The 59,286-nt window shown below is 40.4% G+C and overlaps 1 protein-coding gene across 2 annotated transcripts; it reads left to right on the forward strand.

The window, feature by feature from the left end:
• The first annotated feature begins 1,401 nt into the window (after nt 1-1,401).
• LOC139218883 (ras-related protein Rab-27B-like) lies at nt 1,402-52,235 on the forward strand. Of its 2 annotated transcripts, XM_070850613.1 has the most exons (7): nt 28,148-28,188; nt 28,659-28,891; nt 43,484-43,655; nt 46,736-46,824; nt 48,176-48,279; nt 48,599-48,722; nt 51,232-52,235. In XM_070850613.1, the coding sequence occupies exons 3-7, from the start codon at nt 43,503-43,505 to the stop codon at nt 51,416-51,418; spliced, it is 657 nt and encodes a 218-aa protein (XP_070706714.1). In that variant the 5' UTR covers nt 28,148-28,188; nt 28,659-28,891; nt 43,484-43,502; the 3' UTR covers nt 51,419-52,235. The 2 variants fall into 2 exon arrangements, with proteins under 2 accessions (XP_070706715.1, XP_070706714.1); XM_070850614.1 differs by lacking the exons at nt 28,148-28,188; nt 28,659-28,891 and adding an exon at nt 1,402-1,602.
• Nucleotides 52,236-59,286: the final 7,051 nt, after the last annotated feature.

Consider the following 59,286-nt stretch of genomic DNA (forward strand, 5'->3'; position numbering starts at 1 on the left):
CTAGATTTTGATTGTATCCAAAAAAGAAAATATTCCACCCCCTCCCTTCAGGCCTTCCACCAAAGCCTCTCCCCCACACATGAACATGCTGCCTGAGTAACAATAATGCTACGAGTCCACGGCAGTCCTGCCCTAAAGCATGCCCCACCTTATCGTTTGGTTTTCCTCTAAATGGGACAGAAATAATGCAGATTTAAGGCACTTGCACGTTCGACTCGTTGGAGCTGAACTGAGACTCACCAGGAAAGTGGACGAGTTCAGGTGGCAGCAGCAGGGGGCCAAGACAGACAAGTCAGACAGCTTCCAGCATCCTTTAATTTACAGGAAGTCACACAGAAATATTTACATCTTGTTAGATTCATCACAATAATAAATCTACTTCTCACAGTTATCTAAGTAATTGTACTTTTCATTTGTTTAAAGATGCTGCTGTTATAATTGAGGAGAGAGTTAGAGAAGGCTTTTTACCCTTGGAGGTCATATTTTATTGAATAAATACGCTCTAGCCTACAAAGAAAATGTATGTAAAGGCACCATCATTTGTAAATGATAACGATAACAGCTCCATAGAGAGGGAGGGAGGAAAATCAAAAACTCTCTTATAACCTTTATTTATTGATTTATCTATGTGAATTTATCGATCGCTCTTGTGAGAATTTTAACCAATAAAGGAAAAAGTGCCTCTAAAATAAGTTTTAAAGTTTTACAATTAAGAATTTGAAAGTGAAATTAGCATTTGACCTTTCATTTCATTTCTCTCAGTTAAACTAACAAGTTGTGATAAAACAGAGGCAGGAAAGTTCTTCACAAAACACTAAGTGACCTTCAGGGGGAATCTTTTCTCTCAGCGCCGTAAGCAACAATAACAGTTTAGTTTCTCCTTTCACTAACCAAAGCAGGGATGCTTATGACTGAATGTGGCCATGATTAGGCATCAGATACAATTAATTTAAATTACAAGATCATTCCAAACATGGACAAACTATTCTGTCCAAAATGCTAATAAAGCTTAAGGAAAAGTTGAGGTGAATGAAGATATTAATTCCAACCAGTGAGAAACAAGAATGCATGTTTGAATGGGACTACAACCTGTAAATCTAACATTTATGGCAGGAAAAGTTGTTGTTGGCAGGAATTTGATTTTGATTTGTGAAAAAGAACATTGCTCTTCTAACATGAAATCCTCAGACACACTCATGGAAGCACCTGTTAGTGAAGCATGTGAGAAACACGAGTTTCCGAGGAGTCCCTGAATGCGGCGGGAGCGTCAATCATCCGCCCGTCCCTCCCTCCCTCCCTCCCTCCTTCCCTCCCTCCCTCCCGCTCCCTGGAGGAAGCCGAGCTGCATCCGTCAGGCTAGCTGGACTCTCGGAGGGCTCAGCCCGCAGCCTCAGCCCGACACTCCGCCGAGCCCACACACCGAGCTCCGGCCGCGCTCGGTGCTCTCTGCGCGGCTTCCCCTCTCCGCCGGACTGCGGGAGACATGCGACGACCCGGAGGAGGAGGAGGAGACCAACTGGCCAGGCAGCAGCAGCAGCAGCAGCAGCAGCAGCAGACACCTGCGGGGAGGATCTGAGTTTGTTTCTATAACGTCAAAGAAAGGTGAGTGGCAAAGGGAACATCCCTCCGGCTCGGCTCGTGCCTGATGCACACGGTTGTTTGCTTGTTGTTCATTGGTGCGTTTCGGTGTGTTAGTTGTCTTTCCCAGCATCAGTAGCAGGCAGGCAGGCGGTATGAGTCATAGCCCGGCGCAGGGCTGCTGGAGGATCTGCTGAGGAGCAAAGTGTCTGCAGCCTCCAAACCCACAGCCACACATCAGCCGCCGCACCTTTCTGCTGTTTAGCAACATGACGGGGACGTGATCAGTCGTTCGTTTTACTCTCTAGACTTTCAGTGTGTTTGTACCCCGAGACTTGCGTGGGTGTGCGTGCACGTGTGTTATGTGTGACATAATACTCCACCTGGTCGGAGTGTGTGAGGCCAGAAGGGTGGGTAAGGAATGAGATGTTACATGCTCTTGTCTCTGCAATTAAAGCAATATGTTAATGCTGCTGTATGCAGCGATATAGTGAGCTCACAACTTTGTGTGTCATCAGTTTGTGCTTGACCCTTTCCTGTTTCTGCAAGACAGCTCCCCCATGCATGAAACCAGGGCCATAAGGAAATGGTTGTCCCAGTTTGCAATGGAAGAAGTTATCTGGATCTGGGTTATCTAGTAACGGTGATCCGGAGCAGATCAGTGTTGGATATATGTTGTGTATGCACATGTGAGTGTGTGTGTGTGTGTGAACATTTATAGTAGCAGTATACCAGTAATGAGCTGAAAAACAACAAGTCAGAGCTGCGTGTTTTTTTTCCCCCCTAGAAATGAAAGGTTGAGTACGTAATGGGAGGAGGCCCAGGTGAAAATAAAAGGAGAGTTTTCATGCAACATTACAAAGAAATCTGTTTGTAATGTCTAAAGATGAGAAAGATACTGACAAAAGTCTGAAAAGCTCCCTGTTGAGATGATCTCTAACCTCAGCTCCTCAGTTTTCCACTGTCAGGCTGCAATATCTGACCAGGAGGTAAAAAATAACACCTGTGGAGCTTCAGCCAAGCTGTAGTCTGTAGCATGAAAGGTACAGTACGCCACATTATGTGATGTACAGTGAATCTTTTTCATGTATACCACGACTTGTCTGCAGCGCTGCGTGTCCTAAGTTCACTGTGAGCTGTCAGTTTCCCTGAATGAGAGATAATATTTCAGATTGGCGCTCACACTGTGACAGCAGTGAGGATGCCTCTCTGTCCCATCGGCATTTGTTGTCTCATAAATCAGTTTGTAAACAAAGACGTGAGGAGCAGCGGTAATTAGTGGAAGCAGCCTTTATTGGTTTGATAATGCACTCGCCGTCCCCTGAGCTGCTGGCAGCTTTATTGTTTCACCTCTCCATTATCAATCCAAGTTGAGTCCTCGCTGATGGATTCGTAATGGAAATTACAGCTTCCATTTGGCTTGAGGGGTTGTTATCGCTGCTGGTGTTATTATACACTGAAGGCCTTGGCCTCCTCAAAATCGCTATTCATTTGTTAAAATTTCATAAGAAGACGAATTAATCAACAAAACAAACGGATAGCAGAACAGCGGTGGCTGCTGCACAAGTGGTTTTCTGTTTTGTACTAATCTGATGTCCATGTCACCCTAGAGTGACTCTACCTCATATAATAATTTGCCTAATAATAATAATAATAATAATGAGGCTGTAAATCCAGATCTTTGCATCAAAGATGTCCAACTGTGATTTTAAGAGGTCAGCTGGTGACCTGTGGAGCCTCAAAACCTAAAAAAAGCCAGACTCGGTTAATAATGTGACAGCCTGATGGTGCATGATGGTGTGTGAACGGTCCTTTTGACTACTTTGGTGACATTTTGCTTCACACATGTTTTAAGTGCTGCTGTTTGTTGAGAGGTTGAGTGTTTTATATCTACGTATATGTGAATCCCATTCAGACCTTCCTGCAGAAGAGCCACGCTGACGCTCTCTCTCAGATATTATTATAGGACTCTATTGAAAGTCATGCTTTCTTAACTCAGAGCTGTTTAGGTGTAAAACATGACACACAAGGCTAAAGTGTGCATTGTAAGTTGCGTGTAGAATGAAAATGAATATTGGATCCTAAAAGCTTAGTTTTGAAAACAGAATTCAGGATAACCAGATTTGTGTTGCCACCTCTCCCTCCTTCCTGCTTCCTCCTCTTCCTCCAGAGGGCCTCTGAGTGACATCATCTGGAGTTACAGTAAACTATTTACACACGTTCAGGCCTGTAGACCTCTCGTGCCATCGCCATTTAGTTTTCCTGAGGCGTAGCAGCAGTTTCCATGGTGATGTTTGAACATCCAGTCGTACTTTTGAGTTTCATCCAGAGAGAACTGCAGCCCGTGAGAATACAGGTTAGGTGTTATGCTGTGATGATTCTCTGTGACCTTTTAACTCTGGGACGGCCCTCCCTAACCGGCGTGCCCTTTTCTCCTCGCTCTCTGTCGTTCTGTCTCTGTCACCGCCTCCTCTCCTCCTCCTGCTCCCACCTGCAGTGTATTGACCAGAGCCAGCAGGATTCAGCCTTCCTGAGATGATTAATGCATAGATAAGATTTCCACTCGATAGCGAGGACCTGACTCCAAGTTAAGCGTGGAGCTTATGCGTTCATGACTGGCTGTCAGCAGAATTAAGTTTTAGCGATAGAAACGTTTCTTGGCAGCAATAAAGCAGTTGTTTTACCGCTCAATAGCAGATTGGAGGCAAAGAACCCTTGTTTTTTTTTAAGTTTCTGAGTCTACTACAAACACCTTCATTGGCTGTGTTGCCTTGGCTGTCACTTGCTTTTATAACCCGTACTATAAAGCCCCCAAGATCTCAAAAGATAGTTTAATCTTGCGCACACAGAATATTATGTTAGATGCGTGAATTATTGTCTGTCAAGGCCACATATAGCATACATCACATGGTCAGGGAGGATGCATAAGTATAGGTGGCTGTTCGCAAAATGCTAAGGATGACAAGAAGAAAGAGGCATATTAGCTGAGCTGGATCCTCAGCACGTCACACACAGTCTGTGACTGGAGACGGTGCTTCTCAAAAGCACCACGTTCAATCCAGACCTTCAACTGGTACTAAAGAGGCAATGATCTATGTTTTCATAGCCATTTAATAATGGATCTCATGTGAAAGGGATAGGGTTGGGTCAGTGCCATATTATATATATATATATATATATATATAGAGAGAGAGAGAGAGTCGTACCTGCAGCTTGTCCAAGTCCAACACAGTCAGGGGAAAGCGGTCACAAGTGTGGTTACACTTTTCAAAACCTGGCACAGACATCGGCCGCTGCAATATTTGTAATGTGAAATGCAAAGCTGGCCAGGGTCACACATCTAACCCGAGGAAAATAAAGTTCTATCTAAAAACTGGGGAGTGTACGTGTTTGATAGCGTGAAAGCAGCCACAGCTAGCACGCCTGCAGCCATATCACATGTGAGACACACGTGGCAGCGTCCTCACGCTACGGTGACAGTGTGCTGTGACACTGTGGAGGTTGAAAGGACAGATTTGGGAGGGGGGTCTAAATAAATATTCTAAACAAATAATGAAGTTGAAATTGAGAAGTTTGCACTCTTTTTTTTTTTTTTACAAGTGAAGTAACATTTTTGTTATCGCAGAGAGAATGAAGTACCAAAAAGAGTTTGGGTACCAGAACCAGTTCAATGTGTAAGGCACCCAACCGTACAAAGGGGTCGCTCGTAGTGATGAACCCATGAAGGCTCCTGCACAGCTGCAGCTATGAGCGGCGTCTTTCAGCTCTCTGGTTTGGTTTTCTGCCAGCGATATTTCTGTTTTGGTTTGCTGGTCTCATCAGCATTGTTTCCACCAACAGTTTGGCAAAAACTTTATGTTTACAGCTTGTGTGTTCAAACAAGCACTTGATACAGGTATTAACAATGAGCTGAAATGATTAGACAAATAACTGGTTAGTTGATTTTGATAATTGATTAACTGTTTCAGTAACTTGATGGAAAAATACCAAAGTTTGCTGGCTCAGGCTTCTCAAATTTTGTCTGAAATGTTGTCAGTTTTGACACTGTGGGGTTGTCATGATACATCAGGGCAGGAATTATACCATGGACAAACAGCCGGCCAGTGCTGTGGATGCCCCCCCGGCCCTGTCATGACCCTGTGTTGAACTGCCCTTAAAGGAAAGTTGCACCTTTCCCCATTTAAAACTACATACAGTGCAGCAAATCCTTATGCCTCCATCATCACGCTGAACATCAACAGTGGCAGTTTTCTCTCACTCCCGCAAATACATATGTCACATTAACATTAACATAGATATTCAAAGCTAACCCGCTAGCTAACAACATCGAGCGTCATGTGATAAGCACAAGCAGCTAAACACTGTACAGTGTATGTCTTGGCGATCCATGTGGCAGTGCCAGGCTTCTGATTCACTGACACTGGGCTCATAATAAACTACATTTGGTAAGCTAGTATTATTAACGGAGCATCACCATGCAAGACTCTTATAGTTATATGCATTGTAGCATTGATCTCTTCCTGACTGAGTCTGTAATGATAAAGCAATAAGAACTACCTAAAGTGGCAGAAACCCTCTTTAGAAAAAGTGTATGTGTGTACTACCGAGGCCTGCTAACATGGAGGGGTGCATGACCAGTGTGGCAGCCGGCCACCAGGGGGCGTCCATACGTCTTGGTTTCACTGTCATGTTTCCATCTTTGTGAGCAGTCGGGGGTCAATGATTGTACGTGTTAACACGCCAATAACTGACAGTCTGGCATGTATTTATTTTTTTTTCATTTATTTTTACTTCACTTCACATTGTGCAATACGTTGTAATATCCCCCACTTGTGTACTATATTGTTTCTATTTTTTTTTTATACTTCCGCTACTGTAGCCGTACGTATTTTTTAATATCTCCTCGTGTCTGCTGTGTCATTGTAAAGGAATTAAAGGAATATCTTATCTTAGAACAATACACTTCACAATTCACATTTCTTTTTAAATCCCACAGGAAAATTATATTTATAAATTCCCCATAATGCTGCCAGTTGTAAGGTGTTGGCAGTTGAGAACAATGTGATGCTAACCCTTGCAAAACATCTTATAGTGCAGACTTTCACTGTATACGTTACTCCTGTCTGACATCGGTCTAAGAACACTGTCATGGTACTGTGTTTTAAACATGGTAAATTTAGAAATGTTAAACTCTGGCAACATACCTGTTTCTTTTAAGTTCCAAATACACACTGAAAGAGAACCTCCCGCGCAAATGTACCATTGCAACAATCAAAATACTTGAATTACAAAAGCGCTAGTAATTCATAACCCCCCACCTTCATTATTGGCAGAATATTCACTTGAGTTGATACCAATTCAGTCAAAGTGCAGGGGCTTAAAGTAGCTGGAATACCGAAGCACACCATTATCGTTGTCTTTTGGTGTGAGGATGGAGATGCTGTGACACATTCAGGTTAATGATTTGATCTGCAGTGTTTCGCTTAGTTCAGCCAGTCAGTCCACATAACCTACAGCTGGATAAACATGAGAGGGAGTGAGGAAGAGAGAGGATTTAAAAGACTTAGAATGACAAAGACTGACAAGCATACAGAGACGGAATAACAGACTCATAAAGTTACACTCGCTGTATTCAGTCGTTGTGCAAATTTCCCAATGCTGCAAGAGATCCAAAGGAAATGCATATAAATGTGGTGCGCTCACACAAATAACTTATTGACTTGAACCTATTCTGTGTTTACGCAGTCAATGATGTGATTAGACGTTAATCTACCCAGAGTAGCTTGAATTAATGCAAAGAGCCCATGTCTGATTGATGGTTGATGCTGACATGTACAACACATTTTATTTGACTTACTCTGGTGTAAAAGCAGTGGAATGAAGATACTGTTTCTAGATTAGTTTAAGTAAACTTCCATTACTTACATTACGATTGACCGACATATCTGATGATGGGGACATATTGACTAGAAGCTGAATTAGTTAATGTCAGCCCGACCATTGTATCAGCTCTAGTATGCATTTCAGACGTTGACCAATAGTGGAATTTTAAAGGCTGGTATGATGACAGTAGTATGGAGCAGAAAAAAGCTGATAGCCAATCTTGACCTTGATATCACACCCTGCGCCTCTCAAGTCCAAACCAACACTGGGGGGCACCCTACCTCAACCACACCCTGCCACATGTAGACTGTCTGAAAAAAAAGAAAGTATGTATAAATAAATATATTGTACCTTTAGTTTGAGACTTGACCAATGAAAACAAAACCAAGTGACGCCTCCTGGAACTAAATACGCTAAGTAAAGCTCCGGGAACACTGGTGTTACATCCATAATTCAGCCAGTGTGCTGCAGCTGGCTTCCAGGGACGGATGGCCTGGGAGCTGGGCGGTTTTCTGAAAGATTTACAAAGTGGAGAATGAAATTGTTTGTAACAAACAGATACAAACTGATTTTCTGACCCATTGCCAGGGGTTGGCAAGCTAACAGCTATTACTGGACGCTCTTCCTCTCTTCATGTAAAACAGTAATGTACGTCCCCACGTGACACAGCCAGCAGCCCCTGTCCGAGCCAAGATTCGCTGATAGCAATGGTTTGTAATACGTCCTATCGGCGCTTATTAATTGATAACTGCACTACAGTGAGAAATGGACAGAATGAGAGAATGAGTGAGAACAAAAGTCTGGGTGGGACTATAGAATCAATAATCCTCTGGATAATAAATCAGCTCGGCAGTACATTCTCTCCACTCAGCTGCCACTTTTATCCTCACTCATAAATACCAGGATTACTACTTCTCATAATGGTGAACTCCTTGATGTGTAGTGCTGTTTTAATGACTGATTTATGTACAGCAGAGGCACTGTTGATATCTCTGAGATATCTGTAAGATACATGGATGCTGTTTCTCCATCTCCAAATATCAAACCAGACAGCAGGACACACAATAAGAACAAATTTAGGTTTCATTTATTAAAAATGAATAATTAACACTTTCCCCCATATTTTTCATGCATGAGAAAATTCAGAAATGTTTGAACATTTACTTCTCGAATGCTATTTAATCTTAATTTTTCCAGTTCCATGGAAGCCAGACATTACAGAACTGGAACCTGCTGCATAAAGTTAGTTTAAGATAAGTCTTGGTCTTAAATTGTTAGGTTAGTCTTACCTAATTTAGTTTGTCTGTTGCATAAACATTAAGAAAGTTAGCTGGCTAAACCTAGCTCAGCCAGTTATTAGTCTGTTTAGTATCTTACTAATGATGGCATTAGTGTTGTTTTATGTATTTTATTAACTGACACAGAGTAATGAGTGATATAAAATGTGTTTGTCTTCTGCCGCTGAGTGTCATTGTTGCGTCCACCATTTTTTTTTCATACTTCACCCACAATGCATTGCGTGATCTAATTACAGTCATTACACTCATTCTTGTCTTCGCTCTCTGGTGGACACAATAAGGCAGCACTGTTTCCAGATGACGTCTAACCCATCTTTGGCATTTTTGTACAGCAACAGACCCTCCATGTGATCTAGTTGGGCCAGAAGATGCCACATAACCTCAGTAACTGTAAATCAGGATGGATTTGACGTTGCTGCTTTAAGGCTGTGTTGCTTGGACTTACAGATGTTACAGAGTTAAGGAAAATGCACCCTGGGGTTTCCCTAAACGTACCTTTATGCCCCCCAATGTCTCTCTGTTCTTGATGATATGGCTGATCAAACAAGCAAAGTTACTTACAGAACAGAAATTTCTGAACAGAGAGCGAGGAAAACCACACACACACACACACACACACACACAAGCAGACAGACAGAGACACAGAGAGAGGTGAGGGTGTACCTTACATTATAATTTCATGTGGTGATTGATAAAGATCGGCCCTATGTGTGATTAGAAAGGAGCAGGTGAGCAGAATCGCTTGTTTACTGGTGTGGAGAAATGAACTTCTGCTGCTCACCAAGAGTTAACATGTTCTGGCACTTCCCCCTCTTGTGTGTCCCCGTAGTAAGACTGAAACACAAGCTGTACTCCACAGAGTAGAAATAACAGGATTTTTCATTGCTGGTGGTTGTTTCTCAGCCATTGTGTTTGTAAAGCTCCTCCTGTGGCGGCTCCTGAGGATATTGAGCTAGACTGAGTGACAGCGTTGTGCCAGGGAGGGGGGAGCTGTGCAGCCTGTGCACGAGCAGTGAGTGACACTGCGTTAGGGACTGCTGGTCGTTTTCATTCAGGCGCCGTGGATTCTTGCAAATGACAATAAGAGCACTAGGAGGAGCCACAGGAAGCTGATTTTTTCATAGATTACCTGCCTCATGTACTACTGTCCGGATGCAGCAACAGTTTCAGTTAATATGACAAAAAGGTATTTTTATAAATTACCAACTGCTGCTTTAATGGAAATCACATGAGCTTTGGGAGTGATGATGTTGGCAAGCATGTGAAGCTTGACTGTATTTTCTTGTATGTTGTGGTAGTCGGTGGTAAGGATGGCTAGGCCACAGGACAATAAAATAAAATAAAATAAAAAATGACATTTCCCGTCCTTACCAAAGCTGTTTTCTCATGTAAACTCCAGACGATTCCTGGAGAATCAGGTCCAGACATCCAGAGTCACCCTTTCACACATGTAGCACACACCACACAGTCTATGCACACAACAGGAGACTGTCCATGTCAGACTGTTATCACCTACTGAAATACTCTGTTTGGTTTGCACGGGGGCAGCAGGAGGCAGGACATGATGCTAAAGTACTCTGCAGTATTTTTAAGCGCTAACCAGAAACAGGAAACACTACTATAGTCCAACAATGGGTCCAAACAAAACTAGACAGACACACTAAGAAACTACATTACTGCGCCACAAATATCTGTGTGGTTGGTTAATCACTGAGCACGAAGATGTTTGAGGGCTTTCTGGTAGACAGACCTCAGGAAATCAGGTGACGTAGTTTAAACTCTAACAAAGTCATTCATTGAGATGAGGTCCTGATGGGTGAATGGGACAAAAGCACAATTTTTACCCAGAAGGCCAGGGTTTGAGTGTTGGGCGATGTAAAGAGGCAATGTTGATATTTTATTTTTACGCACAGACACTGTGTTTATGAGGGGTAAGGATTCGGTGAGTATTCGTTAGGGTTACTTTTCTAGGGTTTAGGGTTACTTTCCAAGTTTATTGTGGATTAAAAACTGAAATGCACATGATGAAACATATGTCCAGATAAAAAAAAATATGTCCAGATAACTTAAGTAATTTTGCAATTTGTCTTGGCAAACAATGAAATATATGCATTACACTGTGAAACAACATTTAATCGGTTGCTAGCGACTGAAACTAGTACAGAACACAATATGTAAACTAAGCTTTATACTGAAAGAGCAGCTTTATTGGTCATTATTGAATTACCCCGCCCCTTGCCCAATGTCAGCTGGGATTGGCTCCAGCCCCCCTACAGCCCTTAAGGATAAGCGGTATAGACAATGGATGGATGGATGGATGGATGATATAAGGTACAGATCCAGTGATCAGTCACACAAAACAAGACATTTGATGATAACAGATTCCACTTGTGAGTCTGATGTTTAATAGACCATATCATTATCTGAGAAATCGAATCAGCAGATTAATTGATTGTTGCAACCCTAATAAAAAGACAAGGTTTAAGCACAATGTCTTGATGTGAATGATGACCAATCACACTGGAATGGTCCTTGGAGCAGTAATTGTTGCTGATGTTGATTAATAATCCTTGTAACAAAGAACGTTATTAAATTCTTGATGGAGAAGATGGAAGTATCTGATCAACCAAGGAATGGGAGAGCCAAGATCATTTTTAGATAACCTGACCCTGAATTAATAAACTGAAAAGTAATGAGATCTATATGTCACTGCCAAGAATGCAACATGGGAATAAACACAGTCTGTACTTGTTTATCTCTTTCATTCACTCTCTCTTTGCTTCTCTCTGTCTTTCATGTGGTTGGTTTCTTTTATTTCCCCACTTTTTTCTCTCCTCTGTCTTCATTTCTACCCGTACATCTCCATATTTCACAAGAGGACTTTTTCCTTGCGTCTGCAAGATGAAAATGATTCGGCCTCTCTTCTTTCTTTCTGTAGCCTTTTTTTTTTTTTTTGACTGAAAGTGATTTTCAAAAACACTTTTGCATCAAGCGGGCTTTGATACAGAGATGTGGGTACCTGGGGGCAGAACCTCGGTACATCATCACATTTTTAATGTCTTTTGGTTTGGGGGAAACCTTGACATTTTCATTTTTTCTGCACAATATATCTTTTTTATATTTTCTCACTGCTCTCTCACTTTGACAGGCGGGAGTCAGGTGAGGGCAGAGTGAGGAGCCGCACTGTGGCAGGAAAAATTGTTTGTGTTGTGTTTGTGCAGGACTGTGTTCATCTTTTTTTTTCTACAGAGCCTAATGAGCCTGAACAAAATAGGCATGTACATGTAAAATGTCACTTTTTTTAGGAACTGACTTAGTTCCCTAACAAGCCTGAGCTGCCACCAGCGCTAGAAAGGTTAGTTGACTAATAAACTGGTGGAAAATAAATCAGCACCATTTAAAGTGAAGAATTGCCTTTTTGTCTGTATTTCTTTAGGTTTTGAAGCAGCTGGTCAGGAAAAGAAAGCAGTTTTAGATCATCACTTTGTGCTTCAGGGACTTATAAATTCTCTGTTAGATCAGTGTGTTGACCAACATTATGTGACTGAGCACATTTCATTAATATTAGAATGTTTTTAGGAAGTGTTTATTAGTCTGGTAATCAGACTGTGTCTGTGCTGTAAAAGGAAGAAGCAGATTAGAAACTAATTGCAGCTTATTAATAATGGATGTAACCAGCAGCTGTGGATGTACTGTATTCACAGAAATGCCACACTGGGGAGTGCACTGTGTTTGTGTGTGTGTGTGTGTGTGTGTGTGTGTGTGTGTTTATGTAATCCTGGGTGTGTATATGAAACTCTTCTCTTTCTGCCTCTTTTTTGTGTAGATCAAAACTTATCAAGATAGCGATAGGCTAAAAAATCTTACTGATAATGAAATATTGACTAATTGCTTTTGAACATATTTAAAAGAGGAGTTCATTGTTTTGAATGGCTGTTACAAATGTCACTTTGCATATATCTACTATTTCGTCGTGCCATATTTCTCTATTAATATGGCGATAATCATTTTAACCATGCTGTCTAGCCCTCTTGACAAATCTGACGGTGGTGCGAATAAAAACAGTTGGTTTTGATCAGTGAACTTCACTAGAAATCTTCGACAAAAGCACAACACAAATTAAGAATGTATTAGAATTGAATTCAGAAAAATGAAGATCAAACATACTCAATGCAGTCTCTGAAGAATGTCTTGGTGCATTTTATTGCAGTGTTAATTTTTTTGTCACTAATTTCATGAAGCATTCCTGTCGTCAAACACCATGCAGCATGCAGTGGTCCTGTCTGACTCTCTGCTTGTGCTTAAAATGAGGACACTTAAAGTACATCTGTCAGTTATTCTTTAAGTCACAAAGTAAACAATTTGTCTATTTAATATTCTGCAGTTTTTCCATGTGTATGGTTTCATAGTTGGTTGTTAGTGATGTGTGTTTGGATGTCCTTCTTTATGAGCATCGCTTGCTTCTTTATTTCTCATTTTCATTGATTTCCATTTGGCCAAGGAGGACTCTTAGAGGACTCTTTCTACATTTCTATGCACTCAAACAAATTATTGCATCTCGTGTGATCTAGTTTGACCAGGGCTGCAGCTACCGTTGACACTGAGGTCTACTGGGAGTTTACACTCTACAAATGAAACATTGATTAATCTTTTAGGCAAATGCCTGAATTTTTATATACAATTTCTCCAACAGAATTTATGTTCTGACTGCATGGACTAGGCTTCATGTTGAAAGATAAAATGTTATTTTACTGGTCCTTAAAGGTTTGCTGCTAATTATAAGGAAAATAAAGACACAGTTGTGGGGTTACTTTAATTCATGACCTCAGTCAGTACTTCTAAAATCCTGAATGCAGCACTTTACAGTGAAATAAAGTGCAGCCGAGACCGTCATAATAGATTAAAAATCACCAAAGAACTTGCCATAAAACAAATCACAAATGAGATATTAATTGACTATTATTTCTAAGTAAAAGTCAGGCTGAAAAGAAAAAGTTGGGTCGTTCAGTCGCTCTAACAGCCTCGGAGCTATTAGTACTTACGTGCGTGGGTGCCTTGTTATAGTTAATAGTGGTGGTGCATGATCAGTGATGAGGAAGGGGAGGTATAGCGGAAGAATTTTCATTTAATTAGCACCTGAAAGTCCCATTTCCTACAGTATAGAGCCCCAATCATAACCAGTAAAGTTGCTCTTTCAGTTTACACTGCGTCAAAAAGTATTTATTTTATTTTTGTTGACATAATGTACAGTGGTGTGAAAAAGTATTTGCCCCCTTGCAGATTTCTTCTGTTTTTGCTTTATTGTCACACTTACATGTTTCAGATCATCAAACCAATTTTAATATCAGACATAGATGACCTGAGTAAACACAAAAAGCAGTTTTTAAATGATGATTTCATTTATTAAGGGAAAAAAGCTATCCAAACCAACCTGGCCCTATGTGAAAAACTAATTGCTCCCTAAACCTAATAACTGGTTGTGCCACCCTTGGCGGCAACAACTGCAACCAAGCGTTTGCAATAACTGGCGAGGAGTCATTCACATCGCTGTGGGGGAATTTTGGCCCACTCTTCTTTGCAGAATTGTCTTAATTCAGCCACATTGGAGGGTTTTCGAGCATGAATGGCCTGTTTAAGGTCATGCCACAGCATCTCAATCGGATTTAAGTCCAGACTTGGACTGGGTCCCTCCAAAACCTTCACTTTATTTTTTTTGAGCTATTCAGAGGTGGACTTGCTGGTATGTTTCGGATCATTGTCCTGCTGCATTGTCCTGGATCATTGTGTGTAAAAGTGTAAACAGTGTGTGTGTGTGTGTAAAAATAAACTATGAGCATCACATTTTTATATCTATACGGGGCATGAACCCCAGTCTCATGGATAAAAGTTCTATGTTTGACCCAATCACAAACCACGTGATCATTTTGATCCAAAGTAGCTCAAATGTTTAAAATAGTTTGCTCCCCCAAGTCTAATAGTAGGGGGTCAGCTGCTCCACCTGCTCCATTGCTCAGGCACTTTGTTTATGTGTCTCATGCTTTCAATAAATGTCACTTGTGTTCGCTTGTGAATCTCATTGGAAAAAAAAAAAATCCGTTTGAAATCAACCATATCTGACTTCTTTTCCTTTTTAAAGTTCTAAGGACTGTGAGGTTCTTATATCACTACTTCGTGTTGATCCCACATCTTGCTGTGAGGAGTTTGCTTGATGTACGTCTGAAGTCTCTGCACGGCTCATTGTTGGGATGGCTTCAAGGGAAAACTGTGCTAGTTTGGATATGAGCGAACCCAAAGACAGCTGAATGAGAGAGGGGTAGAAAGAGAAGAGAAGCAGCAGGGGAAAAGAGGGAGGGAAGAGAAGAGAAGAGAGCAGGGATGAATGAGATTCAAAGAGTAAGAGTGAAGAAAAATGCGAATGGGGGCACAGAAAGTGAGATAGATGAGGTGAAAGACGGAATGAGAGTAACAAGTTTTTTGAGATTAAAACACATTTCAAAGCAAAATTTAAACAGCCTGAAAGAACAAACAACAAACGATCGCTAACGCTTTAGACACCCAGTCACATCCACACAGATCCTCCATCCTAGTAACTCACAATATGGAGAAAATCTTCTGTCATGATATCAATCAATCAATCTTTATTTATGTAGCACCAGTTCATAACAGTGTTATCTCAAGACGCTTTCCATAAAGAGCAGGTCTAGACCGAACTCTTTAATTAAGAGAGAGACCCAACGATTCATGAATTCAAAATGAAGGATTCAAGAATCCCCACATGAGCAGCATCAGATATTATATTAGGCAGTATAGTAGTACGATCTTTTCTCTTAGTTCTCATCAGTAAATGAACAGCAGCGTTCTGGACCAGCTGGAGAGTCTTTAAGGACTTATTGGGGCAGCCTGATAGTAAGGAGTTGCAATAGTCCAAATGTGTGGACAAATTTGTTGAGATTTGTTTTATGTGGGAGTTAAAGGACAATATGTAATATGTAAAGGACGATATGTGTAATTTTTTGTCAACATTTTGATACAGTACAGTTTCTGCAGATTCTGTTAACAAACTAATGTGTTTTTGGCTAATCTGGTGAAGAATCTATGTACTTCATTACACTGAGGTCAAAAATCCTAATGAAATGTAGCCATGAAGCAGATGTGCACATTGATCGACAGCACAGACCTTTTTCACAGCAGACACAGCACAGTTGTTACTAATAACATTTACAATGGCTTTCTGTTCAGGTGTCCCAGTAAGTCATGACAGTGTCACAGTGAGCCTTACATCAATACATTAACATTTATTATATTCTTTGAGCATCACATCACCCCTTAAATGACTTGAGTGCCTCACGTTTAAATCATTTTATCCCCATCCAAGTTAGCAGAGGGCTAAACCGATGGTTGGCTTGGTTAACTCTGCGGGGCCCACAGTGAATGTGCCGTAAATTTCATCCGGATAATTTCTTTACAGCGAGAACTGGCTTCATGAGCCTCTGAGCAGTTGTCATGTCAGGAATAAAAGGAGCCCTGCCGCCAATGCTGTATCCAGTTCTCGTTATACATCCATGCTCACAGCGGGAAAGGGGAAGAATAGAGACTTGTTCTTAAGTTGCCTCCTCTCTGGCAGGTACTGGAGCATCAGTGCTACACTTTAGGCGAGAGCTCCACCCATTACTGTGAGCTGGGACAGAATTAGAGGAATGTTGGCGCTGGCGGTTGGCTTGGTGGGTGCACTGTGAGGGAGGGTTTACCCTGGTGTTGTAGCAGGGTGAACATCCTAATCACGATGTTATGATGGTATAGGCTCCTTAGTCAATGACTGTCGATGACTGTTGGCTATTGTGTTCCAACCTTTGTCTCCCCCTGGCATGTAGCCAGGTAGATACAGTTATGAGGCTAGCGTCGAGAGACAAATCAATGGTGCAGTTGAGTTAATGAGTGGACTTCAGTCTGTACTGAAGCTAATTATTAAAGATGATGTGGTGGATATGTTAATTGCCTTGATTATACTATTATATATATTATTATAATACTTTGACACCAGATAACAGGGTGCACGTCCTGCTTGTGATTGGGTGAATACTATCCAACACTATGGAAGACGTCAACACGTCCTGCATAATAATACAACTGAATACTGCAGATGGAAGGGTGTCATCAGTGGGCCATGGACTCACTCACCAATGTTTTTAACTCTTCTGGCAATAGATAGCGAGTTAACAGACACATATTAACTAAAAATCTTTGAGATTATAAACTGAAATCACATCTTTCCCAACCTTATCTAAGTGCCCTGAGTTGAAGGGTTTCTTGCTGCATACGGTGGCTGATGCATGCCGCTTCCCCTGAAAAACAAATCTTTGCTATCATTACAAAAAGTTATTACATTTGTACAAAAAAGTTTTTTTTTGTAGGAAAACAAGTGAAATAAGATGGTAGTATACAATGAGTGTTACATAGTCAGTATTTTCCTTATTTACCTATACATTATATGTTTACTATAGTTCACTTGTCATACTGAATTTAGGTTACAGCACCTTTACTGCAAAATGTATTTGGTAATGTAAATTAGTTATTTAATTAATAAATGTAATTAATTAGCCCTTTAACAGATATATGAAGCCAGGGATGTTGCATACAGCTAGGGAAGGAGGGAGGTGTAATGCATGAGAAAAGGGGGAGAGACAAATATGAGAGAGGATGAGAAAAAGAAGCAGAGAGAGGGAGGAAAGGCTAGTTGCCTGGTGACAGAGGCAGGAGAGAAGGGAGAGAGAAGGAGGATGATGAGGAGGAGGAAGAGAGTTGTTTTCCAAGTGCAAAGAGTTACTGGTCACGATGCTACGTCTGCCGGATTGGAGATGATTGATTTGAAGTGAGCTGAAAAACAGAAATGAAACAATGAAAAAGGCCTATTCAGAGCTTTTAAAGTGATATGCTTAAAACAATGATATTATGGGCTCCTAGAGCTTTTATTTAGAGAAACACCCTCCTATAAAAACTCTATACTTTTCAAAGAGAGTATCGTTCTCCTTTCTCACAAACAAATAAAACAAAAAAAAACACATCTCTGGCGGAGCATAACGCTTGCAGAGAGCATATTAACCAGACAGCTGCCAAGAGTTCTGTTTTGCCCACTCGCAGAATTGATGTTGATTACAGCTCAGTAAATTTGTCAGTGACAGTTGTCACTACAGTATCGCTGGTGAAATCAGCAGTCATTGAGGAAAAGGTTCACCTCCTACAGCCTGATAAGACACTGTTAATTATGATAGTCGGTGGCTCTCAACCTGTGGGTCAGGGCCTCTACAAGCAGCCATGAGAGAAATGAGAATGGTCACAAGGTGATCAACAGGTTAAAAAGTAGAATTGTTTTATGAATTTGCTTTGCTTGTGGAATTCAGGATAGTTTTACCTCTGTAGACCTGCAAAAGGATTTCCAATAAAATAATCGAAGAAAGTAAAACACATGCAACAGGTGATGAGGGGCCGCAGGTAGCAGCCGCTTAAACTGAAGTAGTCATGAGGAAAAATGTTGGGATCCACTGATGTAAGTTAGAGATTTACCCTCAGATTTACAGGCAGTATCCTAAGAGATGCAGTCAGACTCATTTTCCTCTTCTTCTGAACGGTTTGGAGGCGGAACTCACTATTTATGGCTTAAGCTGTTTAGAGCCGAATCCACTGGGAGTCACTGCAGGTTCCAGCCATACATCCACACTGTAGTTGCTATTTATTCATTCTCGAGAGCATGGAAGGATAATATTTTAATGAAATGAAATGGTTAAATGAATGAAAAAGCATTTGGTTTGCTTGTACATGTGCAGTACAGTATTCAGATATTCCAAAAATATTTTTATGTCTAACAAATATCTGTTTTCACTTCTTGAAAATGAAGAGAAATCTTACAGCATTTGGTTCCTTTATCTGCTGCAGTAAACTTCAGACTCTAGTAGTAGTACAGTACTATGAGCTCTTTAAGATGTGATGGAGCCTGACCATTAAGAGCCTTGTAGGTGAGGAGAAGGATTTTAAACTATTCTGGATCTTACTGGAAGCCAGTGAAGAGAAGCCAGTACAGGAGAAATATGATCTCTTCTTGTCTTTCCCAGCCTTTCCTCTCCCCTCTCATCTTCCTCCCTGTCCTCCTCCTCCTTACTGTGCGTTCAGGCAAAATTAGAGAGTGTGAGATAATATTTTTTTTCCCAAGGTTTTTTTCTATGACATTGAAAGGAGATCACTGGCTGGAATCGAAGTGGGAGTTGGACCGATGGACCATTTGCGCTGATTCACCCCAAACCACCAATGTACCGACTGTACAGTAGCTGTTAGCTGAACAACAGCTCCCACATCTATCTCTTCTTTTATCCTGTCCATTTTTCTCTGTTCCCTGTTTTCCTCCTCATCCTTGTTCTTTTTATTCATCACCTCTTCCTCACACCCATCTAGCCCCCCACGTGACATCTTCTAGTCTTTGCTCTCCTCTTCCTTTAACTCCACCTCCTCTTTTTCCCCTCCTCTGCTGTGTTGGTTCCTCCTCCTCCTCCTCCTCCTCCTCATTTGGGGACTCGTGACTCTTCCGCTGATCTGCAGCTGATGTGACTTTATTAGAAGCCAGACAGAGGCGTCTCTTCCTCTCTCACACACATAGATATCATCAGCAGGGAGTGTGTGAAATATGTGAAACTATACAATCCTCTGGTAAATAACTACAGCACACACACACACACACACACACACACACACACACACACACACACAAAGCAAATGCAGCACATGATGTAAGACGACACACAGTACTCAAGCAGCAGAATGACACTGCCCCCCCTACACACACACACACACACACACATATATATAGAGGCAGTCTGCTGGAGGCTGGAGACTCATACATTTTTAAACTACAGTGTTGTCACCAGCATGTTCTTCCTCTCCCCAGCCTCTGCTTCTTCTCCTTCTTTACCTTCCTCCTCTTCCGTCTGTATTCCTTTCCTAAGTAAAAGGTCGCATGCTGTCTTCTGGACTGGTGAATCGATGCTAATGAATGAGGGACGCCGCCCCTCCAAGAAAAACAAGAGCATCGATCATTTGTGAAAATGCCTAGAAATGTGTTTATGTTCACCTCACACGGACTTCTGGTGGCCGTGGAAATGATTCCTGTCGAGCAAAAGCAGCAAAAGAGGGAATGGCATGAAAATATTATATAGCCTCAGAGCTCGTGGGGGGAGGAGGTTGGCTTGGTTTGACCGAGCATCAAACTTTGTCTCGGGAGACCGTTTTTTATTTCCCCTTTCCTACTGACGCTCAGTGTTGGTTTTACCATTGCCAAAGTCATTTCCTGACCTGAATATAGTGGTTGAACCTAACTAAACCTTAGAGGGATAGTTAGGTTCAACCACTATATTCCACTCAGAGCTGGGTGATAAATCAGTTTTATTATTCAAATTGAATTTATCGTGCAGAATGCTGTTTAAAAATGAAAGTTGGCTGTCACTTTAAGTTTTATTTGAAGAAACTTTTATTTATTACCATATGGAATTCCCACCAATTCTCTGAGCTCCAGTATTAATAGCAATGCGAGAATTACTCCCAAGAGTTCTCTTCACACACAACTGCATATCGACATGGCAGCGTGCCATAGTGAGGCGTTTGCTTCTCCTTCTCCTTCTCCTCTCCCCACTGTCGGCTGTAAAGTTTACCTGTAGTATGTGACAACTACAACTAATTTAGTCATTTAAGACTAATTTAAAAGCGGAAAATGCTGCCATTTCTGCTGAGTTGCTGACATCACCGCGTCCTGTGAAGAGCGTGACATTATGACATGATGATAATCAGCAGTCAAACCACAATGGTCTCCATTGTGCTGGCAGGAAACAACAATGTGAGCGCTTGCTGAGTCACATTATGTCACGGTGTGTCTAAACAACTAATACCTGTTCGCCTCAGTCTGTGAGCAGCTGTTTTTGTTCACACTCGACAGACCCAGTCAGAGGTGATGTAACCAAGCTTTTGTAACATAAACATGAGCTTCTGTGCTTCTTCTTTTTCTTCTTTGTAATTTACACTACATTTTGCCTCTGAGAAAAACCTCACAAGTGTCCCATCTTGTCCAAATCAAAGCTCTTATAACTTTCTAAATGTTTTTTGACAGCTGTGGTGTGTTTTTCTGGGCGCTGATCTCAGACCATCTGGGGGCAGAGGTCAGGGTGTTTGTGCTTGTGCAGAGTGTGCGCCAATTTCTTTTTTTGGATGGTCCCTGATGTTCTGCTTGGAACATATTTCACCTAACTTTCTTTGAATTTTACAACAATGCACGGCGTGAGTCTGCGCCGAAAGAGAGCTGCAGGGCACATGAACTGACTGAACGTTTATACAAGAGGACATTAACCAGCCTGGCCCACTCCCTCGGTCTCTTTACATCCACACACAGGCAACAGCAAGGGTAGGGAGTGTGGGGGGGGGGTCCAGATTCAGAGGCACCAAAATAGCTTTCAGTCATCTCATGAATATCTCAAAACACCTTTGTCTCCAGCAGACTAGATTAACCTTAACCTTAAGGGGAGTTTTTGGGAGCTGGGATTTGAACTGGTGACCTTTTCTGCTTACTAGCTGTCTACTTCTCTGTTTTCGGAGAAAGACTGAGCTGAGTGTCTGTACTTGGGTAAACAGCTTTAAGTAGGAGAGGACATTCCTGCAGTGTTTTTAACAGGGCTGTAATAGAAACCGTATGACTGGCCGGTTGTTTCCCACCTTCAGCGGAGCTAAGACCTTAGCGGTGGTGCTGCTGATGAGTTAAGTTGAATCGAGAAGAAATCCCTAAATTTTGACAGTTCATTTAGATTTTTAAATGAAGTGTGCTTCCCCACTCCTCCCACTCCCAAGAAAGACCAGCGGCATTGCATGAATCACAGTTCAAAAGCAGCTGTTTATTAAAACTTCAGAGATAACCAAATAACAAGTTTTTAGTCTAAGCGAAGAGGTAATGGATGTTCCATTTTTACACTGTACCATTTACAACAAAACAGCAGAGTTACTAATCTTATTCTGCACAAGCTTTCGACTGCTGATCAGTTCACTTTATCCCACTTACAGAACTCCAATAACACACAGATCTAGATGCTGGCCTTTTGTCCGACGTGGTAGTGGTGAGGGAGAGCAGGGCGTCTGCCGTCTGCGATCTAAAAGCCCTGAGGCTTGGTCCAATGATGACCACCTGCTTCTCATCTCCTTTGAAAAAACACACCTGCATGCACGATCCATGCATGCACACACACACACACACACTCACACACACCTATACACACACACACATGAAACACTCCAAGCGGAGGAGAGATAAATCTGTCAAAATAAAAAGCTGGCTTTAATGCTGTGCTTGATGGGTGAAAACAAGCCTATTTTAGAAACTCTAAAATCTCCTTTTATACTTTGCTGTCCTACTTCCTGTGCAGATGACCGGACTCAAGTTTACTGTGTAGGTGTAAATTTCATTTTAATGACATGCTGATGTTGCATTCAGGATAAGTGGAAATTAGCTCCAGGTTCCAGAGCCATAATGTCTGCTGACATTTTTTAAGAGAGTGAAAAAACTTTTTTGATTTTAGTTGCCTAGCAACGATGTTCTTAGTCTTATGGTGTCCATCTAGATAAAACGATTGAACCACACAACATACTGTTGAGTAAGCTTATGCTGTAGGGCTGGTGTTTTAATTACATATGTTATTACAAATGTCAAAGTGACATGATCCATGGTGTTTATATTGATGTTCTTTCTTGGTCAAAATTGTAATTACTAAAAAAGAAGTTCATGTTTTGTTAATTTTTCTGTTGTGATAGTGTCTTTACATGGTGGTGGCCCAAGAGGGGTACATGTTTTGCTCTCTCCTGGCGATGTTGGCACAAGTAATCTCAACAAAATGCTCCAAATGAAATAACGTGCTATTCAGAACAACACATAAAAGCCTTTTCTGACCTGACGCCCTCATCCGCAGGGCAATATCATTAAATATCATTAGATATTAGAATTGCTACTCGGTTAAGGTTAGGGGACATTCATTGTCATGGTTACATGGTTAAGCATGAGGTTATGGAACAATCATGGTCATACTTTTAAAAACACAGTGTTGACTGTCACTCTGCGTTATCGTCATCTGACTTCCCACCCAGAGGCATGACGCCGCTCCCGCAGATATGTTCAAAATCGTTTTTTATCCTCCTCTGACAAATTGCTGCAGTGCCATTACACTTGATCTTTCCTTTAAACAGAAATGAACAAAAATTTGTTTCTGAAAGAACCCTGACATTCCAGTTTCACTTTGGCTCTGTATGAATGTGAGAAATATTTGTATTTTGCTGCACATCTTACAGAAAACTGAGGTAAATTCTAACAGTTAAATAAAGACCAGAGAAAATGTCTACTGCAGGCTTTAGTACTTCACGTTGGACACCAGGGATTTGTGTCTGTCCTGTGCAGACGGTCAGACAGAAGCATGACACCATTCCCATTCTGTTGTCATCAGTAATAGCAGCAGTTACTGCTGTTTGACCAGTGGACCTTGTTAGACTGATGCTAGCTGTATATGTGTCTTTGTTGTGAGCATTATTCACATGTCAGTAATGCATCTGTGTTCCTTACCCCTGAGACGAGGGCTGAACAATAAATCAGAGTATTATAGAAATTGCACAGTGGCCAAGTCCAGTTTCCAAACTTCAGGAGCTGCAATTTCTTGAAATGTAAAATGTATCACAATATATTATTGTAAATGAAGCGTTGTGATGCTGCGTAGATGCCTCGGCCCACACATCATACTCTCTAGATGGTAAGGGAAAATGCCTGGTTTTGAAAATTAAATGTAAAAATGACCATTCCCACTAAAATTGTGACTCATATTGCAATCACAATGTACGTCAAAATATCAGATTTTTTTCGCATAACCTTCAGTATATACCTCCAGTATATTAATGCAATTCATTTTTAGGCTCTCTCAGAGCATGGGTATACTTAATGTCAAAGTCTTGGTTTGAACTCCATTGCTCTTTTCACATTATCCAATAAGGGTTGAGGGATTATAAATGTTTCTAAGTGTCCCTGTTGCTGTCAGGGACAGAGTTTAGTGTCGCTGTTGCTGATTTGGTGGAAGGAAACACGCCACATGCATGTGTAATGCCTTTATAAGGACTCAAGCACAGAAAAAAAACATAATATATTCCAACTTAAACTGTAAGTTGTTGTGCCGTCTCAGTAAACTCATTGTTTGGTCCAGTGGCTTTTCATGTCTCTGCCTGCCCTCAGTACATTCTCCTATTTAACAAATCATGTGGAACAGCATGAAAGGCTGAACTATCCATGACATGGAGTCATGTCACTGTCCTCGATGGCCCCAACATTATTATTATTGTTATATTATTATTTTCACAATTGAATGTGTAGATTTTTCAACACAAGTCCACTTACAAAATTCCATACAAGTCAGGGATTGCAGCCTGTGCCTCTGTTGTGTTACATACTTTAAGATGGAGGATGATTCAAGATTAAGTATTAATGCTATAGTAAGGCTTATATTTCTGAATATGTTCAGTGAAATGTGGTGGTTGTTATACCATAACAACTAAACAAATGGATGGCCCCCCAATAAGCTGAAAGTTTCAAAAAACACCTAATACAATGAGTGGACCTTCTACTGACAATGTTTGACCAAAGTGATGTTTCCACGGTCAAGAGTTAACTTCTGAGCTCCATCTCTAAATTGTTGTCTTGATCAGTTTGATAATCCTTTGGCCATTCTAATAATGGCGCAAAATGCCAAACACAAGTTCTCTGAGCCAAATGTGACAGCTTCCAAAGTCTTGTTTTGTTTGAACAACAGTCCAAAAATGCAGCCTGTTCATTGAGTATCTCTCCAGGTTGTTTTTGGACAGAGCAAGAAAATGATGACCCACCTGACTCTGAATTCCAGTTTTTATACAGTTGTAGAAGAATTAGGGCTCCTCTGTGAAAGATAAACATCTGTTTATTCCGATTGCAGTGAAGCTACCTGACATCAAAATATAATGTTTTTGGCCTCAGGCGTTTTGTAGCATGTCTTCAATAAGCTGATCTCTAGTGGGATGGAGCCCCAGACTGGTTTCCCGATGGGGACAATAAAGTATATAAGCAGTGGTCTGTGGTGCCCTGCCAGCCAAAACACTAAATTCAGAGTCAGCAAGCTTAATTATCACCAATTTCTTTTCTGCATTTTAATATTAGTCAAAATGACGTTATACAATATGAAATAAAGCACAAACATTTATTTTATATTTCCTAATAGGCAATATTCCAGCTATGCAATACATACTAATTCAAAACTAGCTTCCTCCCAATCTTGCCGCCATCTAATACAAATCAATGGTTGTAAAAAAGTGTGCAGAAGACAGTGTCCTGGAACCTGAAATAAGACGACAGGATTTGCTCGGTAGCCATTCAAGAGCTCACACAAGTGAGGCTGTATTTATCAATTAATCAATAACTGTAATTTGAGAGACACTCAGCCACTCTTTTTTAAAATTTTTTTTACATCAGGCCAAATATTTGTGTTTAACTCCAACTTTATTCAACCACATCTATCCGTAGTATGGTAGCTTCGTAGGATACGCACTAGATACACTATCAACAATATCAGCCAGCTCCAACGGTCCAGTCCATCAGATGGAGAAAATGCAAATCTCAAAAAGGCGTGGTCAATAGCACGATGGCATGTTAGTCTAAACTTGTCGTGTCTCTCTCTCTCACAGAGGCAGTAGCCTTTAGTTATTAAGCAGAACCAAGATGACAACCAAGTCAAGACAATGTTTAATTATCTTTATGAGGTAAGCAGCACTGGACAGTATAAAGGCCTTTAGATAAAGTAAATATATATGAGCAGTGCAAACATGGATGAAAAATGAAAAATGTTCCTGACCCAGATCAAACCTGGTGTCATCTTACAGAAAAGAAAAGAGAGAAATGAATGAGCTCTGGTTTAACAGAATATCATCCCTGCTGTCAGTGTTTCTTTGCAGAGCCTGTGATAGATCTTGTTTTGTCATGGTAACTGTCGTTGTTGTGGTTAGGTGGCCTTTAACGTCACCCAAAGGTCACCGCCATGAGCTGCATGATACTTCACCGCCTGGACCAACACAGTCTCCAAACCAGCTGAGAGGTTGGAGAGAAATGGCTGAAAAAGGCTTAAGTAAGGAAAGAAGGTCTCTTGCAGTCATACACGTTTACAGTTTGTATTACAACATCCAAAGAGTTTTTCTGTTAGTAGTATTGTAGTGTAGGATAGCAGAGATTGATAGATGGTATGATTTTAAATGCTGCACTACTGTAAGATTAACACACTCCATCTGCTGCTTATGAACCGTCAAGAGAGCCATCTCCAATAAGTAAGGGTCATTTTAGTGATAATTCAAACTGGCGATGTTGCAGCCATGTGACGTGTTTCATTAAAGAGCCCCCCCCCCCCTTTAAGTTTAATGATGTACAATACGAAGAACAGAAATTCCATGGCCGAGTAACTGGTCCAGTTAAAGAAGCTTGGAGAGCTATTGTGACTAATTAGCACTAAGCATGTCCTGCCTAGAGAGTTAACAGTTAGCTTTCCAGCTACATTAGTTCACCGTCTGTCCCTGCCAGCAGTCTCTATGTCACCAAGCTTCTATAACCACATCTTTCATGAAGACTTACAGATGAATTTTGCTTTGCCGTTCTCTTGTGTGACCAGGACATATTGGACCATGAAATCACACAAACTGTACAAGGAATGAGTTTCCTGTCAGATGTCTTGGTTTGTCTGTAATAGCTCAGTGTGAACCCAAAAGTGGACCAGAGCTAAAAGGTAACATTTTTGTCTTTGATCCAAACCAGAGCAACCAACCTACAGATGTAAACGTAGCCATTTATTTCCAATTTTAATTGAAAAGTAGTAAGTTTAAATTGAACTGAAGTGCCTTATTGTGTGGAGGAAGAACGAGTGAGAAGCAGAGTGTGTATCCTTGTATCCATCTTTGCTGGTGTCTCCTTGTTTTATCGTCACTTTGGATGATTGACGTTTCTAATGGAACTGTGATGGCTGCTGGCCAAACGAAGACACTCTGCTGCTGCGGTATGGCTCAGAAACCAATAAAACAGATCGTGGCTGAGCAGAACTGATGTGGAAGTAGAAAAATAGTCTCATTGTCTGCGGGTGGTATGGGAAGAGTCTCTTCCTACCCTCCCTTAAAAGTAAACTTGATTTGAAATAGAATACTACAATGAAGCCCCAATGAACTGCTCCACTGTGTGAACTTCTATTAATAACATTTGTTTTAGTTAATTCACAACCCAGTGAAATCCAGTTAAACCAGATTGTGGTTTGATTTCCCCCTTGGTGGTGTGGGCTGGTGTGAACACAGAAATTACATTACGATGCCAGAACAAAGCAACCAATAGAACCGCACCGAGACCAGCAGGAAGATGTGGTCTCGGTCCACTCAGGAACTGGGGCTCTGAACTTTGGAGCGGTTTGTTTGTGTTTGGAATGCGACCAACCTTGATCCGACTACTAGTGCACTCTGCAAGTTTGAGCTACAAGGCTCCTGTTGCCAGCTTAACATGTTGATGGTTAGCATGTATAGTATTTTCAAGACGGTTCCTCTAAGTGCATATGGCATTCTGCTGATATAGTTTTTCCTCGTATATTGCCCACACAATTACCATAGTTATGGATAGAAACCATCTGTGCTGTTGCTTTCTGACCAATAAGTGGAGTGAACGTTCTCTCGTGGTTTGTAATGATGCAGTTTGGTTGGCTTGGATTTTTCTCTGTGTGAAAAGGTACCAAACCAAAGGGAAAATGCTCCAAATTTACAAAGCCCATGAATTGCAGGTGTGGCTTTGGATCACAGATAAAATACAGAATGCTTTTCCTCCATTCAAGAATTTACCTCGGGCTGCCCTTTTTCATTTCTTACATACTTACTTCCTTTTTTACCACACACACACATACAGGCACGCACGCACGCACGCACACACACACACACACACACACACACACACACACAGACACACACACACAGAGCCTTATCAGTTAGTAAGTGCAGAGGAGAGCAGCCTCGGGTCATGCTGGTGGAGGAAACTGTGTGTGTGTGTGTGTGTGTGTGTGTGTGTGTGTGTGTGTGTGTGTGTGTGTGTGTGTGTGTGTGTGTGTGTGTGTGTGTGTGTGTGTGTGTGTGTGTGTGTGTGTGTGTGTGTGTGTGTGTGTGTGTGTGTGTGTGTGTGTGTGTGTGTGTGTTCTCAACTAGCTTACTGTAGCTCGGCCCCACCCTCTCATCACACAGAGAAACAGAAAGAGAGACACAGAGAAGCAAAAGATAGCAGAGAAGGAAGAGGGAAAAGCAGAGACAGAGAAGGCTCACAACTGCGTCTGGACCTCAGTAGGTAACTAACCAGTCGGTCAGTTAACCAGTAATCCATCAGCTAGTGAGACAGCCAGTCTACCACTGGTTGAAACTGGTCAACAAGTCATTTATTTGGCCAGTGTCAGACAGTTTTTTTAGATTGTTGGTTATTCAGACAGTTAACCAGCCGGTCATTCAGTCATTTGGTTAATTATTCAACTAGTTGTTTGACAGTTTTTATTTTTTAGTTGGCTAGTCGGTTAGTCATACAGTCTTTGAGTAAGTTTGTAAGTTGGTCAGTTGGTTGGTGAGTCAGTTAGTTGGTCAGTTGGTGAGTTGCTCAGTTTATTAGTTAATTTTGTAGTTATTCAGTTAGTTCTTTGTTTAGTCAATCAGTCAGTTGGCTTAGTAGGTGGTCAGTCTTTAATTCAGTCAGCAAGTTGATCACCATCACAGTCAGCGAGGCAGAGCCATTAAACCAGCCATCCATCCATCCATCCATCCCTCCAGCCAAGCAGTAAGTCAGCTGGTCAGTGAGGGGAGTGTCTTCCTGCTCTGCTGCCTCCAGCTGAATGGTAGTCAGTCATACAGTGATCCAGTGATCCAGCCTCCCACTCAGTCTCTCCGTCAGTCAGTTGGTCGGTCGGCAGGCGTAGATGCATTGCTGCTGGTCAGCTGCTCTGGACGGCTCGCATCTCCCTCAGGATCTCACACTGTTGAATCAGCTGAGGAGCCACTGAGAGGTAAGGAGCTCAGATGTTCTGGGGGGTGTTTGTTTGTCGAGCCTGGCGTGTGCATCTTGGTGCTGTTTGCTTATGTAGACATGTGACACACTGTAAGGGTGACCTGGGAGGAACTGGAGGGTTTGTCTACATAATGTAGAAACAAAAACATGAAACAAGTTTTTAATAGGTAAACGTGATTGGTGCGCCTGTGACTGGAATGTGATCACAGCCTTTTCCACAAGTTGATGACTGTGCTATGTGTTGTTGCGCGCAGCTGCATCATCCAGACAGCTTGTCCTGATAGTGGTGATGTTCTGAAGGAAAGCAGGAGGCTCACAGCTGTTTTGTTTCGCAATGACTTTGATAAGCTAGTGATCAGAAAACCTCTGATCGCAACAACCCCTAGTTGTCTCTTAGTACTAGTTATCTGTCATTTTTTAGAAAACTTTGACTAGTGTCATCTGGAACAAGAACCATGAATTGGGACATTAGTAAAATAAGTCATAAATAGTAACAAACAAGATATTTTCTCTGTTTTTTTTTTTTTTTATATAAAAGATGAAGATCAGCTTTAGCTTTAGCAGACTGAATGATGACACACTTTACATACTGGTTCCTCTTGGTACAAAGTGGTATTATTGGAGAAATAAGCTTATTTCACTAAATGATGTTAACTTTTAAGTCCAGTCCTTTTTTTTTTGAAACAGTAGCTCTACAGTAAAAGAGAAACAAACTAAAGAAAAGAGTCAGACAAGGTAAACTAGTCTGGAACGTCTCAGTTTATTTTCGATTTCCAATGGGCGCAGACCAAAATGCCTCTGGATACAACTGGATAGACCCACAAACAATCAGAACAACGTGTCATGTGAGGTTACCAAATACTATCGGAAGTACAGCAAACACATCTTTCTTTTCAAGAAAAGCTTTACTGTCAGTGCAGTTGTTTGTTCTTCTTTAGAGAAAATACAGTTTGTTTAATACTGATGTGAAGTCGGCCATCTTGGTTGTTTACGAAAATGTCTGACCAGCCGTCCTCTGCCAGTCATCGTATCATATTAGATAAATGGTTGTTATCTGCCCGACCATGACCAGGTTGACTGGAAATCTGTCTGAAGTCTGCTTGAACAAATAAAACATGAGCTCACAGATTCATCTGGTTCCCACGTTAAAACCAATGTATATGCTCTTTAAATAGACATAGCCATTAAGGCCCCGTTACACCAGCATTTAAAACAGTTTGTGGGGGTGAAGTTATGGACAGTCAAAGGTAGAAATGTGCCTTTTGAAAACTCTGTGGGAACTCGTAGAGCTATTGTGACTGAAAAGCAGGATCCCAGCTGGCTAGTGTGTTAGCTGTTATTAATACATCACCAAATAGCCCTGCAAGTAGCACTACGTAGGCTACCTCTCCGACCTCCTGTTTAGAAAGGACAAAGTGATTAACTTGCTGTGACACTTTCTGGTGTGACCAGGGCGTACTACTGGATTAATGAGGAATTCGCACAAGGCTGAAAATGCATTGTAATCAGATGAGGCTGTAAAGATATATTTGTCTTAATGTTGACAAATCTCATTGAAAGACCAAACCAACAATGAGTTTACTCTGCGAACAAGTGTTTTTATGTTGCCCATTCCTCTGTATCTTATGCCCTTGTGCCAGAGACCTGCATTATTGAGGCACATCTTTGCAATGGGTTACATGTACCATTAACTGCCACTGTTTATTTAGACTCAGTCTAACAGATGCTATCCTGCTGCCTCAAATGCTCACCAGAGCACCAAATGTGTGTTAATCCGTCACTGAAAATAGTTCCCATCAATTGAACTATTTCCTGTTGTCTGAGCAACGTTTGCTCAAAACTACAATGTCCCACTGCTGTAGGAACTGGCTGATGAACTCACATTTTTGTGATTTGTATGTTTGTGTTTTAAAAGATTTATGGTTTCACTGGTTTGTGCCTGAGAACAACAAGAACAGGTTGTGACAGACTAACACACTGTTGGATTTCTTTTCATTCTTTTCTTTAGATTTGTTGACAGCAAGAAAATTATAGAATAACATTAGCAATAAGTGATTTTTTTTTAATTGGATCTTGTTTCACCAGACACGACATATAGTACAGCAATAATTATAACAATAAACATTTACCGCTTAATTTGTATTCCAGTCAGATCAGGTTTATCTGATGTTTGGTGTTTGTAATCATCAATCAGAGCACATTAGTTCATTTCACAGAGCTCTTTTTGAATGTGATATGTAAACTAACTTTCTGATAGGAGCCTCCTGTGCTGTGCAGAAGAAAAACAAAATCCACTTACTTTGTTTAAACAGTGATGTCTTGAAACTGGTTTGACTGCAGAGGGGAAACATTGTCATTTAAAGCCTGTAAGATGTTAGAAAACTCTAATTGACTGCAGGGTTCATTGGATTTGGCTGAAAGCGTTGGGATTTCTTGTTGGCAATAATGTTCTTTTCCTCCTGCTCACATACCAGAGGCATTTCCTCTTTCATGATTTATTACTGAGGAGATTCCAAGGTAAATATTTGATTGGCATGCATGCATAATGGTGAAAAGCGGAAGCCAATTTGAAATATAACAGTGACGACCGTGTTTGTTTGTTTCTAGTATGTGAAACCCCCCGTGGGAATGATACCGTGAACCATGTTTGTATTGCTATCTTGCTTTCAGCCATTGCAGCACAAGAAAGGACAAAACTTTCCTGATTTTAAGGCTACCAACATGTTATCTTTAGTTATCCTCTCTGACAAAACAGCGGTGTCAGATGTAGTTTTTGTGTCCCATGACCCCTTCTTATCCGCTTTTAATGAGTCAAACATGTGACATATTAGAAGTGTAAGACTCCCTTCTGTCTATTCATAGCAGAGGACAGAGAGGTGAATGTGTTTGCATGATGAAGACATTGTGTAGTGTAAGTTAGGGTTAGGTGATTGTCTGCAGAACTGGCATATGATGATGTCCACAGTGAACCATGGTGATGGACAATGATTGTGTCCTATAAAGGTACTATAATCGTTTATACACCTTCTTGTATACTTTTTATTTGTGGTGTAACGGAACACAACATTCACGTTGTACTATGCATCCCTGGTTTGTGGTCATGGCATGTTTTCAGTTTGGCTACAGCAGGAGAAAAAAGAAAGGGAGAAAATAACATAAAAACACATAAAATAACATTTTGGTCTTTTGAACATGTAAGCATCGAACAATATTACAAAGGCAAAACCACAATACTAAAATAGTTTAGTTTTGCTGCAGTGGAAAAGAAAAAACACCTTTTCCCTTTTCTGAGATCACAGTGACAATTGAATACTATTTTTGCTTTAAAATCACACATCCCCATTTGCTATGCTATTGCTATTAATAAGTTCTAATTCTCTACATTGTCTGTATTCAGACTGTGATCTGTGTTGTACTTCTGTTTGCCTGATGTTGGGTTTTCTCTGAAGTTGTGGACAGTGCGGTGTTTAAACCATTTCCTGTGGGTAGTAAGAATATAAGACGAGGCCACAGAGCAGAACATCAGCATTACCAGCTTGACATCCGCAGCAGAAAAGTCATTGATTATATTCTCTGGAAGCAAGTAATAGCCATAATAATTGGAATCATGATTTATAGTAGCAACCGTGAAATGTAATCATTACTGAATACCCAACTGAAATTTGACTTTAGAAAATCAGAATTTATGTGTGTTTTCTGATGTATTATGAGGAACTCTGGCTAAAAAAAATAATCTATCATGTGAGTTGTAGAATGGAGCATTCCAGTCCAATGTGCCACCTGCCTTTTGAATGAAGTCTCTTAGATCATAGACTGTGTCTGTTATGTATCTATGAGGGAACTCCTATTTCCATGTATTTTGGCACTTCGACTTTCCATGGGAAGTACTGTGTAGACTTCTTTATACCATTGTGTCACAGATGTTGTTTTTTCTTGGATCCAATTAAACAGTATGCATTTTATTGTCAGGAGAAGAAGGTTGTGTAACAACCTAGAGTCCAAAACTCAGGTTTTGAATGACAGCTCCAATAAAAACTGGCTAGGATCTTTACAGATATTACATTATCATCATCCTATTTTTTTACAGTCTTAGTGTACAGCCTTAGACAATTCTGCCTACAATTTGTCTGTGTTGTCAATCCTTTTTTTGGTGCACTCTCTGGTCCTCTGGTGCATTTCTCACCACTCCAGGGTTGTAAGAGCCAGGACAAACAAATGACAGTTGCTGTGAAACGGTCAAAGGTTAACCGATTTCCATTTTACCCCCAGACACCAGGCAGTAATTAGATGTGAAGAGATTACCTCTAGATACCCTTTACATTCAATGATGAGATGGAACAAGACGATGCGCAATACATGTGTATTGGTTTTGGCAACCTAAGGCTTGTGAAGAGGAAATTTAGGGGCACAGTTTGTGAAGGAAAGAATTTTACTAAGTAGCGTAGAATTGTATCACCATCTCGTATATGCAATAATACCTGTAATAGCCCACTGCGGAGCTCCACAGCCTCCGAAAAATACAAAAGATAACTCACAGTTGACATGAAAAATGACAGGAATCATGAACTTTGGGACCTGAAATGGGTTGATGAAAGATCACATCGAGAGACCTTTTAATTAGATTGAGAAGAGGTAAACCAGAAAGCCGAAAGCTTTCACTTGGTATACAGACTTCAGCAGTTATCTGCTTGCACTTTCTCTGCTTGTTTCCACCTGTTAGTGATTGAAACACATGACAATAGGCTGTTATCAATATAACATAAGACAATAAAGAAAGAAAAAGAACAGTGACTCGTGTCCATAAATTCAACATAAGATGAGCTACTAAACAGAGCAACCGTACTTTCACCCACTTTCAATTATAAAAACATTGTCAGTGGATATATTGTAGCAGTGAAACAGCCAGGCCAAACTATTTTGGCTTAGGATCCCGGAAACACTAGAGAGCAGGGCGGGAGCTCCGGCTGGTCATGATGCTGTGTGTTCTCCCGTCCTGGGGCAAACAACAGGACCACAAATTCAGTCAGGGGACTGATCACATGACCTCCAACTCAATAAGCAGTGAAACAGAATAGATTCAGGGAAAAGGAGAGAGGAGCCTTGGAAAAGGAAGGAAAAAGTCAAACTCAGCTACAGGAGAAATATGCTGCGCAGAACAGTAGTGGAAAGAGTGGAGACTGGTAGGTCGGAAAGGAGCTGGGTAGAAGTAGACCATCTGTGCTATCAGTGGCCTGTGCTCACATTATCGTTTAATTCAAACAGGCCCCCCATCTGTGTTTGATAAATGCTCATGGTATAGTACCCATAATACACTCTGAGGCTTGCTGAAAAATAAAAGAACGAGCAAGGGTAAAACACGGAGTGCCTAAACCTCCACTTAGGTTAAACTAAAAACATCAGACCTTGATGTCATGAGACCTGCATGTTGCGGCACAATGCTCACTTGTGTCTCCAAATTAGTTTGAATTCCAAAACAAGAGTGTTCTGATCTGATTGTATTTGATCAGGTTTCATGTGGCTTGATTTAATACAATTAAAGCCCCGTACTTGAGAGAGTTTGTTTATTTGTATCGTGACGGAAGAAGCCTTTCATTTGGGATTTCAAACTTGCAGGAGTCCTTGAAAGACGCCCTTGTGAAAGTGTGACTTGTTAGTGTTTTAGCATCTTAGCTGTTGGGTCCTCATGCACCGAACTTCCCTGTAATCACCTTTCAATCAAATGAACGGAATTGTGATGTCTTGGCCTTTGCGTTTTCTTTTGTACAGTTTGAGTCTCCGTATGTGGCACTCTCCCTGTGCACGATGACCACAGAATTATTCTTCTGTATCTCAAAGAAAATGCTAAGAACCATTGCTTCCTGTGTGGAAGCAAAGTACCAGACTGTAAACAAATAGAAATGCTTTCATGAACTGCTGAGATGCTGTTCATTAAAGCGACCACAGACAGAACAGCAGAACATACCGTTTTGAAAGGAAATGTCACGGGTTGTTACTGCAGTACTGTAAACACAGTCTGTTCAGTCACTGGTCCTTATGCGTAGTAAGAAAACTCCACCTTCCAGCTGATATGAGTTTCTTTCTGTACCGTTCTTAAAAGCAGTTACGAGCTAACTGTCCAAAGGGTGGTCAAGGGTTTGCAGCCATTCCCAGTAGGGTGTTATCCCCTGGATCAAGTCAAGATATTGTATGTGCAAAGTTTATGTTTTGTCCAGAGGGTGGCATGAAGCTTATGTGTCAAAAATCCAAAAGATTTATCCTCTGAGCAAGAATATACTCAGAGAAATTTGATGGAAATGCTTTGTCGGACATCGGCATTTTCAACCATCCTAGTTGCATGGAAGCATCTAAGGATGGCAGTATCAGCCTGTCCGTCAGTCTGCCACTTTGATTTCAGACAAATATCTGAATCGTGTCATGAAATGTTCCCCTCGGGGTGAATTGGAATAGCTTTGATCTCTTAACTTTTGTCCTAGCACCATGTTAGCATTAAAGCAGATGATGAACATTATACCTGCTAAATGTAAGCATTGTAATTATGAGAATAAGCAGCCTCACAGAGCTTGTAGCAAAGCTGTTGACTTGTCTGAGTTGTCTGATGATGGCGCTAGAGGAAAGTTCAGGGGATGCGTCCTCTGGAGACCATGAATATTCACAAAAAAATCTGTCAATCTAGATAGTTTAGGATTAATCAACTAAAATACCAAGTCTGAGTTCTACAGCTTTTTCAGAAGATCCCGGTGAACTCCAGAACTACAGATTTGAACCACCAACCCTGCCAGTGTTGGTGCCTTGCTTTAGACCTGCAGTACAGGCCAGACCCTCGCATCATGACCTACTCATCTCTCCTCTTTTGCCTCTCAGTATTCCTACATCCACGCTGACCTTTCAGATCCAGCTGTGTGTGCTGTCTGTACAGATGTTAGCCCACTTCCTGCTGTGGGATTAGGGAGGGATTGAGGAAGCCCTGGTGGGACTTACAGGTGGATAAATAAATAGATACAGCACACCTGAGTTGAGTCTGTCATATTTTATCTGATCTAGTTCTGAGTCCAGAGACCACTGGGACTCATGAATATTGTCTGACTCCGTGGTTTTACCTTAAACCCAGTCTGACTGGACAGAAAACAGAGCCACCGGACGAATAAGCATCATCAATCACGCTATACATGTAGCAAACTGCGTGTGTTTGCACATGCAGGGGATGCCTTATTTATGCAGCTATGAAAATAGCCATAAGTTATGGTGGTGAATGCATTTTTGGAGACGAGTGGTACAGACAAGGCCATCCAGCTGCAGTGTGGGTTCACTTCATTGATCTTTCTGCTGTGTTGTCTCAAATGTGCCTCACTGTCTGAAATGCTAAAAGGTTTTGGACAATCTTAAGGTAAACCCAGAGGATACATGGACAAATTGGATGATCAAGGGTCAGTCCTCATTCATGTTAGTGGTTATTGATCGCTGCCTTCAGAGAATAGATTGGTAACGACAACAAAGGCCCTGAGCAGAGTCTGCAAAACAGATGGTCAACAAATCAGTTGTCTGATCTGTTTAAGATGATTCAGAGGCCACAGCAGTCAAACATTAAGGTCTCTGACAAATGACTGCTGACCTTTTGTTTAGATTTCCCATATGATTATTCTTATCTTATTTTAAAACTCAATTTTTCTTCAACAGACATTCAGTTTATTTACATTTATAGTTATAGTATTCCTCAATGTTAATAGCGTAATCCACCATTCCAGTACACAAATTAAATTTCCATGACGTGTGGAGGGAGTCATAGCAAACAATGCATGTATTTAATTGTCACCATAATGATTAGTAGTCATTTTATCTCATTGATGGAAAGCCTGCCTCCTGTCAAAGTGCAGCCCAATTAGAGCTGTTTTAATTTCTCCCAATTAAAAGCGAACCAACTGTTGCTGCTTCACATTATGTGTTTAACTAGAAAAAGAAAAAGGCAATGCTTTGTTCAAAATTGCATACTAACTGCCAAACAGTGTGTACTGCATTCTGCCTACTAATTGAGTGATTAAGTATTACCAGCAGATCTGCACCTCTGCCACTCAATGTAATATTTCCTAGTATTATTTTAAGATATACTAAAATCATTACATATTTTACTGTTAAATGTGTTTTTCTACAGTACAACATATGAGTTTTCCCCCTTAACTGTACTGTAACATTCCAGGAGCCAAGTGGCTCCTGCTTTACCTTTACTTGCCATTAGAGCCACCTGTCTGAGGAGACGCAATGCATTTTGGGTTAGATGAGCATGTCCAGTAAGCTCACGGCGCATACTCTTGCTGATGTAGTATACATCCGCGCATTTCTCACATGCACAAAATCCACGTACGCTGCAGTTGGACCTTACTACACACACAGAAACTCAGGTACCCAAATATCATATCGACACTGGTCGATTTTCCAAAACGAGACCCTAAAAATTGAAGGGGTTGCCATTCGTTACATTCAAATATAACTCTACCTCCATTTGTCATCCTATCTCTCATGTAATCCTTTAAAAGAGTTTCTCTGTATTTGCTTCTGAAGGCATGATGAGTGTTAGAATTATTTGACTTCTCTTTTGGGATGCCGACCAATCCTGTGGTTGTGAATCAATAATTTACGCAGCAAAGGCCAAGCTGCTATCACCCCCCTGCTGCATTCGCTATTACAATGGAAATGTATCCATCCATAGTGTTTCCTGGAATGTTTCTATGTACAAACTAGTGTTGTTGTATTTAAAAAGTCAAAATCAATTTGACTGATTATGTTGAAACCTTCAGCTGATGTCTTGTTGGTGGAATAGTTAATCTGGAATGGTTCAACATGTGGTCGTGCAGCATTAAACTCTATAAGAAATGATTTTTTTCCCTCTGAGCCATCTGGTTTTATTAGAATAAATTTAATTTGGAAATCTAACTTGGATTTGAGTAAAACATAATTAAACTGATGTGAATTATTCATTGATTTAATTAAAGGATCAAGGTTGCATTATGTATAAAGATCTAATGAACCCCAAAGATACAACACCCTCTTTTTCATCAGCAGTAATGTGTAGATAATGAGGAATAGAGGGTAACAGGATAAGTACAGGCTGTTGCGTCCGTCTTTCTCTCCGTTGTCTAGAATATCCAATATCGCATTAAAAAACAATTTCACCTAAAAACAATAAATAACTGTTGTACTTCCTCTTTCCCCCCTCCACTTTTTTTATTCAGGGTCGAGTCATCTCTCTTCAAACAACATTACTGTTAATTCATAATAATCATAATAATAGTTTATTTAGTAAGCACTTTTTTAGAGTTGGGGAAATAAGGCAGGGCAAAAGCAGCGCTCTTAGTCTTGCTAACCCAGACCTTAGATCAGTTAAAAGACCCATGATGCAGGGCTAGACATTTGGTTAAATATTCCGCAGCTAGATTCAAGACCCTGTATTGGCAGGCCTTTTGCACTTGTATAAGAATGAATTCTAAAAGAGATCAGCAGCCATTGTAATGAAGCCAAGGTTTGGATGATGGGTGAAGAAAGCCTTTGTCCTCGCCAGTAGTATTACTAATGATTAGGAAACTGATCTACATGTAAAATCCTGAGAATGCACCTTTTAAGACAAGATATGAGCAGCAAGACATGTATAACTCCCTCTGTGTTACGAGTAAAGATGTAATTCTGGCGATATTCCTCAGATGATAAATCTTGTGTTGCTCCAGGCTCAAGACTCAGTCACAAATAACACCCAGATTTTTTGTGGCTGACTTGCTGGAGTGAGTTGGCCGTGGATTTGCTGTATTTGTTTTAAAAGGTGTTCAGGACCAGTGATCAGGACCTCTGCCATGTCAAAATTGAATTACGAAAGTTTGGGGACATCCAGTCTTTTACATTATCTAAGCAGCTGTGCAGCGAAGCTAGCTTGCTGAGGTCAGTGGGTTTGAATTTTAATCTCATAATGGAGTCATATTTGTGCATCATTTCTGCAAACATGCTGTAGGACTCCACACAATCTGCACTCGTTCTCCTCGCTCTGTTCAGACTGAATTTACAGTGTGCAGTAAATCTGTGTGCTTAGAGCAGTCCAGCGCTGAATGGTGGAAATTACACTCAGGGTCTGTCAGGTAGATTTATGTTCCTCCATGGGGGTGTAGATTCCTCTGCTCCTGGAGCTGATTTATACAGTAGTTCAGTGTAGGATTTAACCTGTTGACTGTAAAAGCAACACCACAGCACAAGATGGATGTGTTGTACATTTTCAGGCCATGTTGTGTATCAACTTAGTTCCCGGCTTCATGGCTTTACAAGATCAATGATACGCTTGTGTATCATACGTATTTCTAAGTTTACTGAGATTTTATGCAACAGCTCAATGTTGCCTTCACTTAACAAGCTCAACCAGCATGTGTTCCAAACTAAGTAACAAAGTATTGTATTGTCTGTTATTTTGTCAGCACCTGTGACCCAACATTGTTATAAATGACTGTTGCAAAAATGAATCATATGACTCTTTTATGGTTTTGTCTCCTCTATTGGTGAAGAGTTGCTACGATCAGAATTCGTAAACTCCTGTTTGTAAAATAGAACAATTATTGTCATTTTCCCCACAATTAATCACGTATGTGATGGTTGGCAAAAAAAAAAAAAATGTCTGTCTGTCTGTTTGTCCGTCCTTTGATTTTCTCACCAACCATTCATTCAGTCGACCTCACATTACATTACATAGGAGGATCCATGGAAGTGCAATGTTGAGTGTGTGAGATATTTATTAGTAGAGTGTTAATACCGAAAGTACACACTTTTGCATGTATTCAGAAGGGACCCTTATTAACTGTTGAAAGGCATGCTGGGTACACACCCTGACCTGTGCATGCTCATTAATATATCTTTTGTACATCCATGGTGCGGCCACTACGTAGACGCTGATCTACTGTACATGTGTGGAACTGAGTAATTTCTCTTCTCTACTAGTCCGGTATCACCATTTCTGCCTGTTCTGACAGTAAAGACTGATCCCCACATTGAGGATCTCCGTTCGATCAGTTTTTTATTTTTTATTTTTTTGACTGTATTAAAAATAGTATTGTTGGGATTTCTAAATACGCTGGTATAGCACAATACTGTGATTTCAGACCCTGGTTACTTTACTGCAGTTCTTCTGTGTTACTTTTTTGTCAGCCACTGTGGACACCTCCAGCAATAAACATAATCAATTATTATGCTAATCTTTGACAAACTTTTCCAAAACCATTCACAAGTGTGGCTAGGCCAGAGGCATGATGGGATCTTTGTCAATCTCTGTCCGGTATCCACGTCTTATAATACATCCTTGAACTTAAGCAAACTCGCTCAGTTTGTCTTCCTGTCATGTATTTATCAGACTGTTGGACAAACATGTGAGAGCTGAGAGTTTTTCCAGAACAGGAAGTCAGTTGTGATGTCAGTCAGTGACATCTTAAAGATACAAATATTGAGGAAAGATGTGAAAATAGTTTCATTCCTTTGTGATACAGTTGGTTAATGTCTGCATGTGGTCATATAACCAGACATTCTCCACTACACAAAACAGGCCTTTAATGATAACCCAGAAGGATACAACACTATTAGTTTAGGAGGACGCAGATTGTTTGTGTATAAGAGTCTGACTGAAAATCACTTCTATCTGTATTTATCTCACAGATGTGAGGGATAACAGAGGAGGAAGAGCAAAACACAATCTCCTCTCTTTCTGTTTGTTTCTCCTCTTCCCTGTTTGTTTCCCCCTCTGGCCTATTGTGTGTGAGGGCTCATACATTTTTAATGTCTCAGTGTGTTTTATGGTTTTGGTTCTTGCTTGTTATTGAGACAGAAGGTTAAGCAGACACCAGGGAGAGCCTTTCCTCCACAACCTGCATGTAGCGAAGCTGCTAATCATTGTTTCTGTTGGTGTGTATTTCTGTCAGTGGTGCTGCTCAGTTGCCATTTTATAAGGTACGCTTAGCCAAAAGGGATCTAATCTAGTTTAATTTAGCAGTTTTGGATTAAATCCTACCAATTACAATCACTGAGGGTAAACTAAATATTAGAAACAGTCTTCAGTCTGTAGCAGTTAAACAGCATCACAAACTGCCTCCAAAATGACAATAAGGTTGAAATAATAAAATAACTGCTAACATTAAAATCCTCATGAAAATAGGATTCATTGCTGGACTGTTGTTTTAGGCTGCATTGGGTTTAGCAAGATGTTCCTAATAAATCTAAATAATTCTATTCACTATGTTTCTGTCTGTCCATTTTCTTTTGACCCCTCAAGCAATACACCAAAACACAAATGCCAAACTTGTGTTTTTCAAGGCGCTACAGTTCCCAAAGTTTTTTGCTTGAGCTCAGATGACAACCTGTGCACATTCTCGTAAAGATGTCCTTATTTCACTTCTTTTCATACAAGAGGCGTTTTTCACATGTATATCCATTATGTGTGTCATCGAGCCTGCGTCGTCTTCTGTTACACCCACTTTAAGCATTTTCTAGTGTAAACATAACATGTATAGCTGGAGCAGAAGAGATTCCAGACAATATTTTAGAATCCTTCCCCCTCTTAACTACTAAGAGTGTTTTGTTCTGTTCTGTTGTCGAAGTGACTGAGATTCGTGCTTTTCTCTGCCGTCAGCTGACTAAGCTGCTGTTAATGGTTTTCCCCTCAGAGAATCATGACTGACGGACCGATCACGCTGCCAGCATTCCTGGTTTTCCCACTGGTGACAACAGATCAATAAGCTCGACCCCCTTCCCCTTTTTTCACCTTCAACCTCGCACCCCCAGGGAGCTCCATCAATGCCAGGACTGACAGATACTAAACGGATGTGTGAGAGAAAAAGAGTAAAAAGTAAAATCCAGCAGTTTGCTGCCCTGTGATATCAAAGTGTGCCCACAAATAAAGGAAACCTGGCAGAGTTATGAGGACTACGTTCTAGTCCAGTGGCCAGTGTTGACTTTGTTATCCTCAAATGTAATTAAAGATAAATGTTGGCTTGTTAACGTGCTTAGATAAACTATAACATGCCCATACAGTATGGATGTCAACAACTGCTTCCATGTGCTAATAATAGCACTTTAACATGTGTTAACTTACAGTTACTACAGAAATATCCTAAAGTTCACTGTGCTAGTGCAGCATGCAGTTAGCCCTTTAGCAGGTCATATCCGCATTAATCTCAAAAACAGATGCTGATGTGTCAGCATGACGTGTGCTGATGAAGTCCTGATGTCACCTCGTGCTAGCCCCTGTTCCAATTGCCTCTGTAACTCATTGACATTTCCAATTGAAGCAATTATTGCATTGATCTGAAGTGTAACTTTCCTTTTGCCTTTTATAAACCATATTCAAAGACCTGAAACACTAATATTGAATAAGCAATGATATGAATATCTGGACAAATAGCGACACCCTATGTCTATGTTCCAAAACTGGAATTTGAGTAATTTGTGACTACAAAAGCATTCACAGCCCCTCTTTCTATTCCACGTGACTGCTATTTATACCAACCTTATATACCGTAATACTAGCTTTGTTTCAGTCATGTTGGTAAGTTCACCCAGTCACTTGGATTCTCACCATTCCGACGGCGGCACAGTGAGGTTATTGTGAGGAGATCAGAGCTCCTGGTTAATCACTGTCCTCGCACTAATGAAGCACAGTGTTTACGTGCTTCTTCTCAGCTGAGTGAATTGAAGTCTTATGATCCTCTCTAAATATACCACATTTAGCCGTGAGGCAAACTGACCCCAGACTACAACTCATTAGATACATGAAAACTTGATTCAAGCATTGCAATACTGCATTCGTTTTCTTTCCGCCTGAGAGAGCTGCCCCAGAAATTAATAGTTTACCAATTCATTATTTATTTTTTTTAAATCAAAAGCATGAACGTGTTTCCTTTCGCCCTTCGTGAATGAGATACAAACAAAACTGCACCCACTCATAAACACTTTCCCCCATAGCACTAGTAGTGGTCAGAAACTCCACAGAATAAGGAAAAGTACATTGATCAGTTGTTGCTGATTAGTTCAGAGTAACAGAGATTTTTGTCATTTGATTTTAAGTTGTTTTACTGTTCAAGACGAATACAAATTCCTACAGTTGCATAACACAAATGAATAAACCTGTTAGATGAGTTTGTTTACATTTCAGGCTTTTCCTTACAGTTCTACGACATTTTCTTCCGCCTTCGAGGCCACAAAGCCACAATTTCTTTCCCACCCACACTTAATACTCACACACACACACACACACACACACACACACACACACACACACACACACACAGACAAAGCTACTATTTTCCCAAAAAGTCATGCTTTGGTCAGGACGACCTTCTGACCAGACCCCTGTAATTCAACAGTGACAACAACACGCACACACACACACACACACACACATCCATCTCCTTTCTACCATTAAGTACATTTTTATTCATCTGCTGGTTTAACCTCTCAAACTCTGATGCCAGTGTTAATATCTTTCTTTTTTCATCTTTTCCTCTCTCACATGCTGTTATTCACAAGTGAAGAGAAACTCTGCATGTGTCTGTTAACACGCGGCTCTGTTTGTCCTCCACAGGTTTATTTCGGTCAGCACTATGACTGATGGGGATTATGACTACCTTATAAAGCTCCTTGCCCTGGGGGACTCCGGCGTCGGGAAGACCACCTTCCTGTACCGATACACAGACAACAAGTTCAACCCCAAGTTCATCACCACAGTCGGCATCGACTTCAGGGAAAAGAGAGTGGTAAGTTCTGAGATCTTGCATTAATTATTTTAAGAACCAAAAGCAGGGAAATATGTGCATGTTTCTGGAAGGTTTTAGATAATTTGTTGGTCTTTCTAGTTTGGAATTGCGGCAAATTGATCTTCATCTCAACTAGACATCAGTTTACTGATACACCAACTTACCAAGTTCCACACGCTCACTTTAGATATATGTGATGCAGGCTTGGCATTTCCTTTGGGCTGTGCTTATCAAAGAACAAATAGTGTCTCAGCTCAAGTCTGGATTTTCTGCTGCTTATCGCCTCAGTTTGTACAAGAAGATCAAACCTGGGTTAGATGCACCAATAAACTGGATATATACATAGAGTGTCCTTGGGTAAGGCACCACTTTAAGCTGTCAACTGTCACTGTTTAGCATTTTTACTCCTGTTGCTGGAATCTCATCAGGATAAATACATCCGGACATAGCCCAAGGTGCACTTATCTGAATCAGACAGTGGGTGAGGCTTGGTCGGTGGTTTAGTCACCTTGGAGCTATTCTGCCTGACGATGCTGCTTTAATCCCACTGATGACTCATTGGATTGATAATTGTTCCTCGTGTGTGTGTGTGTGTGTGTGTGTGTGTGTGTGTGTGTGTGTAGATCACACCCCATTCAAGAGTCAAACAGGAGCAGACAGATGTGTGATCACAGCTGTAGTTCAGTGCTGTCAGTAGCTCCTCCTCAGGGTCTTTATGGAACCTGAGGCTGAATGTGGACCAGTTTGTCTATAGTTTGAGCCACTCTGTCAGGATCTCTACACAAAAGTCGGATGACTCCCAACTGGGTCATATTTTGGACAGTTTTGGTAAGCTGCACTGAAGCCAAATATCTCTCTCTCTCTTGCACAGCAACGCAAGGTTGTTGAGCAAAAGTGTTAAGACGGGTTCAGAGTTTTTGCTGCATTGCAATGCAAACAGTAAGGCAGAGCACTGCGTCGACCAAACAAGCACTGTCATAAAAAAGTGCATATTCTTGGTGGATTACTTGGAACGTCTGATTTGCTGAGCAGTAAAACCCTGTCTGTGAGAAGTACAAACGGTTGTGCAGTGTTTTTTGCTGTCTAATAAACCTTTTAACACATTAATATGTTACTCAAACTGAGCTTCGGATCAGCTTTCAAGGCTCTTAAAGAACATGACGGAACCAGTGCAGCCCCCTACTCTATTTTCTGGGCTGTTTCCCTTTGTGAATTCTTGCTGAGTCCTAACTTGGGTGGTGCTTAATGGTGTTTGGTGAGATTATTTCAGAAAAATAACATTTAATCATCCTAAACTAAGAGTCGTCCATTGCTGGGCTGGATATTAAAGCATTGTTAAATGATTATATATATTCAGTGAAGACTTTGCCTGAGCCCACTTCACTGAGTTGACTGTTTCTGGTGTGGCATCAGGACATGAAGCAGCAGTGTCTTGGCTGAAGAACAGATTGTCCTATCGGCACTATGGGCAGGATTAATGCCATTGTCAGTTTATTTTACATAGACAGCACGGCTTCTCAATATTAGCCGACACTGTAGTTTTTATTGTGCTCTCTCCTCTCTTAACACCCTCTTAACACCCTGGCAAAAACAGCATGTTGGCATGGCTACGAATCAGTTTCGACTTAGGATGATGTTAGATTCAGGAGGATACGTAGGTCTCTGGGTAGTTAGGGAAATCAAATATCCCTCCCCCATGCAAATCAGTTAGAGTGGAGGCAATGCCAGACTGATGATGGAAATGGAGTGTAACAAGTTGACACTGTCCAGTATCAAGCAAGCAAAGGCAGGTATGGGGAAATGTACAGATGTGGACGCTCTTGAATCCAGCAAACCTCAGCCCCAAGAACAACCTGCGGAGGCACTGTCAAATGTACAAGTGTCATAATTTGCCACCTGACTTCAAAGCCTGTTATCACCTAGAAACTTGGGGAAAAAAAACACTCAAGAGTTCAACGTAACTGCTCTGAGCATGATGAGTGTTAACAGCCTTAAAAGAGTGTCAGAACGTGACAGAGTGCCTCATCTGGGAGAGTCAGAGGTGTGAATGACGCCAGAAGCTGCTTTCAGAGAGACAAGGACAACCAGCTGCAGCACACAAGGATTCATCAATACAGAGTGAGGACAGCTGCCCTGCTAGTCTGTTAGTCAGACCTGAGATGAGATAGTCATGACAGTAACGCAGTGGAGAGGGCGTTACGTCAGAAAACCGCACAATGTAAGATGGTGAAATATGATCCTGGATTGTGACGATCCTTGACTTTGAAGGCTTAACAGATGCTAAAACACTGCAGTGGTTTATATTACTACAAGGAAGAGTTTTACAGCTTTTACCACACACACTAACAAGCTTCCTTCTCCATAGTCGCTAGGGAAACAGTAGAGTTACACCATTCACCTAATAAAGTGAGCTACCAGGAATGTGCACTTGCACATAGGGCTGGGTAATATGTCCAAAACATAAAGCGTGGGGGGACGACACAGTTTAAATGGATTCTTGGAAGACTAAAACATGATTGCAACATCATATTTTGTAGGACAGTGGAACAAGAATAATAACTGACCTGCACCACCTGCAAACTCAGTCCCTGCGGTCCATACACACATACAGGTTATTATACACAGGTATAAACATCCAGTTTAGTCATCAGTCTCAGCGCAGGCAGAGCAGAAGACTCTGATTCACCTGCTCCTGCTGTTTGTGTGTCTTGACATCAGCCTGATGTCTGCAGACAGGGCAAGGTAGAATCTGCACACTGTTTTCATGCCTCATAATCAGAAAAAGTCTTGTCAACAAACAGAGTTCAGCTCAGTGTGCTGGGTCGTTCCAGCCCTTTATTACATCATTTGATTGTTCACTGCGTTGTCAGATGAAATCTGAAGGTTACAATGTTCAGTCCTTTTCTGAAAGGTGTTGCTTCAATTGTGTGGTCATTCTGGAGGCTGTAGTTTGCAATGCTGTTGAATTTTATTCCTTTAGCTCTCAGGTGTTTCTAATATTTTGTCGTCGAGACACAGTATCACATGTTTATTGTATCTGATGGACAAAAACGTAACTCGAGTTGTCTGTTTCTCCTTAGGTGTACACAGCGTCCAACCCCAATGGGACGACCACAGGGAAAACCTTCAAGGTTCACCTTCAGCTCTGGGACACAGCTGGACAGGAGAGGTGGGCTGCTCGTCACACTTGGACTGGGACTGGGTCCTGACCGCTCAGCATGACAACTACAGTTTTTTGGCAACACACATTTCCCTATACAAAGTCCACTTTGTATAACAGGAAGTTTCTCTCCAGAAACACAAAATCAATGCGTTCTTTCCTCTGCAAGTATGGGTGTCAGTAGCTAAACTATTTCAAAGTGAGTCTTGATGGAAAGAAAATATCAGGACTTAAAAAGAAGATTTTTGGGGGGGTCTGTTGGGGGGACTGGAGATCTCCAATCTCCAGTCCTGCCTTATACAGTATGTGACAAACAATTATATACAGTAGGTATGTGTGTGTGTGTGTGTTCTTTAATTGGAACTGGATCTGATCTGTTGAATCTGTTTGTAGAGGCCCAATGAGTCATTGCAGGATGAGTCACTGTTAGTTACATAATTTCAGCTTCATTTCTGAACAGAGAAAATCCTGTTTTCATAAGCTGATCTTCATGATCCTTTAATTGAGCACTTAGTCTTTACTCCACCTGCTTGACCAGCTCGTCACACTGTTTGCTGTGGAAACACCCCTGATATCTGCCGCTTTATCCTAATTATTTCCGTGCTACATATTTGCTGGAGAAGCTCCATAAGTAATGTTTACACAGAGTACACCCATTGTTCCTTGCTGGTGTCACACCCAGCATCCCATCATGCCACAGAACAAACAAATTAACTGGGTAAGTCTCATTACTGACTGTTGTGTACACAAACGGCAGCCATCATCTCTGTGACTGGAAGATTGAATTTAAATGGTCACACAGAAAAGCAGGTGTATATGTTAGCTGTGCTCTGCAAAGAACCATGGTCAACATTTCTGTCTCTAAGTTCTGCAACAAAGTTTTCTACATGTCCTTGAATTTTATTTGCTAATGGTGGATACATGGGTAACACTTTTGACATCAAGTCAAATAGATCTGCAATGGTTGAGAAAACGTGTTTTACTTATTATTTCATTGTGTTTGAGCTTATCTGTGATGATGCAAGTGTGACACTGAGGTTCTCACATTCATCTGGAATATTTCTCTTCTCTCTTGAATCTGGGTTGAAGACATGTACATACACAACTGGTTTGGAATTGTGTTCCAGTATTTAACTTATACAAGTGTGATGTGAAAATTTGATACCTTCAGCGCATAAACACAGAGAATGAGCTTCTAATGAGTGAACTAGGAGATGTCTTGTGCCCAGCTGTTGAATTTCTGAAATGAAATATATTTGCATCATTAAAGATGAGGGAGTAGGAATACATCTAAAACAAAAACAAAAAAAGTGAAATGAAATGAAACCCAGCTTTTTCTTTTGGTGTGTGTGTTTTCAAGGTTCCGCAGTCTGACAACGGCATTCTTCAGGGACGCCATGGGGTTCCTGCTGATGTTTGATCTCACCAGCCAGCAGAGCTTCCTCAACGTCAGAAACTGGATGAGTATGTTAATGCAACATGTTCTTTACATGGTTAGAAACCTGCATTGGTTTAGGTTGGGGTCGATCGAAACATTATTCTTACTTTTAAAGTTTGTTTTAGTCATATTTGCACATAGGTTAAAGGAAGTTTAATGCTTGATGAATGTTATTTGAAGGAAGCAGAAAAATAAAACACCACTAATCAAAACTGCTGTTTTTCTCTTACTATATTCTTCCAATACAACAATACAGTAGACACTTGTGCAAAGATACAGTTTTTCTGTTTTACATTTGCGTATCTCACTTATTTGCTGTTGTCGCTCGTTTGTTTTCATCTCCAGGCCAGCTACAGGCCAATGCCTATTGTGAAAATCCAGATATCGTGTTGGTGGGAAACAAGGCGGACCTGGCCGACCAGCGGGAGGTTCTGGAGAAACAGGCCAAGGAGCTGGCTGATAAATACGGGTACGTTTGTTTTTCCCGTGCAGCGTTTGATGCATGTGTTTTATTTGCAGGTAGGATTGCTAGAATACGATGTAGTTTAGACTCTGCACAGTCACAGGCCGCTGGGATTTGTTTGGGAAATACAATGCAAATATGAAGTGTTGCACGCTACACAGTAACTGACACTTCAGCTAATTCTCATCCTCCAGCTGCAGCTGCTGTCACTGCTTATGTACAATCTGACACTTCAACTGTTTTCTATCTCTCGCGCTTAAACTTCATTTTTGCATTTCAACCTCTTGCATACCCTGTTCTTTAAATGGCAGTTCGATTGCTGTTATCTCGTACGCTTCATCTGCTTTCAGAGCCTACTCATTTACTGACAATTCAACTGCTTTCACCTGCAGGCCTCTCACAAAGAGCAGGCTAACTGTAAGACAAGCAGTGAGACAAAACACAACATGACAGACAAATTACTTCCTGTTCGACGAGGTAAAAATCGTTTCCTGGTGTGTCATTCCAGCCAGCCAACACGTCCGCCTGATGTTGCCTGGTAACAAAACTCTGTTCCAGGAACTAATGGAGCTCCGTCTTAACCTCTGGGGAACTTATTCAGGGATGTAGATGAAGTCTCAACACCAGATACACTAGGTTTAGTCTTGAATTTAAAATGTACAGGTTTTATAGATTTAAATTGACAGCTTTAGTCTTGTTTCCACTTTCATTTTACTGTGCTCGTCACGCACAAAATGTCAAATATTGATCTGTATAGTCATTATTTATGATCGTTTGAACTATAAATATTTGAAACAAAGTAAAATTCCACAAGTTGTTGCTGCTGAATAGTCATATTTATTGATAAATTAGTTGTTGAGTCAATAAAATGTGAAAAAATTTAAGTTATGTGCAACAGTGAGCACAGTGTTCTGTTGAATTTATGATGATATGAAATGGTGTTTTCACTCAATAACTAAAACAATCGATTATTAAACTTGTCATAGATAGTTTTAAAAAACAGATGACACGTGTTGGTGCAGTTCTGAACAGAGAACGTTATCTCGCTGACAAACAGCAGCCTTTCTGATGCAGACACACCCAAAGTGTTTGCATTTTTGTCCTGCAGGTTAGATTATTTAAAACCACAGACGGCATTATGAGGAAGTGATTGTCCCCCTTGTGGAACACTGCAGTATAGCTCATGATGGCATATCGGCCAAACTGCACATGAAAAGTCTGTTTAATTTTTGTAAAGTTTTATTTGATGTAATATTCGGTGGATCTTACAGAGCTGTGCTCATTTTTCAGATAAGTTTGATTTAATGAGTTATTTCATGCTCTAAAAAGTAGGTTTGATTGACAGCCAACCGCAACCCACGATTAAGTGGAAACTGTGGCTCCGCTCCCCGATCAGTACTGGCACCAAATGACACCACCAGTGCATTATGGCAACGCTAACGTTTGGGATATTTTGGATTCATTTTTGGACAGTGGGAGGAAGTGTGTCCGTCTTCATATACGGTCCGTGTTTAAAACGTTTTAAGTAATGTAACGTGTCTGTCCCTACACAGCCTCCTCAGGCTCACACAAAGGGTAAAGAGATTATTATTACCAACGGCTCAAATTTGTCAGTCTTTGCACACAGACTAAAGTGTGAGAGGGATAAAATGTTTGGAGCGTTCTTGGCAAAAGAGAATTAAAAGGTGTGGATAGTGAAAATGTTATGCCCACTTTTATTTACAGTAACTTTATCATGTAGAGACAAGCTGAGAACATCAGTTGAAAGTGCTTTCTGTATCTTTGGCTTTCACAGTATCTCATTTATGTGTCCTGAACATTTAACATTTTTTAAACTGTAAATTATTCATATTTTGTGTGATTTATCCACTGCGCCCCCACATAAACTCTTTCAATAAGAAAGACTGGAAAAATAGAATATTATAGTTTTATATCTTCTAATTTTCTCTCCTATATAGGTGTGTATTAATAGTTTAATAGTAAACGGTATGCTTTATGACCTCGAACTATTCTATACTAATGTTGAGGGTAATTAGGACTTAAAATGTGTAATTTTTTGAGATGCCTGTGTCAATTTCCTAATAGCTTTGTGCTGTCAGGCTACTGACAAAAAAAGGGTACAATAAATGTGGGTATTTACCCAAAGTTCACCTGTCCTCCAGAGGTTTCATGTATAATAACCTATATATGTGCTGGCCAAAGTGTATTTTGTAATAAAGCTTGTGTTATAACAACTAAAGAGGAATAATAACTAACATGCTGTGACTTGTTTTCAGTCTGTTGCCTGCACACACAGCATCTGAGACATTATAGTATTTATAGTATTTAACAGTTAAATACTGCATCCACTTTTTTGTAATTTAAGTTATTGAATAGAAATAACCTGAAACCTTTTGTATTCAGCCTAGTAGCTGATGGGGTTATTTGGAAAATGATCCCAATTTAGTGCAGTGGGTTGAAAACTTCTACTATTATGAACCTTTCAAACAAATATTTCCATCCTTGTCGTTCACAGGATCCCTTACTTTGAGACGAGTGCAGCGACAGGAGCGGAGGTGGACAAGGCAGTGATCACGCTGTTGGACCTGGTCATGAAGAGGATGGAGCAGTGCGTCGACAAACCGCCCGCCGAGCCAGCCAATGGGAACGGGGCCACAAAGCTCGCCAGTGGGCAGCCCAATGAGAAGAAATGTGCATGCTAAATGAAGAGGCGATTCAGCCAGCGCTCCTCTGTCGTCTGTCCTTTCTCCTTGCCACATTCCCTCCTTCTGTTTCTTTCTCTCCCATCTTTGATTGCATGTTTCTTTACCTTCTCATGCTCACTCTCTCCTCTTTAAAACCAACCTTTAACTATCTTCTGCTCCTCTTTTCTTCTTCCTTTTATTCCTCCTCTTCCTCCCAAACTGCCAATCTGCCACCCCAGCAATGAAACAACCCTGTCCCCCTCTAGTGGGTATTTGAGGTAATGCAGTCTCAGCCTGTCTGCCTGTGAGCTCTGTTTAGGATGATACTGGAACAGGAATGGACACTTTCATCACCGTCAGACATTATGTGCCTCATTTAAAACACGCCGCCTGGAAATTAAGCTCTACACACTCCCAATTTCTCTGCCACTCAAGTGGTTTTAATGATTTAAGTGGATCTAAACAGGCAAGAAGAGATGTTCTAAAACTTTAATATGAACTCTTTAATGTCTAAGCACGCTATAATGGGGGGGAAAGATTTCACTTCCTGTCACAAGGTGACAGACTAATCTGGGACTAATCAGGCTGTGTTTCCATTTGAATGACATCATGGTCCTCCCCTGAAATGTTTCCTCCTGAGCCAGGCTGAGCAACTGTGCGACCAATGTGTTTTATTTCATTTTTTCCCCATTTCACACTGTTTTCAATGCTGTATCCATATTAGCCACATATGGTAGTGTTTCAGGGTTTCTGTCGTTGGAAGTCTGTGACAGGTCTTTCTCAGCTTATTGTGTTTCTAAGCATACAAAGCGTCTCTCAGCAGTGATGTCTATTTCACATTCAGACAGTTTTTTTTTTTTTTTTTGTCAGCTTGTTAGCTTCTCTAGCTAACTTTACACTATGTAGTGGTGGCTCAATCCACAGTAGGCAAATAAACATTAGTCTTATTCATTCATCCATTCATTGTCTGTACCGCTCATCCGTCAGGGTCGCGGGAGGGGGGGGACTGGAGCCAATCCCAGTTGACTTTGGGGCGAGAGGCGGGGTCACCCTGGACTGGTCGCCAGCCAGTCACACGGCTGACATATAGAGACAGACAACCACTCACACTCACAGTCACCACACCACCGTGCTGCTCCATATTAGGCTCATATTCATCTTTATATCGCTAAACGTGAATAAAAGTGCACGACACAAAGCAGAGGAGGGTAAATAACCTCAGTGCTATTTTTCATAACCAACCTGGTTGGAGGAGATTACTCTGCTAAGGGCCACTTGCTAGTGATGAAGATGATAGTGTATTATGTCCTCATGTTTCGCAACAACATCCTTGATAGACTGAATATTTGAATTGGGACTAATTTAAGATTGATTCGGATAAATATTGCTATTCAACACGTAGGAGAACCTGCAGGGCCGTGCGTGTATCTGAAAATACCGCTGACTAAGGAGAAAAGTGGATCCATCCCCACAGTATAAGCTCAGCTCATCACTCACCTCTTGTTTGCACATTTGATTAGCTGCATTTCTAGCTAGCTGGCCCCAAATGAAGGGTATCAGTACTCGGCAGTGTTAGCTATTGCCACAAGCAGCATGCTAATATTAAAAAAAAGCTCATTTTTTCTCACTTTCTCTCTTTATTTCCTCCATTCTCAGCATTGTGTGGATTCTTTAGGTAATTCTACATTACACTGATAATATTGCATCCTTATTAAGTATATAGATTGCCCAGCCGTACCTGTGAGTGTTTCCCTTTCAGCAGACACTGAAGTGCTTCCCTGTTAATCTGTTGTGAAGCAAACTCTCCATTAGACCTCCATGATGGTGCCAGACGTGGCTGATTGCAGATTTGCTAATAGTACACCATTCATATTGTATAATCTGGGTACAGCATGGCACGTGTGCAATGGAGTGCAATTAATAGTGTCCTAGAGCAGGATAGACATGTTGTTCTTAATTGATCTACTGCCTTGGCTTTTAAAGTGTTATTCCACTGTTGAGGAACTCTCTGTAGGAGTTTGAGATCAGTCAGCTAAAAATATCAGCTGCTCTGGGGACACAACAATGTCACCGCAACTTGCTAACATTTACAGAAAATGTAATCTGGAGCCTAAACAAGATAATGGCTATTTTTACTGATTTTACAGACAATATAAATACACTAATGAGAGTTAAATGACCTTATGAGTGGAGAGGATAATTATGGCCAAGCATCATGATCATGATCATTATCATTATCATGAAAATAGACCTGTCAGTTGGGTGACGGCAGCTTTTTAGAGCAGCTGATTGTATGGGTTGGTCTCTCATCTCTTAATAGCAGATAATCAGTGAAACATCGCTTTAAGGCCCCATACATGACCAATGTTGTTTAAATATAAAGTGACCAATTATTTATATTAAAATAAATGTAAAACATAGATTATTATTTCTGTCGTCATATATTTGTTATATTCTTTATCTGTTACACTCCCATTCCCTTTTTTTTTGTTTCCTCATCCGTCTCAACTTATTTTTTTCATTGCTGCAGTACACTGCGCTTAAGCTGGGTTGTCAAAATAACCCAAAAAACTGCAAAATTATCAAGAAAATATGTCTGTCACATGAAGAAAATACACTATTATAAACTCTTGAAGAAGTACAGTACAAGTTGTTTAAGACTATTTTTCTTTGCTCTGAACTGGACATTTTTAATGCAACCCTTGAAGTTACTGTGGACCAACTTTTTGTCGTCTTTTATTGCTTAAAACTATATCTCTCTTCTTTTTTTTTTTTTTTTTAATGCATACCAGACCATTTACTGTAGAGCAAACCTAATGAAATCACGTTATACTGAAACAAATTTCACTGAGTTTAGTTTAAAAAGCTGCATGTTTTGTACCATGATGCTACGCTGAGCACAGCAAAAGCCATTTAGAAAAAAAAATTCATTTAAATGTCAAAAATCAGCTTCGGCAAACAGATTATTGCATTTGTTTAACGTGCAGCTCAACAGTTTTCCTCATATCATGTAACACCTTGACCTGCCTTACTTCATGAAAAATCTTGAGCCAGTTGAGTTGCACCAGAAACAAGGGAAATGATCTTTTGTTTGTCACCCACTGGCAGCCAAATCCCTAAGCCCTGCGCCGAGGTCTGCTTTTGCGCAGCAGTCCCAACTCACAGCTGCATAACATTAGGACCACTGCAGGTTGGTTTTCAAAGTGCACTGGAAGCAGTGGCTGCCAACGCCAGCAGTTATGTTACGTATACTACGTGGGGCTTATTAATAGCAAAACACCGCTGTGGTCATCTTAAACATTAGAACATTTTGAATTTCAATATTTGATTAAATGCCTTTTTTAATTTATCAGTATTGTGCTCTCTGGATCCATAAGAAAATCCTAGGTTCAAGGATTATAAAGCTTTGGCTTCACCTTGTTGTCACCTATATTTAATCTGCCAATGTGCCAAATAAAAAAAAGGAAAAGGAAACACCGCAAACAAGCATTTGTTTTCAAGAAACCCAAAACTCATTCTGCTGTTCACTCGGAGAAAAACTACCTTCACAGCTAGAAAAATGTGTTGATATGCAGTGTGTTTTTTTTATTTTTGAAAGCCAAGCAGAGTTGTCTGCCAACAGCTGATCTTAGTGCCATAATTCTGTTAATTTGCTAAATCTAGAGACATAAGGAGAGGGCTCACATTGTGAGATGCTCTTCCCTTTACTTAGCAAAATAATTGTGATAATGTTTTGAGAAAATAGATTTGGTGAGAGTGTTTCAGCTGACCAGCTCCTCACCCATTTGTTTAAACCTGTAGATTGTGTTCATTCATGAAGGAAGTCCTGTTGGTATTTCAGTAAAATGTTATCCTTAAGACTTAAACCTCAAAGATCGTTAAAGTTCCAGACACTGAAATTTACTCCTTTTGGGGGCAGTGGAACTAACATGTCACATGATCATTCCGTCGGTGTTGAGTTTGTGTTGACCAGATGAATCCAGTTCCACAAACTCCTGGCTCTTTAGCTGCTGGATAGTGGCTGACTTATACTCTAAATGTTCTGTAAATCCAAAACAACGACCTAAAAAAGCTAAAAGACTCCTGCAGCATAATTCTATGTAGAGTCACTTATTACCCTCTTTCCACCAGCATGGATCAGGATCCATTCTGGTTCACTCATTTTATTTTGAACCGTTCATGGCATATTGACCAAAACTAAAATGGTTCAGAATCCAACAACATGGTTCCCAGCTGATTCCTTGACTTTAAATGCGAACCGATAACAGAGGCAGTAATGGAGAAGTCAAGTCTTCTTGTCATTAACAGTTTGGACAAAAACAAATATTCGTAATAACAAAACAAAAGCTCGTAGGTAATCGGTGGGATAATCCAGTGGTTCCGCTCAACACGGGTGGAAACGCTGGCTGGTTCGCAAGACAACACCTAATCTTAAATGGTTCAAAAACCAGAGCAAATTTGGTAGAAAAGAGTTATGTTAGTGTCACCTTTCACAGTTAATGCGCCATTGCCATACTAAAAAAAAACAAAAAAACATTGATTTGAAGCAGCATTAAAATGTCTTTAAAGTTACTAATCAGCTGTGCCACTTCAGTCTAATTTTTTGAAACATTTTCATGTTTTTGTAAAAGTCTGGAGACACTTTTTTAACATAGAAAAAAATTATTGCTTGTCTGTTAATTCAATAAGGCTATTGATCTAAGATGACTAATTTGGGGTAAATTGCAGTAAAATGATTCTTCAGTAATTCTAATGAATTTATATTTAAGTGAAAAAAAAGATGAAACATGAAAATGAATCTTAAAGATCTAACAGCTCGTATAATTAAAGTAAGGACGCAAAATGAATTCATGAAAAGCAGCAACAGCGCTGAATGAATAGGCTTTTTTTCTCCTCCAGATGGAGAACCTGAACCAATGCCTTTTAATTGTGACAATCTTCTCAACCACTCAGCTTTTATCCAAGCATTTCTTCATATTTTGCTCGTTATATTTTTGTTTAAAGTTTTAAGAATGTGTTTGTCCACTCATGCCTTTTTGCTTGAATTCAGTATTGGGTTGTGCCACAGGTGTATCTGAAGTTAACATGCCTTTTTTTTTTTTTTTTTTTTCACCGTCTTGATTCACATTTTTCTTGAAGCATCTCTTTCATAACACTTCAATGGTTTGCTAGTTTTTGAATTCACTTTGAAAGTTTACACTGTTTGAAGAGTCATGTTGTGCCTGCTATTAACTCTTCTGTCTGATCCTCTGTAAAGTTTGTGACCTACTGAATATTTCAATGCATTATTGATTATAGATTACAAAGCAGAGGCAAAAGAGACCAGAAGTCATGATGTTGTTTTTGTGCCCGATATATCAAAACAACCAATCAATCCAAGTACCTCTAAGAGCTTTTATTTTTGGAAATCCTCTATGTGTGAATTCTCTCAGATGCCTGCAGTTTGTACACGTTTCTTCAGTTTTCACTGCGTGTATCGATGCCTGTGTGTGTTTGTTGGGTTTGTTGCACCGTCAGCATGTTTGACACAATGAGAATGAAATGACCTGCGATGCGTTTAATGTTTCTGATGTCAGAGCTGCAAATAAATCTGTTTGTTTTATCTTGTGGGTTTATTTTTTTTCCAGAAGAAGTCTGCTTTGGTTTTGGTTTGATGCAGATAGTCAGTGCAGCCTCTGACGGCTGTGACTGCATGGCGCGTCTGTGTTGTTGAAGTCCTAAAACAAAAGACTTCTTTTTGTTTATGTTTCTGGCAGTCAAGTCTTTTCCCAACACGTCCTCATACAGAAACGAAAGTAGGTCAATTTCCAGTGACTCCCAAAATGACATATATGAGCTTTTTCAGTGCCTCTGTAGGACATATGAAAGCAAATAACTTATGTTACATAAGTGACCTAAGTTATGGTTGTGGAACAGTCACAGTTTGGTTAGGTTTAGGCACCAAAACTAATTGGTTGTGTTAAGAAAAAGATGTACGTGATGTAAGGTAAAATAACGTTGATTTTTGTTTTTCACATGTGACTCGAACAAGACAAGATGATATTGAACGTGTTTGTTTTTATATAGAAACAGTCTTAATGTAACATATGAAAGTGTTAGCTTGCTAACAAACATGGCAAGTCTCTCAAAAGTGTCCTCTTAATCGGAAACCTTGCTGCTTTCAGTAAAAAAGAACCAATCAAGTCACGGCACCTTCAGGACAGGACCTTCAGCCCTGCTTCGGAAATGACAGACATTAATTAAAAATGTTCCAATCTTGCCCCACCAGAATATATGTATATATGATAAAAACTAATTTGGAAATCGAGAAAAAAGTAACTAATATGGAAAATACTTAAAACATTAATTTGGCTACTTGTGTCACATTTCATGAAGTGTGAATTTAAGACTGCTGTTTTTAATAGAGATGCTAAAGTGCCCATTTTAAGTAAAAATGTCAAGATACATATTACAAAAAATGATAAAAATAAAACGACCGGTTTTGAAAGTAACATAAACTGGAACTGAACATGTGTGTTTTGATGAGTAACTGTATCTTTGTAGAGTAGTTTACATTTTGCCTAAGCATTTGTTATCGATGATGACTGATTGACTTTGCAGTAAATTTATGTGAGATCTGATAGCTGATTAAAGATGACTTAGTACTAAAATAACTTTGGAATTTGTTGTGTGTATTTTGTTCGCTTCATTATATGTGAGTGAATCCAGCCGGTTACATACATCAGCTTTTCCTGCAGGCTGCGTACTGTGATTTCAGGTGATGGTTTTGTTTGACTGCTCGGATGAGTTTAGACAATTCTCTGAAAAATAAGCAGAAAAAGTCATTTGCAATAAAGCAGCCTTTTTCTTTTTATGTGACTGATTTTTACCTACATTTGGAAACACAAAATGAACCCATGAAGCTAAATATTGATGTTTGTAAAATGGAGGAAAAAGAAAATCATAACAGTGGTACCCAGGGTTCACAGTGGAGACAAATTTATTTGCATTTTCTATTAAGAAATTTTTCACCACAAGAACGTGAAAAATAAAAATAAATACCAGAGACCAGCAGGACCAGTAGAGAGTGAAGTGTTACAAAAATAAGTCAGTGTATTCTATTTTTTTTTTACATAGTAGAAACTGTCACTTTCTTTAGTAATGAGAAACAATAAAAAAAAAATAAAAAGACTAGTGACAAAGTGTACACAACTTGGGATTCCTGTTTCCAAAAAAGCAAATTACAACAACAAATGCAAACAGAGAATCCAAACTGTATCTGAACATTAGCTTTATATGTTTACGACAGACGTCTGGCTGCTAGAACATGGCTGTCAATCTACTCACAACCCGGCCTGTTGGACTGTTTGGGCCACAGTCAATATTATAGAATGAACCAACTTGTTTAACCCTGCGCTGTTTGTTTCTGTGTGTTTAGTTTTCTTTTGAAAAAAAAAAAAAAGAAGAAATTTCCACCAAACTAAGAGCATCCAGAACAGTAAACAGATGGTACAGAAAGCCACATGGCAAATAAACTGTGTCTCTAACACAATAAACTGTTACCGTTTCATTTTTTTTTCTCTTCCACACTTTGTAATAACACACATCTTAGATCAAACCTGTGTTCAGACATTCATTCTACTTGTGAGAGCTAAAACGTCTCAGGTGTTACAGCTGTAGCATTTCAAATCTGTATTTGGAGTAAACATTCTTATTTGAGTGAATTTAGATAAAATACAAACAAAGTTGCAGATTAACACCAAGGGTATTTTCTTTGCCTTCTTTGCTGATCGTCTCTCTTAAATCCCATCTACTGAACAGCTACTTGATGTGAGAGGCACAGCGGGTTACATGACTACAGCAGCAAACCCCCTAAAATACCAGAAACTAAGCTCTAAAATCATTCA

This window comes from Pempheris klunzingeri, chromosome 19 (genome assembly GCF_042242105.1).
Source record: "Pempheris klunzingeri isolate RE-2024b chromosome 19, fPemKlu1.hap1, whole genome shotgun sequence".
Classification (NCBI taxonomy): Eukaryota; Metazoa; Chordata; class Actinopteri; order Acropomatiformes; family Pempheridae; genus Pempheris; species Pempheris klunzingeri.

Bases quoted from the DNA above. Each gene is read 5' to 3' on its own strand.
- LOC139218883 (XM_070850614.1), top strand. From the start codon at position 43,503: ATGACTGATGGGGATTATGACTACCTTATAAAGCTCCTTGCCCTGGGG. The intron at 43,656-46,735 runs GTAAGTTCTGAG...GTTTCTCCTTAG, and splicing joins ACTTCAGGGAAAAGAGAGTG to GTGTACACAGCGTCCAACCC. The intron at 48,280-48,598 runs GTATGTTAATGC...TTTCATCTCCAG, and splicing joins CAACGTCAGAAACTGGATGA to GCCAGCTACAGGCCAATGCC.